The sequence below is a fragment of the Brachyhypopomus gauderio genome, unplaced genomic scaffold (assembly GCF_052324685.1).
Source record: "Brachyhypopomus gauderio isolate BG-103 unplaced genomic scaffold, BGAUD_0.2 sc78, whole genome shotgun sequence".
Classification (NCBI taxonomy): Eukaryota; Metazoa; Chordata; class Actinopteri; order Gymnotiformes; family Hypopomidae; genus Brachyhypopomus; species Brachyhypopomus gauderio.
In genome coordinates, this window is record NW_027506899.1 from 1,095,189 (window position 1) to 1,167,277 (window position 72,089).

General features: G+C 39.5%; 1 protein-coding gene and 4 long non-coding RNA genes across 14 annotated transcripts; 2 read left to right on the forward strand and 3 right to left on the reverse strand.

The window, feature by feature from the left end:
• Nucleotides 1-4,096: 4,096 nt before the first annotated feature.
• LOC143492537 (uncharacterized) lies at nucleotides 4,097-8,051 on the reverse strand. Its single transcript, XR_013125271.1, has 4 exons — nucleotides 7,892-8,051; nucleotides 5,857-5,943; nucleotides 5,329-5,376; nucleotides 4,097-4,792 (listed from the first exon to the last, which is right to left on the reverse strand). It is a non-coding gene; the product is annotated as an uncharacterized LOC143492537 (long non-coding RNA).
• Nucleotides 8,052-28,395: 20,344 nt separating this feature from the next.
• Nucleotides 28,396-38,011, reverse strand: LOC143492522 (uncharacterized). Of its 4 annotated transcripts, XR_013125259.1 has the most exons (9): nucleotides 32,613-38,011; nucleotides 32,353-32,468; nucleotides 31,783-31,874; nucleotides 31,064-31,154; nucleotides 30,757-30,967; nucleotides 30,098-30,455; nucleotides 29,809-30,015; nucleotides 29,514-29,699; nucleotides 28,396-29,412 (listed from the first exon to the last, which is right to left on the reverse strand). It is a non-coding gene; the product is annotated as an uncharacterized LOC143492522 (long non-coding RNA). The 4 variants fall into 4 exon arrangements; XR_013125260.1 differs by having other exon boundaries at nucleotides 29,809-30,455; nucleotides 30,757-30,819; XR_013125258.1 differs by having other exon boundaries at nucleotides 29,809-30,455.
• A 24-nt stretch (nucleotides 38,012-38,035) lies between these two features.
• On the reverse strand, nucleotides 38,036-46,845 carry LOC143492523 (uncharacterized). Of its 5 annotated transcripts, XR_013125265.1 has the most exons (9): nucleotides 46,710-46,845; nucleotides 46,426-46,588; nucleotides 46,195-46,330; nucleotides 45,949-46,079; nucleotides 45,632-45,856; nucleotides 42,760-42,861; nucleotides 41,343-41,368; nucleotides 40,141-40,195; nucleotides 38,036-38,346 (listed from the first exon to the last, which is right to left on the reverse strand). It is a non-coding gene; the product is annotated as an uncharacterized LOC143492523 (long non-coding RNA). The 5 variants fall into 5 exon arrangements; XR_013125266.1 differs by having other exon boundaries at nucleotides 45,632-45,729; nucleotides 45,949-46,330; XR_013125262.1 differs by having other exon boundaries at nucleotides 45,949-46,330.
• Nucleotides 43,511-47,097, forward strand: LOC143492520 (uncharacterized). The gene is made up of 3 exons (XM_076990852.1): nucleotides 43,511-45,885; nucleotides 45,970-46,115; nucleotides 46,205-47,097. Exons 1-3 carry the CDS (start codon nucleotides 45,558-45,560, stop codon nucleotides 46,943-46,945), a joined length of 1,215 nt encoding a protein of 404 aa, XP_076846967.1. The 5' UTR covers nucleotides 43,511-45,557; the 3' UTR covers nucleotides 46,946-47,097.
• An 884-nt stretch (nucleotides 47,098-47,981) lies between these two features.
• LOC143492525 (uncharacterized) lies at nucleotides 47,982-50,952 on the forward strand. 3 transcript variants are annotated; one of them, XR_013125267.1, is made up of 5 exons: nucleotides 47,982-48,203; nucleotides 48,628-48,915; nucleotides 49,059-49,215; nucleotides 49,536-49,631; nucleotides 50,302-50,952. It is a non-coding gene; the product is annotated as an uncharacterized LOC143492525 (long non-coding RNA). The 3 variants fall into 3 exon arrangements; XR_013125269.1 differs by having other exon boundaries at nucleotides 47,986-48,203; nucleotides 48,723-48,915; XR_013125268.1 differs by having other exon boundaries at nucleotides 48,182-48,203; nucleotides 48,606-48,915.
• Nucleotides 50,953-72,089: the final 21,137 nt, after the last annotated feature.

Consider the following 72,089-nt stretch of genomic DNA (forward strand, 5'->3'; position numbering starts at 1 on the left):
TAGATGGAGGACGGGGGAAGTTGAATCTGCATATAGTCCCCTTTTTTTTGCATGTTTTTGAGTGTCTTTTGCTGTGTTGTTGTACACCTGACACAATTTCATTCATTTCTGTGTCATCAGCTGATGGCATTTCACATGTGACATAGTGATCAATGAATGCTAGAACTTTATTGTCATCATCTTTGTCTATCTGAGGAGCGTCTTTAACCCAGAACAGGCAGTGACTGTGAGGTGACCCACGTTGTTGGAACTCAATTCTGTAGAAGTAATCAACTATTTCTCCTATTGGTTGTGCTTCAGACATGATGACATCTTTCAGAAAACAACGGAATCGGTGGTCAAACATTCTGGCAGCTGTCACAGGGTTACTTTTCAGCAGAGCACATCTCTCTGACCAGTCAAGGTCATCTGGTGATATATGTTTACCCTCTTGAGTCAGGATTGTTTCCATCAGTTCTGGCCATCGCAAGTCAGCAGAGGAAAAGGAGCAAAACCACGTAGGGATACCCAGTTGTCTGACCATTGCAAAAAGATCTTTCTGAACACTTTGCCAAAATACAGGAGTACCTCTAATGGGTTTCAGGAATTTATAGCCTTCATCGTGATTCAAAATCCTTTGTAGGGAGTCTGTGTTTATTAACATTTCTGAAGTAATGTCAGTTTTGTGCACACAATGTCCTTTTCTCAAAGCAATTGACACGTTTGATACAACCTGATTTAACTCAGACAAATATTGACCATAAAAGATATAGTCCAAGTTCTTTGCAAATCTACCATCTGCATTAAGGATTCTTGTATTTAAATATCTAGACAATGTCAGTCGTTCAGGCCTGTTATCATGAAAAGTGCCCGTGCCTTTTGGGAAAAGAACTGGAAAGCATTTGGCCTCATTAGACTCATCAGTTAACAGCCTCACTGGGTTGTTTCCTTCAGCAGGTGCAACAGATATTATTCCATCAAAGTGCTGATCCAGAATCTCCTGTGCTACATCAACTGGTTGTAAACACGTATCCATGAACATACCATGTTGTTGTCTGTCATGAAGAGTTTCATCAATGTTGTCATTTTCAGAATCACCATAATCATGTTTTTCCTCAGTAACACATTGGTCATATGCATCATTATCGTCTGCTTCCGCAGTTTTACTCAGTGGATTAATCCAATCATTATTAAACTGGATATTACTGTAGAATTTGTTATACTTTTGTAGATACATCAATGAAGATTGAATTTTGTCTGGAGAAACAAATTCATATTTATAATGCCCTTTGTATGTCAGTTTTCTTTTCAATTTCACTCGAATCATCTGATCAATATTTTCGGATCTTGGTAAAACATCTACTACATCTGTCATGTTTGATGGAACACAAGTGACTGGTCCATGGACCCCATTTTGTCCTCCTTTTGGCAATGACACAATCCTCATAAATGGTATATGCATCGCAATTAAATGCTGTTCTAATGAATTTAGCACCTGCAATTCAGCAGGAACTGGTTCCAGTGAAAGATTATTGGCAACACTCTCTTCTGGCATTTTCCCATCACAAATCTTTCTATGGCATGTATAGCAAATCCACAGACAACCAGCAGGACCAGCTTTATCAGTGCAGTTTGCATTGCAGCTTTCTTTACATAAATGTAAATAACTGTCTGTAATACATCTTTCTGCAACTAATGCAACTTTAGGACCTTTTTTCATATATTCTTGTTGTCTGCATTTGATTACTTGGTGTTTGAACAGAGTGCGATGGCAAACTGCACACACATATATAGGACCCATGGCTATTTTGTGTCTGAATTGTTCGATTATGTATGGCATTTCTGTCCTTTTGGTCTTTTCTGTGTTTCTCCTTTTTGTATTTCTTACTTTAGTAGCATGAGCATATGAGATGTCTGCTTTGTATTTATCTATGTTCACTTGCTTTACATGTTCTTTATGTTTTTGGTTTGTTTTGTACTTATGAACACTCAAATACTTGACATACTTCATGTGTTTCTCGTCTGTCTTGTATTTGTCCACACTTAATTGTTTTACATTCTGTCTGTGTGTCAGATCGGTTTTGTATTTGTCCACACTTAATTGTTTTACATTCTGTCTGTGTGTCAGATCGGTTTTGTATTTGTCCACACTTAATTGTTTTACATTCTGTCTGTGTGTCAGATCGGTTTTGTATTTGTCCACACTTAATTGTTTTACATTCTGTCTGTGTGTCAGATCGGTTTTGTATTTGTCCACACTTAATTGTTTTACATTCTGTCTGTGTGTCAGATCGGTTTTATATTTGTCCACACTTAATTGTTTTACATTCTGTCTGTGTGTCAGATCGGTTTTGTATTTGTCCACACTTAATTGTTTTACATTCTGTCTGTGTGTCAGATCGGTTTTGTATTTGTCCACACTTAATTGTTTTACATTCTGTCTGTGTGTCAGATCGGTTTTGTATTTGTCCACACTTAATTGTTTTACATTCTGTCTGTGTGTCAGATCGGTTTTGTATTTGTCCACACTTAATTGTTTTACATTCTGTCTGTGTGTCAGATCGGTTTTGTATTTGTCCACACTTAATTGTTTTACATTCTGTCTGTGTGTCAGATCGGTTTTGTATTTGTCCACACTTAATTGTTTTACATTCTGTCTGTGTTGTAGGTCTTTCCCATATTTCTCTTTACTCAATTTCTTTATGTTGTTCCTGTGTTCCAGATTTACTCCATATTTATGCACACTTCGGAATTTTGTGTGTAGCTTATACTGCTCATTACATCTGTATTCATCAACACCTCGTTTTTTCACAGAGTTTCTAAAATCTTCATCGTCATGGTACCTTTGAATAGTCTTCTGGATTTTTGCCTCTCTCTGTGCCGTATCATACTTTATTTTTTGTCTGTCACGTTTGCGACGATTTTCTGCTGAAACAAAGTATGTGTTTCCACACAGCTTAGTACAATCGCTTGGAGTTGTGTGGACACAGGTCACCACCTCGTAATGTGAGTTATCACAGTGTTTCAGATAAATTCCCGTTGTTTCATTACACTGACCAGTGAAAGGATGACATGCAGAGTATTTCAACCATCTGGTTTGACAATGTGTATGAATATTTACACCAATCAGGTCAGCCGCAGCTTGAATTTCCACTTCAGTGGCCCATGTACCGACGTACTTCATCCTTGTTTTATAAATATACTGTGACACACAGGAGTAACCTTCTCTGAGATAGTTAACATAACGTGCTTCATTTTTCTCTATGTGTTTAACAGTAGCACATCGGATCTTCCTGTGCTCTTTTTCACTTCCACTAATTGCAAAAGCCAACGATCTGAAAAAGCAATTACCATCACTTGTGATTGTCTGCGTATTGCAAGGCTCGCTCATTACAACGGGTGTAGGCAACTCTGCGTGATTATGTTCAATGTAAACAATGTTCAACTTTAAACACAAACTTTTCTGCTGCTGCGTTGTTAAAGGACTGAATTTAAAGCTGTCGGTTTGTGTCTCAGTAACCAAGACAACGTCGTCAAGCACATTCCCCCTGGTGCGCATTCGTTTTGTCCATTGATCAGCTGAAACGTTCGTCTCTGTAACGAGGTTTTCGCTTTTGCGTTTTACTGCATCGCTATATAGCAAATGGCCGCTAGCTTTTACACTGCTGCACGCTGTATCATCCGTCTTCATTGCAGTTTCATGTTCGTAGACTTCCGTACTGTCCCTCACCGATAAATACTCACCTTCAAAGATTTCCGGCATGACGTTTCTACATCTTATAGTCGCAGTAACACCTGTGATTTCAAATGGCATTTTTTTGGCATTCAATGACAAACCCAGGACCTTGACGTGGTTCAGTAGGGACTCCATAGTGACATGATACGCTACTAAACTTGTACCACACTGTGTCCGCTCACCATGCGAGTTACGTGCGTGCGAGTCGATTAGCACATAACATGAGCCCTGTTTAACGATAGCGCATGTATTCAATTTAACGGTGAATAAACAAGCGTCAAACAGTGAAAACACTCTTACTAATGCTTCATCATATGACATGTACACATTTTGCATCTCCCCATAGTCATGGACACCAAAAAGACCTACAAACATGACATCACTATAGTTTAATTCAAAGGTGTTTTGCTGTATTGTATGCTTAGTAGGCAAATCAGCAACAAACAGGTAGCCAGAAGGGTCGTGAATGCTGCCGGCATCTCGGATGGATCTGTAGAGATCATCTCCCTTCATGAGAACGTCATCTAGGTCAGCGGTGGTCCAATTCAAAACGCTCTTCACTTTCGACATCATTATAGCTGTGACACTATTAGCAACACACTGCTTATTAGCTTTATTGGCAAACATTGGATGTCCTTGATGGAAAGAGCCCGTCAACGTCTGCACCTGGGAAAACTGAGCACAGACACTTTCAATAGCATCAGAGGATTCATTGATTGATCGCGATGGGAATGATTGGCATGTATCGGAAGTCATTGGCATGGTATTGGAAGTCATTGGAACGGTATAGGCCAGTTTTTGCACAGTTTTTGCACGGTTTTTGCACAGCTTTTGCACATTCTGCCCAACGATGGGGTCAGAATTGGTCAGTACTTTTTTTTTAAGAGGAAGCAAAACCTCTGGAGTCAGTACTTTTTTTTTAAGAGGAAGCAAAACCTCTGGAGTCAGTACTTTTTTTTTAAGAGGAAGCAAAACCTCTGGAGTCAGTACTTTTTTTTTAAGAGGAAGCAAAACCTCTGGAGATGGGTCCCTCTGGCATGCACCGCTCCCAAGAACACGCGGTTCAGGAGCAAGCACCTAATGAAAGATACAGAAGAGAAACAAGAGAGGGATGACAAGACACACAAAGTTAAACATCTAACAATGCAAACTACAGACCCTAGAATACACCAAGGCTGGTGTCTACACAATATATCCCACACATCTACAAGTACACAACACTGACTACATATTCAGTGTCCATCATATAATTTTTATATATATTATATATATATATATATATATACACATACACACACACACACATCATATTCAATGACTATCATTTCAGAAATTTGTCATACATAAAGAACTCTACATATACACATCTATATATTAAATTGTTCCTCTGAATGTCATCAGCACACTTAACTTTCACAACCTATGTGGGGATGCAGTTTTATGCCCACATAGTTTTATGCATATTCCCCAACACATGTTCCCTCATTATTTACACCGTGCATCAGTAACCCCCATCAATATTTGTTAGCCTAAACTTTTTTCCATTCTTTTACACATAAGAACTCAATGTACGCATCATTTAAACAGTCGCAATGTATTCATTAAAGTACAACCTCTGGACCCATCTCCTCACTCGACACAGCATCCACCACAGGTGACTCCTAAAATCACACACACACAAAAAACACATTTTATAGCTTTTACATGCATGAACCTCACATCACACTAAAAAGACAACTTGCTCCCTTTTGTACGTTCCATCTACACAAACCTGTAAAGCCTTTACAGACACATACTACCACTGCCATTTAATTTCTACAGTCTTTCATGGTGTTTACATTACATAGCACAATCATGAAATGCCATCCATACTCCAGCAAAAATAATGCATACTGCTTGGATCTTACTAGCATGCAGTACACTACTGAAGCCTGAGATTCCTGTATGCTGTATGTATTACACTGACTACGTTACACAACACCTGCACAAACTGTCCCATCAAGTCACTGCAAACTACACACAATTTTAGATATTTAACTGCCACAACAGATTACCACACATATTTACTGTTCCAAACCATCCATACACCTTGACTATTATCCTGTGTGTGGCTGCACACAAGTGTGCTGCACTTCACTCACATCTGCCTGGACTGCTGGACCTCTCATCTTAGCGAAGCGTGCCTTTGCAGCTGCTGAGCGGCGTGAAGCCTTGGTACGTGGCATCTGCTAAAACAAAATTTACACACAACACATTTTACGAATTAGTCTGTCACTCCCCCTCCCCGTCATTAGTCTGACCAATTTGCCCAAACATCGTTATAAGCGTCTCGGCCTGAAACCACTGACAATAATGGAGATCTAATCCTGGGTGCTTAACTGTGTGTTTATTACATATGGGCGTATCTGTGTGGCTCGGCAATGAAAATACGTATAAACATACAATACTCAATAAACGATAAACCAAAACAATCGCTTCACACTCTAAACATACTAGTACACAGTGGTGGCTGGTCAATTTGTGGCGCTGGGGTGCCGCCCCTTAATATTGTTCAGATATTAAAATGAGTTAATTATAAACTGCGATAGTTAGGAAATTATTTAGTCACACTGTGTGTCTAATAGCCATGTTTGAATTTATTAAAAGAGTAAATGCATAATTGTATTTAATTGCTTACATTGTGCACACTTCCTGTGTGCAGGGTGCCGGTCTAATGAGAGTGCATGTAGATCAGGGATGTCAATCAAATACACAGAGGGCCAAAAAAACAAATTTTCTACAAGCCGAGGGCCGGACTGGTTCAATGTTTATTAAAACATAATGAAATGATTGTACATAGCCTATTGAACCAAGACCTAACACGGTGTATATTATTTAATGCTTAAATGAATAAAGTAATATTTTCTTATGGAGCTGTTAGTAATTTCAAGTGAAAACATTGAAACAGCAAACAGATAAAAACAAACTTCCTTCAAAGAAGACATGTCCTGTACATTAAATGAATAAAGTAATACAGGTTTGAAAAGTGCTGAAATTTAGGCTAAAGTACTTGAAAATGCTTGAAATTGTAACTACTTCGGTTCACAACAAATATCTGTCTGACTTAACAGTTCTTTTGTATCACGTTAACAAATACGAGCCTCTTGTAATTCCAGGACGAAACATGAGAGAACGTGAAGACGTTAACATTATTTTCAAAACCAAACAACCATTAAATGTGAATAAAAAGCGAATTATATCGAATCATTTCGAGTATACGTATAAATATTTAACTTAATTAAGTTTAACGTGCTGGGAAATATTGAAATGGACCTTGAAAGTGACGTACAAGTGCTTGAATTCCACCTTGTAAAGGTGTATGAACCCTGCAAACATGACTTTGTTCATTGCGCTGAACAGTTACAAAATTGGACAGGTGCACGACCTCGGGAATCGATAGCGCGCGACGCCCTCGCACACGGAAGGAGCCACTGCGATTACGTCATTTTCGCCGCGCGGACCCTCGCCGCTTGTGGCGCTGCAGTGACTTCGCGGGCTACCGTTGCATTGTGGGGAATGTAGTGTTTGTGCACCAGCACAACAAACACCAGCGGGCGGCTGTGGCCTGCGGGCCGGTTCTAATAGAAATTAAATATCATCCAGGGGGCCATAGATAATCAATCTATGATCTATCAATCTATCCAGATCCGGCCCGCGGGTCTTGACTTTGACATATGTGATGTAGATGCATAAATTTATGTTTAAGTAAATAAAGGGCACTAAGACTGCTTTATTTGTTTAATTTGTTTGCGCCCCCCTCAATTTTTTTTGCACCAGCCGCCACTGCTAGTACAACTTCGCATATATCGCACTACTCTGAGCAAACACTACAGGATAAGTAAGCGCTACTGAAGCGAGTATCACGAAAACACCTCGCGCCTACCTCGTGCACACATCATGCTTCACTCATGCAGTGAGGCAACTCTCATTAACTTATATCGGACTTAACATGAATATACATGGTAATACATGTAATATACATAGAAATACACATGACATACCAATATCCCATTAATGAGCCAAACTAACCGTCATATTACTATGTACATATTACATTACAGCCTCAATTACCGCTATAACATACGGATACAAAACGCAACATATTACACAAATATAACAGCTGAAACGTAGACTTACTGTTGATCCACGCGCACAGCTCACCCAGAAGAATAAAGTCACTCTTTATAACTCTGTTTTTCAACCAAAATCTCCGTATTCCCTTTGTTCTCAAAGTTCGCCTCTGCTCAAAGTTCAGCTCTGCTCAACGTTCGGCTCCGCTCTGATAGCCTCCTCCCACTGTCGCTCTACGAACAACAGGGCAAACCAACTAGAGAAACATACAGGGGTGTTCGGCCGGAACCACCTAACGCCGGACTTTCAACAATAATTCCACATTTTATCTATAGTGTACTATTTACTCGAAACAATGTTTGCAACTAAACCTTCATGCATGTTCAACACGTGGTCGGGCGCCCTTGCTGGTGTCTTACGTGTTAACTACGAGTACATTAACAACTAGCCTGCTATAACCACATAAAAACAATTACCAACATATCAACTACTACCTCCTTTAACTCCCCCCCCCCCCGAGGGCCCATTATAATTGCGGTGTGTGTCTCTATGTGTTTTAACAGTAATCACACTAATAAAAATCACACATTCACATAAATTCCTGTACACAATATGTTCATGTTAATGCCCTGTAACACGTGTACATTAACAGTAGCATTGTATTACCAAATTTTCCCCATCATTTCAGACTACTATCATTTGAGATATGCAACCAGTGGCATCTGGTGCAAAAAATGAGGGGGACGCAAACAAATTAAACAAATAAAGCAGTCTTGGTGCCCTTTATTTACTTAAACATGAATTTTGCCCTCCTTTCCTTCTGGCCTGCAAATTTCTCAATTACATTTTTGTTAAGCTTTTTTTTTTCAAGCGAACGCTTGTATAATCTGCTAGAAAAGCTAGTTAACAAAATTAACTAACTTATTTGTGAATTCTAAAATAATTTTTTTTTGAATTTAAGAACTGGCATTTATGTGTGCTTTTTTTTAAAGCAGTCATGGAAAACTAACTAATGCATGTCTTGCAGGTATACTATACTGATATAAACTTAATTAATCGGTTGTTCATTGTATAATAACACTTCAAATTCATACTCTTAAATTGTTTTTTAATTCTAACTCACACTAACAGAACAAGACGAATATTAACAGTGAGTAGAACAAGTGAACTGGTTTAAAGTAGCACAGATAAGACAATGAAATAAGACATTTAAAACTAGAACATTAAACAAACATGAATGATGTATGCACAATATTTACATAAAGAATATTGGCAGTGCAAATGTATAACATTTAATGAAAACCGAACTGATTTATTTTTTTCTGGTTTAATAAAATCACTGGACACCAGCAATGTTGGCACAAAGTTGCTTCCGTAATTGGTGGCCACTGACAGCTGTGATGTCATCGTCTTCCTGCACATCAGCTTCATCTTCATCTGCTTCCTCCTCAGGCTGAACAACATCTCCTGCTCCCATGCAGATGTTGTGCAGAGTGACACAGGCAGCAATCACCTCTGGCACAAACCTTGGGTTAACCTCTAGAGCGTGCAGGAAAATTGACCTCCATCTGGTCTTCAGCATCCCAAAAGCACGTTCAATTATAGAACGTGCCCTTTGCATGATGCCTATTGAAGACCATCCTCTCTTCTGCTCTGACAGGCTTCTTAAATGGAGTGATGAGGGCTATAGGGCTGAGAGATGCATGGGTACCCACCATCTCCAAGTATCATGTAGCCTCTGGGTGGCAAAGTGGCCTGCTGGTACAGAGTGCTGTGACGGAGCACCCTTGCATCGTGTACTGAGCCTGGAAAGCCAATAAAAACATAGAGAAACTTTGCCTGGTGGTCACAGACAGCCTGAAATTGCACAGAGGGATAGAGTTTATGGTTTTTGTAGCACTGTGCATCAGGTTCTCCAGGGGCTTTGATTCGCACATGGCACCCATCTATTGCACCAACTACAGAGTGGAAAGCTGCATGGTTTCCCAGCCTCACAAAGCCATCAGAGATGCAGTTCTTCTGGTTTTAAGTGCCGGATAACTTTCGGAAGGATTCGCTGCATTTCATTGGCCACTCTGTGAATTACACGGTGCACTGTAGAACGGGGCATAGAAAAAGCATGGGATACAACGCGGTATGATGTGCCACAGGCCAACCAAAAAAGAAAAACCAACACTTCGATGGCTCCCCCCCAACCATGGGTGCTCTCATGCTTGATGAGTTGTAAAAGCATATTCACTCCAAATTTCACATACATGCACCTATTGAGTGTCTAGACCTGCCGGTAAATTTTGGCACACATGCACACCTAGGGGGCGCTATAACGGCCAAAAAACTCTCCTGCCCACACCGATTGGCCAAATAACTCCAAACTTGGTACGCATCATCTATATGCACCTATGACACAGGTCCTTGACCTGCACCATCATATGTCCAATATGGCCGCCGCTATCGACCAATCAGCTTTCAGTTCACATTTCACAAGCTTATCATATGCCAATCAACATGAAACTCACATATTATGTTCATCTACACACTCTCTAAGACATGCTCAAGTATGACGGGAATTGCACCACTAGGTGGCGCTATACTAGGATTTCCTGAATTACCCCTACATCTTTCTTACACATGCACACACATGCAATGGCCTACCTATAGGTTTCATATACACATTGCTTCACCCATACCTACCCAGTGATTACACACACATGCTTACGCATCTCAGGCGTGCCAGATGGTGCCCATACCCTGCGCTTGGACCCCGTAATTGCCGCTTGCGGCTATATTTATTATTATTATTATTATTATTATTATTCTTTTTCTCCGCTAAAACGCGTTGTACAGCCTAAACCGTAAGACTTACAGACTTCTCCTTTGGCCAACTTGTAGTACTCCTCTCCGCTACTCAGGCGCAACACGCCAGCCCGATACGACCCTAGGTGGCGCTATAGCGCACACAAACGCATGAAAAAGTTTAAACAGGTGTTTCTCCTAAACCGTATGTCCTAGAGATAAAATTCAAACTGCATCTGATCAGGCATGTGCTCATCTAAAAAAAGTTCCATTGAAGCCATATGCTCCGCCCCTTACATGTCGAGCTAATTTGCATAATATGCAAATACGCACACATTTTTGAGCGCGTACTAGTCCCTGGATTTTTCACATACATGCACATATGTGGTATCCAGGCGCTCACAAGAGTCTGAACTTTAATTGTTATGGAGCCAAAGTGCACATTTCTGCACATGGGCGTGGCCACATGCATCACAAGTCAAGCGTAGAAAATTCCTTCGCCAAAAATCCACATATTCTGCTGTATCTCAGGCATACTTTCATGTATTCACTCCAAATTTCACACACATGTACCTATTGGGTGTCTAGACCGGCACATACATTTTGGCAGACATGCACACCTAGGTGGCGCTATAACGGCCAAAAAACTCTCCTGCCCACACCGATTGGCCAAATAACTCCAAACTTGGTACGCATCATCTATATGCACCTATGACACAGGTCCTTGACCTGCACCATCATATGTCCAATATGGCCGCCGCTATCGACCAATCAGCTTTCAGTTCACATTTCACAAGCTTATCATATGCCAATCAACATGAAACTCACATATTATGTTCATCTACACACCCTCTAAGACATACTCAAGTATGACGGGAATTGCACCACTAGGTGGCGCTATACTAGAAATTCCTGAATTACTCCTACATGCTTTCATGTAGAAGGACAATCATGATCTCATATGATTCTATGCAAAATCACTAACAACTTTGTAATTGCAAGTGCTTTGCAAAAAAGTACAGATTTTTGTGTATAATCCAATACATATAATTTACACTTTTCATACTAGTCCTAGGATTTTCACTCCATCACCTCAAATCACATATTATAATATCCAGCAGCATGTGAAATACAAAACTGGTGGAACAAATTCTAAGATTCTTGCAATTTAATATTTTTCATATGCATCACAATGGTACCGTCATGACATATGAACTGCATATTTCAAAAACTCCCCTATATAATGTCTGATTGTTATGAAAATGGACAGACACATTCAGAAGACCACTGAGGTGATATCTGCCAAGTTTGTGCCAAATCCATCCACAAATGGTTGTACTGTGAATATTTTCATTTTCTATGCTGAACATGCATGCAGATCAAAGGTCATTCTTTTCCTCAAAAGAGTTAGAGTTGAGCCTATTCCAGTCAGACCCATTAGCTCAATGGGTAGAGCAATGTGCTCCCAGCCACAATGCACGTGGACAATGGGGGTTCGAATCCCACGTTGGGCAGTATTCCACCATAAGTTTAAAAAGCTGCAATTTAGATTCTGTTTTTTGAGCAGGTACTTCTTTCACGAACGTGCTTCATATACTTTCATGTACATTTCATATACCTTTACATGATGTACCAGTGGGTGCGCAAATCTTGTCAAACCTCAGCTTGGACCCCGTAATTGCCGCTTGCGGCTATATTTATTAGGGTTCACACACGTAGTGTGGGAAACCTATTGTTATTGTTAGGATTTTTCTTCTTTCTTTCTTTCTTATTATTATTATTATTTTTCTCCGCATAAAACGCATACTGCAGCCTAGACCGTAAGGCCCAGGGAGACCAAACTTGGCAGACTGGTGTAGTCTGTTTGCGGGACCGTGCTTAAGTACAGACACCCAAATTGGCCTGATGGTGGCGCTATAGCGCAGCATTTTGCGTTTGGGTTCATATCTCCCACCCCGTAGGTCCTAGAAACAAAATTCCACTTCAGGTGCATTCCTTGGCTCCAGACAAACAAAAAAGCCTCAAGAACCATTAAGCTCCGCCTACTTAGATTTTTTGCTAATTTGCATAATATGCAAAACCTACTTTTTCCTACTACTCCTTGGTTTTTCATCGGATCACCACAACCTTGGTGTCAAAATATTCAGGAGAATCTCATTATCAAAGTTGCTTAAAAACATTTTGAGATTTGCATACAGTCTGGTTGTCACATGTCAATCAATAGATCCAAGGCGTGGCCAAATTTACTTAAACAGCCATATCTCAGCAACGCTTTGACGGATCTTCATAAAATTTTAACAGTTGTTAGGGCACATGACTCCGAGGTCACAGGTCAAAGCTGGCCTCGATTGTCCAATAGGGGGCGCTATAACATGGGAAAAACTGTATCTCAGAAACCATTAGTCACATCAAGCCAAAACTTTACAGGCATCATCAGGGGCCCAAGTGATATCAAGACACACAATGATGACATCATCACTCAAAAAACATGGCCGCCATGAGCCAATTAATTTTTATTTGAAATAATTGGCCATTTGACAGACTTACCATTGGCCAAACAACATGAAACCTCACCACTGTGCATATCTCAGGACTATGTGTCATGCTGTGCAGTTTTAAAACATATGGCCACTAGGTGGCGCTATTTGTGAAAATCATGCATAACTCCTCCAAATTTTCACTTAGGAACATGCAGCTTGTTTCATTTTATTCCTTGCAGTAGACCTGACAAATTTGCAATTACAAGTCCTATTAAAAAATGCATACTTTTGTCACATTCATCTATTGTTTGAAAATAGCTTTTTACAAACTAGTCATAGGAATTTGATCCAATTATGGAAAAATTGCTATGAGCATAATCAGTAGACTCTGTAGGTAAAAACTGAGTAAAAAAATGTTGGATTTTTATTTTTCTGATTGGTCCATTTTCCCATTATATCATTGTGGCCATGCCATATATGACCTATATTGCTATAACTCATAAACCATGTATGCAATCAATTCCCAATTTGAAAGGCTTTTATATCCTGAAGTCCTTGTGAGGTACGCCAAGTTTGGTCCAAATTGGCCTGTCGGGGGCGCTACAGTACCCAAAAACCTAAGAAAACATAAAAACTCATGCTGCAATCTTGTTATGCAGAATACAGACAAGTAATTGGTCTTGTATTGTCCAGATCAATAAGTTCTATAACATTGCAATTGCATCTTATAACAAAAAGTGCACTGCCTGACCAGAAATGAACCTTTTAATTCACCAAAATGTCATATTGCATTACTGAGATTAATGAGATATCAGTATGGTAGTACTTGGGCTCCATCTAGTGGCCAAACATCGGAACGGACTGAAAACTATTTCTCACATGAAATACCACACAAACACACACACAAAGCTGATCTCAGCATGTGATTTAGTTCTGTGATTTGAATCATTTTGCCAATACACATTATTTTGATCCTTTTGGGCCTTTAGTGCCCCAATTGAACATTTTTTTGCACATTGATTTATTTGTGCATTTTTTCCACTCAAACAGCTTCTTTTGGGTCTAAAGGACCTATTGGGTCTATTGCCTATTGAAGCCAAGTGGCCTATTCGTGTGTGAACCCGCCAATTGCCGCTTGCGGCTATATTTATTATTATTATTCTTTTTCTCCGCTAAAACGCGTTGTGCAGCCTAAACCGTAAGACCTACAGACTTCTCCTTTGGCCAACTTGTAGTACTCCTCTCCGCTACTCAGGCGCAACACGCCAGCCCGATCCGACCATAGGTGGCGCTATAGCGCACAAAATCGCATGAAAAAGTTTACACAGGTGTTTCTCCTACACCGTATGTCCTAGAGATAAAATTCAAACTGCATCTGATCAGGCATGAGCTCATCTAAAAAAAGTTCCATTGAAGCCATATGCTCCGCCCCTTACATGTCGAGCTAATTTGCATAACATGCAAATACGCACACATTTTTGAGCGCGAACTAGTCCCTGGATTTTTCACATACATGCACATATGTGGTATCCAGGCGCTCACAAGAGTCTGAACTTTGATTCTAGCAGAGCAAAAGTGCACATTTCTGCTCATGGGCGTGGCCACATGCCTCACAAGTCAAAGGTCAAAAAATCCTTCGCCAAAAATACACATATTCTGCTATATCTCAGGCATGCTTTCACGTATTCACACCAAATTTCACATACATGCACCTATTGGGTGTCTACACCTGCACATACATTTTGGCAGACATGCACACCTAGGTGGCGCTATAACGGCCAAAAAACTCTCCTGCCCACACCGATTGGCCAAATAACTCCAAACTTGGTGCGCATCATCTATATGCACCTACGGCACAGGTCCTTGACCTGCACCATCATATGTCCAATATGGCCGCCGCTATCGACCAATCAGCTTTCAGTCCGCTAAAATGCATCATGCAGCCTAATCCGTAACACCTACAGACTTCTCCTTTGGCCAACTTGTAGTACTCCTCTCTGCTACTCAGGCGCAACACGCCAGCTCGATCCGCCCATAGGTGGCGCTATAGAGCGCAAAAAATTGTCATGCCTACACCGCATGTCATAAACAAAAAATTCCAATTGCATCTGATCAGTCATCTTCCATTCTACAAAAAATAAATTTGAAGCCATTAGCTCCGCCCCTTACATTTCGAGCTAATTTGCATAATATGCAAATACACACACATTTTTGAGCGCGAACTAGTCCCTGGATTTTTCACATACATGCACATATGTGGTATCAAAATGTTCAGAAGAGTCTGAACTTTGATTCTAGCAGAGCAAAAGTGCACATTTCCACACATGGGCGTGGCCACATGCCTCACAAGTCAAAGGTAAAAAAATTCTTCGCCAAAAATCCACATAATCTGCTGTATCTCAGGCATGCTTTCACGTATTCACTCCAAATTACACACACATGTACCTATTGGGTGTCTAGACCTGCACATACATTTTGGCAGACATGCACACCTAGGTGGCGCTATAACGGCCAAAAAACTCTCCTGCCCACACCGATTGCCCAAATAACTCCAAACTTGGTACAAACCACCACAAATGGTTGTACTGTGAATATTTTCATTTTCCATGCTGAACATGCATGCTGATGCAAAGGTCATTCTTTTCCTCAAAAGAGCTAGAGTTGAGCCTGTAATCGGGTCAGGCCCATTAGCTCAATGGGTAGAGCAAGGTGCTCCCAGCCACAATGCATGTGGACAATGGCGCTTCGAATCCCGCGTCGGGCAGCACACCACCATAAGTTTAAAAAGCTGCAATTTAGATTCTGTTTTTTTAGCAGGCACTTCATTCACGAACGTGCTTCATATACTTTCATATATATTTCATATAGCTTTACATAATGTGCCAGTGGGTGCCCAAATCTTGCCAAACCTCAGCTTGGACCCCGTAATTGCCGCTTGCGGCTATATTTAGGGGTCCAAGCACCAGTGGTGCTGGAACCCTATTGTATTTGTTCCGATTATTATTATTATTATTATTCTTTTTCTCCGCTAAAACGCGTTGTGCAGCCTAAACCGTAAGACCTACAGACTTCTCCTTTGGCCAACTTGTAGTACTCCTCTCCGCTACTCAGGCGCAACACGCCAGCCCGATCCGACCATAGGTGGCGCTATAGCGCACAAAATCGCATGAAAAAGTTTACACAGGTGTTTCTCCTACACCGTATGTCCTAGAGATAAAATTCAAACTGCATCTGATCAGGCATGAGCTCATCTAAAAAAAGTTCCATTGAAGCCATATGCTCCGCCCCTTACATGTCGAGCTAATTTGCATAACATGCAAATACGCACACATTTTTGAGCGCGAACTAGTCCCTGGATTTTTCACATACATGCACATATGTGGTATCCAGGCGCTCACAAGAGTCTGAACTTTGATTCTAGCAGAGCAAAAGTGCACATTTCTGCTCATGGGCGTGGCCACATGCCTCACAAGTCAAAGGTCAAAAAATCCTTCGCCAAAAATACACATATTCTGCTATATCTCAGGCATGCTTTCACGTATTCACACCAAATTTCACATACATGCACCTATTGGGTGTCTACACCTGCACATACATTTTGGCAGACATGCACACCTAGGTGGCGCTATAACGGCCAAAAAACTCTCCTGCCCACACCGATTGGCCAAATAACTCCAAACTTGGTGCGCATCATCTATATGCACCTACGGCACAGGTCCTTGACCTGCACCATCATATGTCTAATATGGCCGCCGCTATCGACCAATCAGCTTTCAGTCCGCTAAAATGCATCATGCAGCCTAATCCGTAACACCTACAGACTTCTCCTTTGGCCAACTTGTAGTACTCCTCTCTGCTACTCAGGCGCAACACGCCAGCTCGATCCGCTCATAGGTGGCGCTATAGAGCGCAAAAAATTGTCATGCCTACACCGCATGTCATAAACAAAAAATTCCAATTGCATCTGATCAGTCATCTTCCATTCTACAAAAAATAAATTTGAAGCCATTAGCTCCGCCCCTTACATTTCGAGCTAATTTGCATAATATGCAAATACACACACATTTTTGAGCGCGAACTAGTCCCTGGATTTTTCACATACATGCACATATGTGGTATCAAAATGTTCAGAAGAGTCTGAACTTTGATTCTAGCAGAGCAAAAGTGCACATTTCCACACATGGGCGTCGCCACATGCCTCACAAGTCAAAGGTAAAAAAATTCTTCGCCAAAAATCCACATAATCTGCTGTATCTCAGGCATGCTTTCACGTATTCACTCCAAATTACACACACATGTACCTATTGGGTGTCTAGACCTGCACATACATTTTGGCAGACATGCACACCTAGGTGGCGCTATAACGGCCAAAAAACTCTCCTGCCCACACCGATTGCCCAAATAACTCCAAACTTGGTACAAACCACCACAAATGGTTGTACTGTGAATATTTTCATTTTCCATGCTGAACATGCATGCTGATGCAAAGGTCATTCTTTTCCTCAAAAGAGCTAGAGTTGAGCCTGTAATCGGGTCAGGCCCATTAGCTCAATGGGTAGAGCAAGGTGCTCCCAGCCACAATGCATGTGGACAATGGCGCTTCGAATCCCGCGTCGGGCAGCACACCACCATAAGTTTAAAAAGCTGCAATTTAGATTCTGTTTTTTTAGCAGGCACTTCATTCACGAACGTGCTTCATATACTTTCATATATATTTCATATAGCTTTACATAATGTGCCAGTGGGTGCCCAAATCTTGCCAAACCTCAGCTTGGACCCCGTAATTGCCGCTTGCGGCTATATTTATTATTATTATTAGGGTTCACACACATAGTGTGGGAAACCTATTGTAATTGCTCGGATTTTTCTTTTTTCTTCTTATTATTATTTTTCTCCGCATAAAACGCATACTGCAGCCTAGACCGTAAGGCCCAGAGACACCAAACTTGGCAGAATGGTGTAGTCTCTTTGCGAGACCGTGCTAAAGCACAGAGACCCACATTGGCCTGATGGTGGCGCTATAGCGCACCATTTTGCGTTTTGGTCCATATCTCCCACACCATAGGTCCTAGAAATAAAATTCCACTTCTGATGGATTCCTTGGCTCAAGCCAAACAAAAAAGCCTCAAGAACCATTAAGCTCCGCCTACTTAGATTTTTTGCTAATTTGCATAATATGCAAAACCTACTTTTTTATACTAGTCCCTGGTTTTTCATCCGATCACCACAAGCTTGGTGTCAAAATGTTCACAAGAATCTCTTTATCAATATTCCTGGAAAAAATTGTGACATTTGCATACAGTGTCATTGTGATATGTCAATCAATAGCTCCAAGGCGTGGCCAAATTTACTTAAACAGCTATATCTCAGCAACCCTTTGACCGATCTTCATAAAATTTTAACAGTTGTTAGGGCACATGACTCAAAGGTCATAGATCAAAGCTGGCCAAGATTGTCCAATAGGGGGCGCTATAACATGGGAAAAACTGTTTCTCAGAAACCATTAGTCACATCAAGCCAAAACTTTACAGGCATCATCAGGGGCCCAAGTGATATCAACTCACACAATGATGACATCATCACTCAAAAAACATGGCCGCCATGAGCCAATTAATTTTTATTTAAATTAATTGGCCATTTGACAGACTTACCATTGGCCAATCAACATGAAACCTCACCACTGTGCATATCCCAGGACTATGTGTCATGCTGTGCAGTTTTGACACATTTAGACACTAGGTGGCGCTATTTGTGAAAATCATGCATAACTCCTCCAAATTTTCACTTAGGAACATGCAACTTGTTTCTTTTTATTCCTTGCAGTAGACCTGACAACTTTGCAATTACAAGTCCTATTAAAAAATGCATACTTTTGTCACATTCATCAATTGTTTGAAAATAGCTCTTTAAGAACTAGTCCTAGGAATTTGATCCAATGATGGCAAAAATGGCATAGGCATAATCTGTAGACACTGTAGTTAAATAAATATGGAAAAAATGTTGCATTTATATTTTTCTGATTGGTCAATTTTTCCATTATATCCTTCTGGCCATGCCATAAATGACCTTTTTTGCTATAACTCATAAACCATGTAAGTGATCAACTCCCAATTTGAAAGGCTTTTATACACTGAGGTCCTTGTGAGGTAGGCCAAGTTTGGTTCAAATTGGCCTGTCGGGGGCGCTACAGTACCCAAAAACCTAAGAAATCATAAAAACTCATGCAGCAATCTTGGTATGCAGAATACAGACAAGTAATGGGGCTTGTATGATTCAGATCAATGAGGTCTATAACATTGCAATTACATCTCATAACAAAAAGTGCACTGCCTGACCAGAAATGAACCTTTTAATTCACCAAAATGTCATATTGCATTACTGAGATTAATGACATATCAGTATGATAGTACTTGGGCTCCATCTAGTGGCCAAACACTGGAACTGACTGAAAACTATTGCTCACATGAAACACCACACAAACACACACAAAGCTGATCTCAGCATGTGATTTAGTTCTGTGATCTGACTCAATTTCCCAATACACATTATTTTGATCCTTTTGGGCCTTTAGTGCCCCAATTGAACCTTTTTTTGCACATTGATTTATTTGTGCATTTTTTCCACTCAAACAGCTTCTTTTCACATTTAGGGTCTAAAGGACCGTTTGGGCCTCTGCCTATTGAGGCCAAGAGGCCTATTCGTGTGTGAACCCGCCAATTGCCGCTTGCGGCTATATTTATTATTATTATTCTTTTTCTCCGCTAAAACGCGTTGTGCAGCCTAAACCGTAAGACCTACAGACTTCTCCTTTGGCCAACTTGTAGTACTCCTCTCCGCTACTCAGGCGCAACACGCCAGCCCGATCCGACCATAGGTGGCGCTATAGCGCACACAAACGCATGAAAAAGTTTAAACAGGTGTTTCTCCTAAACCGTATGTCCTAGAGACAAAATGTAAACTTCATCTGATCAGGCATGTGCTCATCTAAAAAAAGTTTCATTGAAGCCATATGCTCCGCCCCTTACATGTCGAGCTAATTTGCATAACATGCAAATACGCACAAATTTTTGAGCGCGAACTAGTCCCTGGATTTTTCACATACATGCACATATGTGGTATCCAGGCGCTCACAAGAGTCTGAACTTTGATTCTAGCAGAGCAAAAGTGCACATTTCTGCACATGGGCGTGGCCACATGCCTCACAAGTCAAAGGTCAAAAAATCCTTCGCCAAAAATACACATATTCTGCTATATCTCAGGCATGCTTTCACGTATTCACACCAAATTTCACATACATGCACCTATTGGGTGTCTAGACCTGCACATACATTTTGGCAGACATGCACACCTAGGTGGCGCTATAACGGCCAAAAAACTCTCCTGCCCACACCGATTGGCCAAATAACTCCAAACTTGGTACGCATCATCTATATGCACCTATGACACAGGTCCTTGACCTGCACCATCATATGTCCAATATGGCCGCCGCTATCGACCAATCAGTTTTCAGTCCGCTAAAATGCATCGTGCAGCCTAATCCGTAACACCTACAGACTTCTCCTTTGGCCAACTTGTAGTACTCCTCTCTGCTACTCAGGCGCAACACGCCAGCTCGATCCGCACATAGGTGGCGCTATAGAGCGCAAAAAATTGTCACGCCTACACCGTATGTCATAAACAAAAAATTCCAATTGCATCTGATCAGTCATCTTCCATTCTACAAAAAATAAATTTGAAGCCATTAGCTCCGCCCCTTACATTTCGAGCTAATTTGCATAATATGCAAATACACACACATTTTTGAGCGCGAACTAGTCCCTGGATTTTTCACATACATGCACATATGTGGTATCAAAATGTTCAGAAGAGTCTGAACTTTGATTCTAGCAGAGCAAAAGTTTACATTTCCACACATGGGCGTGGCCACATGCCTCACAAGTCAAAGGTAAAAAAATTCTTCGCCAAAAATCCACATAATCTGCTGTATCTCAGGCATGCTTTCACGTATTCACTCCAAATTTCACACACATGTACCTATTGGGTGTCTAGACCTGCACATACATTTTGGCAGACATGCACACCTAGGTGGCGCTATAACTGCCAAAAAACTCTCCTGCCCACACCGATTGCCCAAATAACTCCAAACTTGGTACAAACCACCACAAATGGTTGTACTGTGAATATTTTCATTTTCCATGCTGAACATGCATGCTGATGCAAAGGTCATTCTTTTCCTCAAAAGAGCTAGAGTTGAGCCTGTAATCGGGTCTGGCCCATTAGCTCAATGGGTAGAACAAGGTGCTCCCGGCCACAATGCATGTGGACAATGGCGGTTCGAATCCCGTGCAGGGCAGCACACCACCATAAGTTTAAAAAGCTGCAATTTAGATTCTGTTTTTTTAGCAGGCACTTCATTCACGAACGTGCTTCATATACTTTCATATACATTTCAAATACCTTTACATGATGTACCAGTGGGTGCGCAAATCTTGCCAAACCTCAGCTTGGACCCCGTAATTGCCGCTTGCGGCTATATTTATTATTATTATTCTTTTTCTCCGCTAAAACGCGTTGTGCAGCCTAAACCGTAAGACCTACAGACTTCTCCTTTGGCCAACTTGTAGTACTCCTCTCCGCTACTCAGGCGCAACACGCCAGCCCGATCCGACCATAGGTGGCGCTATAGCGCACAAAATCGCATGAAAAAGTTTACACAGGTGTTTCTCCTACACCGTATGTCCTAGAGATAAAATTCAAACTGCATCTGATCAGGCATGAGCTCATCTAAAAAAAGTTCCATTGAAGCTATATGCTCCGCCCCTTACATGTCGAGCTAATTTGCATAATATGCAAATACGCACACATTTTTGAGCGCGTACTAGTCCCTGGATTTTTCACATACATGCACATATGTGGTATCCAGGTGTTCAGAAGAGTCTGAACTTTAATAGTTATGGAGCCAAAGTGCACATTTCTGCACATGGGCGTGGCCACATGCATCACAAGTCAAGCGTCGAAAATTCCTTCGCCAAAAATCCACATTTTCTGCTGTATCTCAGGCATACTTTCATGTATTCACTCCAAATTTCACACACATGTACCTATTGGGTGTCTAGACCGGCACACACATTTTGGCAGACATGCACACCTAGGTGGCGCTATAACGGCCAAAAAACTCTCCTGCCCACACCGATTGGCCAAATAACTCCAAACTTGGTACGCATCATCTATATGCACCTATGACACAGGTCCTTGACCTGCACCATCATATGTCCAATATGGCCGCCGCTATCGACCAATCAGCTTTCAGTACACCTTTCACAAGCTTATCATATGCCAATTAACATGAAACTCACATATTATGTTCATCTACACACCCTCTAATACATATCAAAGTATGACGGGAATTGCACCACTAGGTGGCGCTATACTAGAAATTCCTGAATTACTCCTACATGCTTTCATGTAGAAGGACAATCATGATCTCATATGATTCTATGCAAAATCACTAACAACTTTGTAATTGCAAGTGCTTTGCAAAAAAGTACAGATTTTTGTGTATAATCCAATACATATAATTTACACTTTTCATACTAGTCCTAGGATTTTCACTCCATCACCTCAAATCACATATTATAATATCCAGCAGCATGTGAAATACAAAACTGGTGGAACAAATTCTAAGATTCTTGCAATTTAATATTTTTCATATGCATCACAATGGTACCGTCATGACATATGAACTGCATATTTCAAAAACTCCCCTATATAATGTCTGATTGTTGTGAAAATGGACAGACACATTCAGAAGACCACTGAGGTGATATCTGCCAAGTTTGTGCCAAATCCATCCACAAATGGTTGTACTGTGAATATTTTCATTTTCTATGCTGAACATGCATGCAGACCAAAGGTCATTCTTTTCCTCAAAAGAGTTAGAGTTGAGCCTATTCCAGTCAGACCCATTAGCTCAATGGGTAGAGCAATGTGCTCCCAGCCACAATGCACGTGGACAACGGGGGTTCGAATCCCACGTTGGGCAGTATTCCACCATAAGTTTAAAAAGCTGCAATTTAGATTCTGTTTTTTGAGCAGGTACTTCATTCACGAACGTGCTTCATATACTTTCATGTACATTTCATATACCTTTACATGATGTACCAGTGGGTGCGCAAATTTTGCCAAACCTCAGCTTGGACCCCGTAATTGCCGCTTGCGGCTATATTTAGGGGTCCAAGCACCAGCGGTGCTGGAACCCTATTGGTTTTGTTCCGATTATTATTATTATTATTATTATTAGGGGTCCAAGCACCAGCGGTGCTGGAACCCTATTGTATTTGTTCCGATTATTATTATTCTTCTTTTTCTGCCCTAAAACGCATCGTGCAGCCTAAACCGTAAGTCGTACAGACTTCTCCTTTGGCCAACTGGTCAAGGACACCTCCGCTACTCAGGCACCCAACGCCAGCCATATACGCCTATAGGTGGCGCTATAGCGCACACAAACGCGCAAAAAATTTTCACGCCTACACCGTATGTCGTAAACAAAAAATTCCAATTGCATCTGATCGGCCATGTTCCATTCTACAAAAAATAAAATTGTGGCCATATGCTCCGCCCCTTAGATTTCGAGCTAATTTGCATAATATGCAAATACACACACATTTTTGAGCGCGTACTAGTCCCTGGATTTTTCACATACATGCACATATGTGATATCCAGGCGCTCAGAAGAGTCTGAACTTTAATTGTTATGGAGCCAAAGTGCACATTTCTGCACATGGGCGTGGCCACATGCATCACAAGTCAAGCGTAGAAAATTCCTTCGCCAAAAATCCACATATTCTGCTATATCTCAGGCATTCTTTCACGTATTCATACCAAATTTCACATACATGTACCTATTGGGTGTCTAGACCTGCACATACATTTTGGCAGACATGCACACCTAGGTGGCGCTATAACGGCCAAAAAACTCTCCTGCCCTCCATGCTTTCATGTAGAAGGACAATCATGATCTCATATGATTCTATGCAAAATCACTAACAACTTTGTAATTGCAAGTGCTTTGCAAAAAAGTACAGATTTTTGTGTATAATCCAATACATATAATTTACACTTTTCATACTAGTCCTAGGATTTTCACTCCATCACCTCAAATCACATATTATAATATCCAGCAGCATGTGAAATACAAAACTGGTGGAACAAATTCTAAGATTCTTGCAATTTAATATTTTTCATATGCATCACAATGGTACCGTCATGACATATGAACTGCATATTTCAAAAACTCCCCTATATAATGTCTGATTGTTATGAAAATGGACAGACACATTCAGAAGACCACTGAGGTGATATCTGCCAAGTTTGTGCCAAATCCATCCACAAATGGTTGTACTGTGAATATTTTCATTTTCTATGCTGAACATGCATGCAGATCAAAGGTCATTCTTTTCCTCAAAAGAGTTAGAGTTGAGCCTGTAATCCAGTCAGACCCATTAGCTCAATGGCTAGAGCAATGTGCTCCCAGCCACAATGCACGTGGACAACGGGGGTTCGAATCCCACGTTGGGCAGTATTCCACCATAAGTTTAAAAAGCTGCCATTTAGATTCTGTTTTTTGAGCAGGTACTTCATTCACGAACGTGCTTCATATACTTTCATGTACATTTCATAAAGCTTTACATAATGTTGTGCCAGTGGGTGCAAAATCTTGCCAAACCTCAGCTTGGACCCCGTAATCGCCGCTTGCGGCTATTTAGGGTTCACACACGTAGTGTGGGAAACCTATTGTTATTGTTAGGATTTTTCTTCTTTCTTTCTTTCTTATTAGGGGTCCAAGCACTGAAGGTGCTGGAACCCTATTGTTTTTGTTCCGATTATTATTAGGGGTCCAAGCACCAGCGGTGCTGGAACCCTATTGGTTTTGTTCCGATTATTAGGGGTCCAAGCACCAGCGGTGCTGGAACCCTATTGGTTTTGTTCCGATTATTATTATTAGGGGTCCAAGCACCAGCGGTGCTGGAACCCTATTGTAATTGTTCTGATTATTAGGGGTCCAAGCACCAGCGGTGCTGGAACCCTATTGGTTTTGTTCCGATTATTATTATTAGGGTTCACACACGTAGTGTGGGAAACCTATTGTAATTGCTCGAATTTTTCTTTTTTCTTCTTATTATTATTATTTTTCTCCGCATAAAACGCATACTGCAGCCTAGACCGTAAGGCCCAGAGACACCAAACTTGGCAGAATGGTGTAGTCTCTTTGCGAGACCGTGCTAAAGTACAGAGACCCACATTGGCCTGATGGTGGCGCTATAGCGCACCATTTTGCGTTTTGGTCCATATCTCCCAAACCGTAGGGCCTAGAAACAAAATTCCACTTCTGATGGATTCCTTGGTTCAAGCCAAACAAAAAAGCCTCAAGAACCATTAAGCTCCGCCTACTTAGATTTTTTGCTAATTTGCATAATATGCAAAACCTACTTTTTTATACTAGTCCCTGGTTTTTCATCCGATCACCACAAGCTTGGTATCAAAATGTTCAGAAGAATCTCATTATCAATATTCCTGGAAAAAATTGTGACATTTGCATACAGTGTCGTTGTGACATGTCAATCAATAGCTCTGGGGCGTGGCCAAATTTACTTAAACAGCTATATCTCAGCAACGCTTTGACGGATCTTCATAAAATTTTAACAGTTGTTAGGGCACATGACTCCGAGGTCATAGGTCAAAGCTGGCCACGATTGTCCAATAGGGGGCGCTATAACATGGGAAAAACTGTTTCTCAGAAACCATTAGTCACATCAAGCCAAAACTTTACAGGCATCATCAGGGGCCCAAGTGATATCAAGACACACAATGATGACATCATCACTCAAAAAACATGGCCGCCATGAGCCAATTAATTTTTATTTGAATTAATTGGCCATTTGACAGACTTACCATTGGCCAATCAACATGAAACCTCACCACTGTGCATATCTCAGGACTATGTGTCATGCTGTGCAGTTTTGAAACATTTGGCCACTAGGTGGCGCTATTTGTGAAAATCATGCATAACTCCTTCAAATTTTCACTTAGGAACATGCAACTTGTTGCTTATTATTCCTTGCAGTAGTCCTGACAACTTTGTAATTACAAGTCTTATTAAAAAATGCATACTTTTGTCACATTCATCAATTGTTTGAAAATAGCTCTTTAGGAACTAGTCCTAGGAATTTGATCCAATGATGGCAAGAATGGCATAGCCATAATCTGTAGACATTGTAGTTAAATAATTGTGGAAAAAATGTTGCATTTTTATTTTTCTGATTGGTCCATTTTTCCATTATATCCTTCTGGCCATGCCATAAATGACCTTTATTGCTATAACTCATAAACCATGTAAGTGATCAACTCCCAATTTGAAATGCTTTTATACACTGAGGTCCTTGTGAGGTAGGCCAAGTTTGGTTCAAATTGGCCTGTCGGGGGCGCTACAGTACCCAAAAACCTAAGAAATCATAAAAACTCATGCAGCAATCTTGTTATGCAGAATACAGACAAGTAATGGGGCTTGTATGATTCAGATCAATGAGATCTATAACATTGCAATTACATCTCATAACAAAAAGTGCATTGCCTGACCAGAAATGAACCTTTTAATTGACCAAAATGTTCTATTGCATTACTGAGATTAATGAGATCAGTATGGTAGTGCTTGGGCTCCATCTAGTGGCCAAACACCGGAACTGACTTTAAAATATTGCTCAAATGAAATACCACAGAAACACACACAAAGCTGATCTCAGCATGTGATTTAGTTCTGTGATCTAAATCATTTTGCCAATACAATTTCTTTTGAACCTTTTGGGCTTTAAGTGCCTCAAGTTGGCCTGTCAAGGGCGCTACAGTACCCAAAAACCTAAGAAATCATAAAAACTTGTGATGCAATCCTGTTATGCAGAATGCAGACAAGTAATGGGTCTTGTATAATTCAGAACAGTGAAATAATTAACTTTGAAATGACAACTCATAATAAAAGTGCACTGTCTGACCATAAATAAACCTTTTAATTCACTAAAATGTCTTATTTGTCACTATAATATCAGTATGGTAGTACTAAATTCCAGAACTGACTGAAAACTATTGCTCACATGAACCACACAAACACACTTACACTCACACAAAGCTAATCTCAGTATGCGATTTAGTTCTATGATCTGAATAATTTTTTTCCAATAAAATGTATTTTTGCCTTTAGTGCCTCAATGGCCTGTTATTTGTTGATTGGGTCCATCTATATATGCAGTATTGTCCATGTCTACTGCCTGTTGGATGATCTGCTGATCTGTGGATTAGTCCTGAACTTTTATGATTTCCTAATTCTTCTGTGCACAGAATAACATGAGTACTTGTGTTCGTTTTGCCTGTATTGTAAATTACTGCTTTTCTGATCATATGAAATAAAAGGCACCGCTGGCCAAAAGGTCAAAATGTGCAAATCTGTCCTAACAGCTTTGTTAAAGATTTATATTCATCATTGATAACATGTGACACTAACTACACTGCACTGTATATATTTACCAAAGGTATACAAACCTCTTTCATGCAATAACTGTCAAAAGTTGCAAATTATTTGGCCAGTAGATAGAGCTGTGAGACAAAATTTGAAATGCGCATATAGTTTTTAGACTTCTCCCTTCCAAAATACAGCACATTTTTTAAAGGCCAAAAGATCAATGTTTTTAAACTCTTTCATAAAGTTCTCATGATATGTGGAGATCTCTTTATACAGGCTATGTGCACTAAGTATCTGCATTCAAGAGGCTTATTTCCAGAGGTGGGCATTGCAGGTTCAGGAAGTAAAAGTCACCACCAGGATTTTGCTCAGGCTTCCTGGATTGTGTTGATTCCACATTTTACCTGGATTGCACTAATTAGAAAATCTAGCAAGCTTCAGTAATATCCTGGTGAAGACTTTTACTTTCTGAACCTGTAAAGTCCACCTCTGATTATTTCACCTCACATGCTCAAAGTGATTAAGGCCTTTGGTCTATGGCCTTTGTATCTAACCCTAATCCCAATTTTCTAAAAACAACAAGTGTGTATGTGATTTTTATTTGCATAAAATTGTCAGAACATTACATTGACAAACATTTTCATATTTGGGCTCTATTTGAGACCAGTGCAAATTGTCAATATAATAACACAAGAGAATGTCTTTATAAACATAATGTATTTTATTTATAACTGACAATCAACACAATGCAAATCTTTTCATGTTCAGTGTAACAACTAGGAGAGAAGGCTGAATGCAAGTGCGGACTGACCAATGATTTAATTTAATGATTTAATTAATGATTTAATACCAAAACAAATACATACACAGCACACAAAACAGACACCAAGAATAAATCAAACATCTAACATATGAACCAAACACTAACAGAAATAACTGGGTGGGCAAGGCTAAAGAAAAGGAAAGACAACAAGCAAAATCACACAAAGTACATCTAACAGAGAATGCAAAATACAAGGAGTACACACAGACTAGTATTATAGACACAAAAGACCAAGATACCAAATAACATACCACATAGGAGACTAAACGCAAGACTTAAATACACTGACCAAACAAGAGCCTCAACAAGACACAGCAGAAAGAATAACGAGGGGCAGAAAACAAGGCAGGGGAGTGAAGACAGAGACAACTAGGAATTTCAAAATAAAAGACACAAACACAGAAGACATGACTGACAGGAGGGAGGCAGGACTGTGACATTCAGTCTGTTTATTTGAGACCATTTCTTTAAAAATATTGATCTAGATCAATATAATTAAAAAAAGTTAATAATAATGTATAGTATAACTATTGTAATAATCCCTCACTAAGGAGCTGAGGTGCCCTGTACTGGTTCACAGCAAATAAAAGAAACATCAGATAATAATACAGTCCACAGTAAATTTAAATTTTGTCATTATTGAGTTCAAAGCAGACCTGTAGTTAGTAATCACAATATGTGTAGACATCTATATATCTCTATATCTATATGTCTCTACATCTATATATCTCATCTATATATGTGCAGTATGCAAGCAGCTTTACAAGCGCATGGGTCCATATCCCTAATGAGCAAGCCAGGGGCGACAGTGGCAAGGAAAAACTCCCTTGGCAGGATTAGGAAGAAACCTTGGGAGGACCAAGACTCAAAAGGGAACCCATCCTCCATTGGGCGGCCCAGCTAGTAGTCACAGTCCCTCCAATATGGAAGTTGAGCCTCAGGTAGGAAGGACTTGTGTGACTGAATTCTCCTGAAGAATCATCTGAGCATATCAAATAGAGTCATAGTTAAGGTGCAGCTGTGACAGTTAGAGTGAAGTTGTTTGTCTGGTCTCTAAAGGAATATGAAATATGTTTAGCATACCTGCAGCAACACTTGTATCACAGACCTGTCCACCTTTTAATTCTGTGATAGAGTGTATGCCAATCCACATGTGCTAGATGTGACATCATTGGTAGATGACTGTAACATGGTCCTACAGTGCACACTGATGAATCATTGATGCCATCAATACCACATGCCTTGTGTAAGGGAACCCTCCATAAAGATCTGAGCACATCAGACACAGACATGGTTAATGTGCACCTGTCACAGTACAATGGTAGTTTAACTTTACATAAAGATATGTTTGTCTCCAAATTACAATAGAACATCTTACCTGGTGAACGCAGCAGATACCAAATCTGTCCATCTCTGTAATCTGTGATAGCATGCAAGTCATTCCATATGTGCTTGATGTCACATCCTTGATAGATGACTGCAACTTGTCCCTGGCCTTTAGAAGGACATTCCTGGCTTTCCTGTATGACACCAGGTTCCCAGAGATGTAGGCAGCACTGACCACTCTTTGACCAATAGCTCCAGCCTTTAATCAGGAATTTTGGTTTGTGCAGGATTAGATGTGAAGTTAAATGTCCATGTTTATTGCTTGTTGGAAACTGTATTACCTGTGGATTCAGTCCTGAAGTATGATATTTGTCAACAGTCCTTTAACAGATGATTTGAGAACTGTTTTGCTTTGTTAAACATTTGGCCTGTATTTTATATGAATACCTTTATATTTCATAATAAAATAAAATAAATAATACATACAATAAAATAAAATGCTGTGAACCAGTTAATAGGGCACTCTCAGCTCCTTAGTCTGTTCCCACAAGAGGCCGTCCAGATAGTTTACCCCCTGTATCCCCCACCCCCCACATCGTGGACGCTTCAAGTTGTGCCTGACTTAATCAAAAGTTTTAGTTCAAAGTGTCACCAAATTGTCAGTAAAGTGTCAGCAAACCGTCAGCAAACGTTAAGTACCTGAAATTGAAGATTAATGAAAACAGTTCAGTACAACACATTCATGAAAACTGAAATATGTTGGCATAACAGAAACACTGACATCTTCTGCAGAAACATCTTTGATATATACATGATCAATCAAAGTGCCATATTCAGTTGTTGGTTCTCTTATAACCTGAGTAAAGCCATGGAGTTGCATAGTATTACTGATTGTACTTGTTACAAAAAGATTTTCATTGAAATCTCCCATGATCACTTTTCTTCCTGGGAACCTGTCAATATGAGAAATCAAGTGTATCAAGTTATTTTGAAACATTACCAGATTGTAGGAAGGAGGTCTGTACAGAACTGCCACTGTTGTATTCAGCTGAGGTAGGATGAACTGCAGGCATTCAATGTTAATGCATGGTAAATCAACAATACTACAACCAGTATGTCGTTTATAATACACACCAACTCCACCATGTTGTCGATCCTTCAAGTCAGCAAACATCACCTGACTAGTGTCATATGAAAAACATCTGGGTTTACTATAGAATGAAAATTCAGATAATTCAATATCAATGTTGCAATCATTTGGTTGTAACCAAGTTTCTGTCACACAGATAATGTCAGCTTCCATGTACCTCGTATCATGTCTCAGGTCTTCCACATGGCATGTTAGTCCTTCAACATTGTGCAGAAGAATCTTGAATGACCCACAGGGAGGTGGCAGCTCTGTCGTTGGTTCAATAAATAAAGGCATGTTATGTAATGACTGTTCAATGTCTTCTTTGGCATAAATAGCACTCTCTTTGAAATCTTTTATCTTAAGCCCTTCCAAAGATGTTACACGACTCAAGGCCACATATGCTTGTCCTGCTGCAAATATCTTTTTTAGTGACACAACAGCTTTTTCCACAGTAAGACCTTGTACTTTGTGAACAGTGCAAGCCCAGGCTAATTTCAGGGGAAACTGACGTCGCATTCCACCACTTTTTGTCACTCTTTCTTCTTCAGGGAAAATAGGAGTGGCTTTTTCAAATCCTGGTTTTAAACAAGGATGTTTTGCTCTTAATTTATGTCCTATTCTTTCATTTTCAAATGTGACATATATTTTGGCTGGAAAGTCATCTTCAGAATCAAAACACACTTCAGCAACTGTACCAAATGCACCGTTTACAAGTCCGTCTGCCACATCGATGTTTTTAAGAAGCATAACATGAGCATTTACAGCGATGTGAAGAGATTCTGGTAAAGACGTGTGGGTAGTATGAACATGATGTTCATGCATTTTTTCCAGCCGACCTGTTTTTGCAATCTTTTCAAAGTCCTGTGCATGAATGATAGTAATGTCTGCACATACCTTCTTCAACATGTTTGCATTGTGATCATCCACTTCAGCATTTGTTGCATAAATATACAGAGCAGTACTGTCCAGTTCATCACCTTCACCACCTGTTTCACATAATTTCAACATATTCACATCATGTTCTGACAAATTATCTTGTCTTTTGTGTTTTCTTAAACGACTCAGTAACTGAGCAAACTCCATGTTTTTTTGTCTCATGATTTGTGAGAGCTCAACCAATGCAAAGTGGTTCTGCCATAGATTTACACCTTTAGGCTCAGTGTATAGAGACTTTCCTTTCACAGGAGAAAGTTGATAAAAATCACCAACTGCAATTATAGACACATTTCCAAAAGCAGAATAATCTCCTTGTTGTTTAATTTGTCTCAATCTGCCATGAATATACGATAAGAGTTTGTGATCAACCATTGAGATTTCATCAATAATGACAATTTGTAGATTTCCCAATTTAGCTCTCAGTGAATTTATCTTTTCATCTCCGAGCGGTTGATAAGGCAGCGTTACCTCTGGTGATATAGAGAAACAGTTGTGTATTGTTGCAGCGTCGATGTTAAATGCACTTACACCAGTTGGAGCTGTTATTAACACATGCGTCTCATCTGGATTATCTGACAATCGGGACAGGATGCGACATGATTCATAGTATATTGCTTTGATTAACATGGATTTTCCAACACCACCTGGACCAGATATAAACACATGAAATGGCTGCGGGTTTTTAGCAAGTGTCTTTTCTAAACACCAATGTCGAATTTTGTAAAATATTTCAGACTGTTGTTCGTTTAGTGAACGAAGCACGTACATTGCTTCCTCTTTTCGCATACCTTTCTCTTTTCCTATAGCACAGCGTGGTTCGGTTGGTAATAAATCAGGTATGTCAGCAGCAGAAATATTTTGCTCTGTTTCATCAGTAGGATTTTCTTTTTTGTCAAGACATTCTAAACGTTCACGTTCGTTCTCTGGACAGATTTCCGCCCAAGCATCTTCAACTGGACCGTTTCTCTTTAGCTGTTCTTCAGCTTCGTCTATTGTGTCAGCGTCTTTCTCGAAAAATGACATATTTAAGTCTACTATCGTTTTGACTGATTGGACTTCTTCATCAGAATATTTGACAAACCCAGTCTTATAAAAATCCTCATAAGTGTTGAAAGTTGGTGGCTTGAGTTGACAATCCAAATAATGAGGCAAAAACAATTGCAAAATGCTTTGATAATGCTTCTCTGGATGTTTTGTGGGTGAAAAGCGAGCGTATCGCACAACAGCAGCATCTGTTCGTGTCCGTTTCCTTATGAATCCTAAGCTTTTGTCCAACTTTATGGCATCACGAGCTGAACTTTCAGATTTTGACAATATTCTGTACTCCGATGCAAAACTGGCTAAACACATCTGGGAAAATTCGTCAGTTTTTGGTCTATATCTGTATCTGTCTGTGATGCTGTTCATCCATATGTTTTGATTATCATCATTGTCATATTCAGCTCGCGTTTGTATTACGTGAAGTGGAAGACTCATTCTCACTACGTTATCACCAGTAGGAATAAATTGCACTTTGCGAGAGGCTTCTTTCAGTTTCATGTTAGTAAGTCGGTACACACTTTCCTGAGCTGAAACTTCACGATTGTGCAAAAATACACTTCCGAGCTTCCGTAAAGCATGTTTAGCGTCAAGGTTACCTTGTTCTGTGGCTTCTTTTTGAGTACGTGACAAAAGCAATCCCATCTCTCTCTCAGCTTTGGAAATGTAAGAGATTATATACACAATGCAGGAATATGCATCGACTACAAACTGAATGTCCATATTTGCATTCCAACAACGTATAAGATCTCTGTTGTATTGGTTTACCCATATGTCACCTGGTTTTCTCTTTAGGACAAAAGTAGTTTTTCGAGACACTCTGATGTAAGCAGCTTCAAATATCTCTTGACTTATACCAAGCGAAGCAAATAACTCCTCAGTAGAATCAAAGATAAGATCTGTATTCAATAACGCATCTTTTACTTTTTTCATGATAGCCTCTGCTACATCTTTTTCCATTGAAGGCATGTTATTACCTTTGGCTGATTCCACATAATTCTCATCTTTCTCTTTAGCATCTTTTTCAGGATTGTCAGTTTTACGCCTTGTTATAAATGTTCTGCTACTCGGTGCACGTGGAAAGTTAAAACGACAAGTGGTGCGGTTTTTTTTGCATGATTTTGAATGTCTTTTGCTGTGTTGTTGTACACTCGAAACAATTTCATGCATTTCTTTGTCATCCTCCGATGGCATTTCACATGTCACATAATGATCTATAAATGACACAACTTCATCATCATCATTTTTGTCCACTTGAGGTGCATCTTTGACCCAAAACAAGCAGTGAGTGTGAGGTGAGCCACGCTGTTGAAATTCAACTCTGTAAAAATAATCAACAATTTCGCCAATCGGTTGGGCTTCAGACATAATCACATCTTTAAGGAAACAGTGGAATCGATGTTCAAACATCCTGGCTGCTGTGACAGGGTTAGTTTTTAATAGAGCACATCTTTCTGACCAGTCTAGATCATCGGTAGATGTTTCTCTCCCCTCTTGTTTGAGAATGGTTTGTAATAATTCTGGCCAACGCAGATCAGCAGATGAAAATGAGCAAAACCATGTGGGAATACCCAGTTGTCGTACCATTGCAAACAGGTCTTTTTGAACACTTTGCCAGAAAGGGGGTGTACCACGAATAGGTCTTAAGAATTTATACCCTTCATCAAAATTGAAAATGTTCTGCAAGGCTTCTCTGTTAGTCAACATTTCTGACGTAATCACAGGTTTGTTGCGTGTATCATGTCCTTTTCTCAATGCAATAGACACATTTGATACAATCTGATTTAACTCTGACAAATATTGACCATAAAAAATGTAATCCAAGTTCTTTGCAAAACGTCCGTCTGCGTTGAGTATTCTGGTGTTCAAATATCTGCTCAGTGTAAGTTTCTCTTTTCTGTGGTCATGAAAAGTACCCACACCATTTGGAAATAGAACTGGAAAACACTTCGCCTCATTTGAATGATCGTTCAAGAGCCTTACAGGATTATTACCTTCTGCAGGTGCCACAGACATTATGCCATCAAAGTGCTGATCCAAAACCTCTTGTGCAATATCAACAGGTTGTAAACAGGTATCCATGAACATACCGTGCTGTTGTCTGTCGTGCAAGGTTTCATCTATATCCACATCTTCAGATTCAATATTCTCCTCAATGTTTTCCTCATCAACATGCTGTGTACATGTGTAATCAGGCTCTTGTGTTTCATGTTCAGTTTTATTTAGTGGATTGACCCAGTCATTATTAAACGTCACATCTCTGTAAAAGTCATTATGTTGTTTGAGGTACAATAATGCATCCTTGATTTTTTCTGTATTAACAAATTTGTACTCATAGTGCCCCTTGTAAGTCAATTTCCTCTTTAGTTTTATGCGAATCATCAAATCAACATTTTCTGTTCTTGGTAGCACTTCAGTTACATCTGCAATGTTAGATGGAACACACACAACAGGTCCATGAACACCATTCTGTCCACCTTTTGGTAAAGACACAAGCCTCATGAATGGAATATTCATCCCAATCAGATGTTGTTCAAGTGAGTTCAGATTGTGCAGTTCAGGTGGAATTGGTTCTAGTGCAAGATTGTTCATAACACTTTCTTCTGGCATTTTCCCATTAAGAATCTTTCTGTGACATGTGAAGCAAATCCACAGTGATCCAGCAGGGCCAGTTTGAATGTTACACTTAGGAACACATGTATGACTACATCGATGTAAGTATGTGTCAGTAATACATCTCTCTGCTATGGAAACAACCTCCTGGGCTTTGTTGAGATATGTATCTTTTCTGCATTTGATTACTTGATTCTTGAACAATAGTCGATGGCATACTGAACACACATATTCAGGACCTGTACTTATTTTCTCTCTGAACTTTTCAATCACATAGTTAATATCTTTGTGTTTCTTTTTTTCTGTGTCCTGTCTTTCTTTACTTCTGATTTTAGTAGCATTAGCGTAACAGCTGTCTGTTTTATACCTCGCAATACCAAGTTGTTTTTTAGCTGCTTGATGTTGTGCATCGGTATGATAAGCTTCAAAACTCCTCTCCATACTCCTCTGTTTCGTAGCTGCTTGATATTCCGGATTGGTATGATAAACTTCTAAACTCCTCTGTTTTTTAGCTGCTTGATGTTTATGATCGGTATGATACATTTCTAAACTCCTTTGTTTCTTAGCCGCTTGAAGTTGTGCATCGGTATGATAAGCGTCAAAACTCTTTCTTTTTATAGTCTCTCTGTGATGTTCATTTGTAGAATATTTATTAATACTTAATTGTTTCACGTGTTCCCTGTGTTCCATGTCAGTGGCATATTTGTTTACACTTGCTTGTTTAACTTTTCCTCTGTGTTCCATGTCAGTCGCATATTTGTTTATGCTTAACTGCTTATTCCGTTCTTTATGTTGCAAATTCGTTGCGTATTCAACAGTGCTACGTGTTTTGACACTATCTCTGTATATTTCATTTTCACGGTATCGTTTCAGTGTTCTCTGAATCTTTTCCTCCTTTTTCTCTTGGCTTGTTCCATATTTGATTCTCCGTTTCTCAAGTTCAGAGCGATTGCACTTTGTTTCTGATTTTCTGCTGTCACATCTCTGTAAACATGCGGCACAGGTCTGTCCATCAGGAACTTTAACACACGTCACTACTTCATAATGAGACTCGCTACAATGTTTGAGGTATATTCCCGCATCTTGGTCGCAACTATTGCACGATGAATATTTTAGCCACGTATTTCTAGTGAATGTAAATATATTGGTAAAAAAAAGATCGGCTGCAGCTTGTATTTCAACTTCAGTAGCCCAGGTTCCCACGTATTTCATTCGGGAAGTAGCAAGATAATTTGCAACAGATGAAAACCCTTGTCGAAGACAGTTAATGTACTTAGATTCGTTTCTCTCCATTTGTGTAGTTACAGCACGTCGTATTTTTCTGTGTTCTTTCTCACTTCCGCTAATTGCAAATGCCAGTGATCTGAATAAACAGTTACCGTCACCAATGATAGTTTTCGTTTCACAAGGATCACCCATCGATACTGGCACGATCAGGTCTCTACGAGCATGTTCGATGTACACAACGTTTTGCCTTAAACATAATGTCTTCTGCTGTTTCACTGTCAATGGACAAAACTGAAAGCATTCACGGTGTGTGTCGCCAATCAGCACGTCACTGTCATTTCTCACAGATACATCGGTAAGGTTGTTTACATGCTTTATTCGTTTGCCACCATGCAATTCGGGTACTGTTTTCACCTGGGAATCGTTTTCAGCTGCTTTGCGTTTACTTTGCACGTTTCCTTTGGTATAGGGTTGTGAACGGTCAAATGCGTCACCTTTCTTAGTTTCATTTTCATTTGTGTTACGATTTCGTTTTAGCGCACTGCTGTAGAGCTCTCGGTGTGTAGTGACAGACAAATCACCTTGTATTTTCTCTTCCGCTGTGCTTCTGCCAGTTATGTTCACAACAACACCAGTGACTTCAAATTGTGCTCCTTCAGCTTTCAGTGAAATACCAAGTATCATAACGTGTTTAAGTAATGATTCCATGTCAGCATAAAAAGCAGCCAAACTCTTGCCCGAATCAATACGTGCACCGTTTTCGCTTCGTGAATGAGAGTCAATCAGCACATACCAGGAGTCTTGTTTAATGATAGCACATGTATTCTCTTTAACAGTAAACAAACATGCTTCACATTGCATAAACACTCTTCGGATTGCCTCATCATGTGACATAAGAACGTTTTGTAACGGTCCATATTCAGTGACGCCAAACTTCCCAGTAAACATTTCATCATGAAAATTTATTGAAAAGTCATATCCACACACAGTGTATTCTGTAGGTACATCTGTAACATATAAATAGCCCAATGGATCATGAATTTTGCCGGCATCTCTTATATTGCTGTAGAATCTGTCACCATTCAGCAGAACATCATCAAGGTCTCTGATTGTCCAAGAAAGCACATTTTTCACTTTGTTAGTCATGATGGCAGTAATACTATTTGCAACACATTGTTTGTTACTGTTTATGCCAAACTTTGGATGAGCTTGATGAAAAGAACCTCTGAGCATATCCACATGTACACATTCATCAGAATCAGTTTTGCAGCTTGTATCTGGTAAGGTATTTGGCAAGTATTTGGCAAGTGTATTTGGCAAGGTATTTGGCAAGGTATTTGGCAAGGTATTTGGCAAGGTATTTGGCAAGTATTTGGCAGCTTGAGTTTGTAAATGGCTTTGAGGAGTGCTCTTCAGGAGCACTCCCGTGTCAGTCAGACCTTTTTTGTCAAGGGATGAAGGCATAACCCCGTCAGTCAGAGACGAGATCTGGTCTGCAGGACAGCTGTGGCTCACAGGAACAGTCTCAGTCAGGACCTTTTTGTCAGGGGAAAAAGCCAGAACCCCGTCAGTCTGAGCCACAAGCCGCTCCGCATTTCTCCTCCTGGCTGCAGCCGACCTCAGCGAAGCTTTAGTGCGAGGCATCTGAAAATACAAACACACAACCAGTCAAAACCTATGATGTCTATCCCAACATGACATACTGATCAATCAATATTACTTAATACAAACAGCACGTATCAAATCATAAAAAATAAAAAAAAAGTAAAACAAAATCAGAACAGACATTGTATTCGTGACAGGTGTATTCATAACTAATTTCTTACTTGCATACATTGTTACAGTATTGCATATAGAAATTACTGTGAAGTAAATGCCTTCCTAACACCATGTTATACAAACTAATCATTACTTTATAATCAAGGGACTTGATTCAAGGGACCATTTCCACTAATGTACATTTTTCAGAATACAATGAGCAAAACCACGCTTTACTGCTCATTTAAATGCTGTATAGCTTTAAAACAAATAACCACATCAGAATACTTGATCAGACAAGCTTAAGTTGCAAATATGTACATCACCAAAGACTTTCAGCTCAACAGTTTAAAAATGTATTGTGTGTGTGATGAGTTCAGCAGGCTTTGCTTCAACAGGACATTCTTGCTTCTTCCTTGGAACACCAACATTCATTCATCATCTGATTCAGGAGTTTGATATCAGCAGGACCTGTGTAACAGCTGTTTCATATACTCTACTTGTGCTAAGCACTGATCACTTAGTGTAAATATAAATAAACAATTTAACACATTAAATGTCTTTGTTCCAATAGCGTAGTTAGTCTAACAGACAAGTTAAACAAAAACATTCCATTTGGTTCCACTTTAGCAATTAAAACATATTACCACATAAATGCATTGTGAAACAGAATTTGTATTATGAAAATGTTGCTGGGTGTTCAGAATGTTATCGTGCCCATGCTAACTTCTAAGCATTAATTTCAATAGTAGTTAAATTAATAATACATTGTTCAGCTCATCATTTGTGCACTTACTCAACTGAACACTAAACTCAACCATGTTTACTCACTATATAATAATTTTGTATATCACCACTCAACACTAAATCAACTTCACAGCTAAAATGCATGTGTGTGTGTCATCTTCATACAGCAGGCATTGCTCCAAGATTAATCTTGTGTGTGTGTGGCACATCATCCAGCAGGCGTTGAGTGGCATCCTCAACCAGCAGGCGTTGAGTGGCATCCTCAACCAGCAGGCGTTGAGTGGCATCCTCAACCAGCAGGCGTTGAGTGGCATCCTCAACCAGCAGGCGTTGAGTGGCATCCTCAACCAGCAGGCGTTGAGTGGCATCCTCAACCAGCAGGCGTTGAGTGGCATCCTCAACCAGCAGGCGTTGAGTGGCATCTTCAACCAGCAGGCGTTGAGTGGCATCTTCAACCAGCAGGCGTTGTGTGTGTGTGTTATTATTCTTGTGTCTTAATTGTCACACCAACAGCACATTTCACATCTTTCAAAGTTGATCAGTATCATGTAATCAGCAGCACATGTGATACCTGTTGCACATACTCACAACTGTATTACCATTTGATGGGCTATTTTATAGCATGCATTAAATATATCTAGCACAAAAACTATACATTCACTGCATTAATGTGATCAAAAGTTTCAAACCTCAAAGCACAAGACAGGGTACACATTGAACAGGACTTTGAGAAGTTGGAGCTGCGGTTTCTGAGTTCTCTTCTATACATTTTACATTATTGCTTCCAAGTGTTTACATATCACTACAGATACTCATCATAAATGAACAATTATTCTGCAGCACATCAACTACTCTCACCATTCATTGTGTGCACTGTTTTATAAAAGTATACCAGTTCAACCACTGTTCATACACGATACACTTCGAACGTACCTTTAAAGTGTTCCAGCACAATTCTCCTTCACCACAATTCTCCTTCACCAACAAGCTATTCATACAAAATAGACAAAACACATTTGTAACAGTTAGTAAACATTAAGGGGTTAAAAATTTCATATGTATAATTTTAAAAAGCTGCTATAACGACATGAATCATCAATTGGACAAACACTTAGAATCTTTCTATTCTACTTAAGGCTACAGTTATACAGCATTACTAAAGCCCCATACTTATCAAGTTATTTGGCTAGTGTATATAAGTTTATCTATGTTAATTTTAAAATGAAAATGTGAAAATAATTAAAATATTAGTCCATTCTAACTTCTAAGCATCAATTTCAACACAGGTTGTTAAATTAATAATACTATATAATAATTTTGTATACACCACTCAACACAAAATCAACTCCACAGCTAAAATGCATGTGTGTGTGTGTGGCATCTTCATCCAGCAGGCGTTGTGTGTGGCATCTTCATCCAGCAGGCGTTGCTCCAAGATTATCGTGTGTGTGTGGCATCTTCAACCAGCAGGCGTTGTGTGTGTTATTATTCTTGTGTCTTAATTGTCACACCAACAGCACATTTCACATCTTTCAAAGTTGATCAGTATCATGTAATCAGCAGCACATGTGATACCTGTTGCACATACTCACAAGTGTATTACCATTTGATGGGCTATTTTATAGCATGCATTAAATATTTCTAGCACAAATACTACACATTCACTGCATTAATGTGATTACTGCTGCATAATCTTTAAACTATTGGACAGAATATTCATGAGCCAATTAAACTGTGAGAATGCATCAAATTGTCCTCAACACAGAATACAATGAAGACTACTTCAAGACATCCGTTACACTGCAGTTTACTCTGTTCCAAATAGGAGTATAAATTTAGTCTAGGCAATAAGCAGATTAACTTACTGTACCTAATCAAGTTTCAAACCTCAAAGCACAATTAAGACAGGGTACACATTGAACAGGACTTTGAGAAGTTGGAGCTGCGGTTTCTGAGTTCTCTTCTATACATTTTACATTATTGCTTCCAAGTGTTTACATATCACTACAGATACTCATCATAAATGAAGAATTATTCTGCAGCACATCAACTACTTTCACCATTCATTGTGTGCACTGTTTTATAAAAGTATACCAGTTCAACCACTGCTCATACACGATACACTTCAAACGTACCTTTAATGTGTTCCAGCAGAATTCTCCTTCACCAACAAGCAATTCATAGAAAATAGACAGAACAGTTAGTAAACATTAATGGGTTAAAAGAATTCATATGTATAATTTTAAAAAGCTGCTATAACGACATGAATCATTAATTGGACACTTAGAATCTTTCTATTCTACTTAAGGCTACAGTTATACAGCGTCACTAAAGCACCATACTTATCAAGTTTTTGGGCTAGTGTATACAAGTATGGTGTCAATATTAAAATGTGTCAATATTAAAATGAAAATGTAGCCTAACACGCATGTTCCACACATTTTTCCACAAAATTCAAATGCAATAACTCCATTTACATTTGCAATGTGATAGACGTCTATTCATATTTCACATACATTTTGGTGCTGACAAACCACCGACACAAAAAAACATTCACATTCAGACTAGTATAAAAAAGCACAAATTGCCTCTGCAAGCACGTACATTTTTATACACAACGTAAAAAATTATATACATAACATACTCATAGTCCATTATTTTGACTAAAAAAATTAAAACCTGTGCGTGACTTCAAGTTTTCCAACGAACACAAAACATGCATAGCAACACTCGACCCAGCAGACGCTTCATTTACCCAAATACACCATTATCTGGGCTACATTAAACCATATACCCGCATAAGAATAAACGTTTAAACGAATCGCCCGATTGTACAGTTATAAATCAGTACATGTAAGTGCTACTACTTCACTACATCTACAACCACGCCTACTCAGCCAGCGCCCTCGTGGTCAGCTGCACTGGACGCCGCCATTACAGGCACAAGACCCACACGCCATCTTAGAGCAACTACAAAACCGCTCTTACTCATACATGTACAAATCATGTATACTTGCTCATACATGTACACTGCAAATATATGTAACATCAAATAACTCGTTTTCATGAAAGAACTAGGCAATATAAATGAAAACTGATGCCACTCTGGACAACTACAACAGCACAAAAACGCCACGCTATCATACGCACGGAACATGCTAGCGTTGTACTAGCGAACGCGCTAACAACGTTATAACATACTTTAATCCTTTATTTAGCTAATTTGCCATCTCATACACTAAAACGTCCATCTAAACACAATTAACCAAACAATCTAGAGCAAAAATCCGACGTCAAAACAACACATTTCTGACATTTGACTAATCGGACTAGCATGCTAACCGCAAAGAGCATGATAGCATTGAACTAGCACACGCGCTAATTACATTATAACATACTTTTATTCTTAATTTATCTCATTATCTCCCTCACTAAACTTTACGTACACACAGGTAACTTTATCACAAACAAGAACATTAACCCAGCATATTAAAAAACAGCACATTTTAGACAATTGTCTTACACTACTTAAGAGAGCAAAGCACATCTTACCTCAACAAGAGCAGAATGCACGAAAGAACCTGATCGCACGTGCTAGGGAACATTCTGGGGCGGGGCCATCGACCAGAACAGGATACACGGGCAGCAGACACCCTTCAACAACCACAACGACTTTAAGTCCACATTAGTCAGTCTTTTAACGCAATCACATTTGTTGTGATCCTAATATTTATGATTCTAAAAATCAAATATTTAGAAGTAAATGTCTTGTGTGGTTTTCATGTCCCATGGCCTCAAAAACGCACACACACAGCCCTGTAACTTAAGTAAACATGCACTCACTTTCTTTATTATACTTGGCTACCACAAGAACACCATGACAAATCAAAATCAAAATTAGTATTTCTCAGCATGTTGATCAATTCTGTTTTTTTATTTTTTATTTAGCCATTTCTTTTGGTCTCATTGGCCTATTGTCAATCAAAACATATCACATATAGCATCAACACACATAAATCTGCATACAGTATTCACATACTACACATGGTCCTTTCTCCCTCTTTCTGTATCACACACACACACACACACACACATGGCTACCAATACATTTCAGATGCTTACTGCCTTAGCCATGTCTACCCATAACTCGGTGACTAACACACACACACACACACACACACACACACACACACACACACACACACACACACACACTTGATATTTAGCTTATTTTTCCATGCACACTAACACAGAACTACCTCTATGGTTTATATCCATAACCATTTCCAACACTGATATTTAACTTCTTTTCTACAGCCATACACACAAACCTAATCTCAGCATGTGATTTAGTTATATGATCTGAATCATTTTGCCAGTAGAATTTATTTGGATCATTTCAACCTTTAGTGTCTCAAATACCTGTTGTTTGTTGACAGAGTTAATCTATGCAGCATTGGCTGCCACTTCTCACTGGTGTGTGTGTGATTGGTTGTCTGCGACTTGTACCTGAGTTAACAATTGTAAAGCGCCTTGGGTATCCTAAAAGGTGCTATATAAATTGAACAGTAATTCATTAATTCATTCAATGTCCAAGCCTGCTACCTGTTGGTTAATCTGATCTGTGGATTTGTCCTGAACTGAGATCATATCATTCTGTTGACAGATTAACCAGAGTACTTGTTTGTGTTGTTACAGAATTTGCCTATATTGTATATGAATGCTGCTAGATGGTCCTGTGAGTTATTTCAGACAACAAACAAGCAATCTTTTACTTTATCTTTATTTACAATATAAACCACCACCACAACAGTTTTTACAACAAACAATATTTCCTGAACAAGTGGCTCAAACACACCCTACATCACCATGATCTTCAGTCTGTGTAAGACAAAAGCATTAATGCAAACAGCAAAAAAGAGCACAGCAGTCAGCTTAAAAAATATTAAAATGTTTCACATACTGCAGTGAAACAGTGAACATAAGCATTTGATCCAATTGAACCAATGCATTCATAAAACTATACAGACATATAAACACAATCTTCTTCATCTTTCGGCAATTCCTGTTTAGGGGTCGCCACAGCGGATCAAAATCCTCCATCTGGCCCTGTCCTGAGTGTCCTCCACTGACACACCAGCCACTCTCAAATCCTCTACCACTGCATCCATAAACCTCCTCTTAGGTCTACCTCTCCTCCTCTTGCCTGGAAGTTCCATCCTCAAGACCCTCCTACCAATATACCTCTCCTCCCTCCTCTGTACATGTCCAAACCATCTCAATCTCGCTTCTCTAACTTTATCTCCAAAACATGCTACATGTGCTGATCCTCTAATAAACTCATTTCTGATGCTTTCCTTCCTCATCACTCCAAATGAGAATCTCAACATCTTCATCTCAGACACCTCCATCTCCCTCACCTGTCTCTTTGTCAGTGCCACTGTCTCCAGTCCATACAACATAGCAGGTCTCACTACTGTCCATTTGTCATTCCTACCACACATCTCACTGCTGTCACACTGTTCTCATACATATTCTGCACTACCCTCACATACTTTTCTGCTACTCCTGACTTCCTCATACAATACCACAGCTCCTGTCTCGGTGCTCTATCATAAGCTTTCTCTAAGTCAACAAACACACAATGTAACTCCTTCTGTCCTTTCCTATACTTCTCCATTAACACTCTCAAAGCAAACATAGCATCTGTGGTGCACTTAGCTGGCATGAAACCATACTGCTGCTCACAGATCTCTACCTCTCCTCTAAGCCTAGCTTCCACTACTCTTTCCCAGATTTTCAAGCTGTGACTGATCAACTTTATTCTCCTGTAATTACTACAGCTTTGAACGTCACCCTTATTCTTGAAAATCGGCACCATTATGCTTCGTCTCCACTCCTTAAATATATAAGCACAATAATAGCAATAAAACTTTATAACAACTAAACACTATTTTAATGTCCTTAAATAGTTAATAAAAAGCAAACTAGCATAATTTGAACAAAAACATTTTGTTGCTCAGAAGTGGTACAACCAAATCACCATACTGATATTTTCCCTAATTGCTGAACAACTATCCACCTACAATATATTTGTCATCAAAAGAAACAGTCCCAGACACATCAAGCTGAACTCCCCAGACAATTTGCTGCCCCCATGTGGGTTGACCGAAGGTCAAATTCCTTTGGCACTGCATCTCACATTGAACATGACACAATGTTGCTAACGTGTCCCCTCAACAATCAATTAACCTACATGTGTACAGCTGTTCTGTAAAACGCACAGGTGTTCACCTCGTCGGCTAATGTAACAACTTTGCTTCAGACCCAGACAGTATTAATTAGCTCAAATGAAACAATGTTGCAGTTCACTGCTAGAAAACATATATACGCAAGACCGTAAGATCAGATGCCCTGCACGTACCTTACTCTTTACCACGATGGCATCTCCGTCAAAACGGGTACCGGAAGATACCGAGACTCTCTCGGGATATATACATTCTGTATCGCCCGTCCGATTGTCTGCGAACAACAGCGAGCTCTTCAATGCAGTGCTACAAACGGGACGTGAAGACTTCCACGACACTGTGGTTTTCAGCGCTCGGAAGAGGAATGACTTCCTCCAAGCAGCCGAAAACGGCACTGCGATCTGCTTAAAAAACGTCAAAAAAGCTTTAAGTAAGTTTTCTTTACAGGAACTCTTATAATACGAAAATCTAGTCACCATTTGCTTATGTTTACCTGTTCGCCTTTGTTTTTCAGGTTTCCGGAGCACTTCGGAATTTGACGTTATCGTCAGTCATCGCACCGAGCTGACGGTCACCGCTGTCTCTTTCGCCAGGAGGACACCCCCGCCTCCGCCTAAGACAACACTGCGAGACGTGCTCAGCATGGCAGCAGGCAAAAAAGTACGTAATTTATACAACCCCCTTGCAACATTTACTTTATCTCACCTACACAATTTGAACTAAAACGTTCCCTACTTACACTTTTGCAGGTCAGCCTTATAGAAGCAAAAGTCCTGGCCTGTGACAGAATGACCGACAGGGTGAACATCCGCGGCACGGAGCGCGAGCTGAGGACGTGCACCATCTCTGACGGCACTGCGAACATCACCCTCCAGCTATGGGAGAAACACATCGACGCTGTACGCGCTCAATCGTCATACGGATTTACTTATCTTTCAACGCGCTTTTACGAGGGGAAATGTCAACTTACCACAACACTCAACACCGCTGTGGACAAAATACCGGACTTGAATGTGTCAGACACACAAAGCGCCTCCGCTGAACCAGCTCTGACAACCCTAGTCGCCGCAATTTTGGCACTGGACATTAAAGCATCGACGTTGTGCTTAATCTGCAACACCAACCAGCAAACCCTGGATGAACGTAAAAAATTTCACCGTTGTGAAAAATGCAACTTCTTGCAGACAACGTCACGTTATTCCAAATGGATGCGCGGCACCGTCAAAATTAAAGCGGATAACGAAGAATACTCACTAACGGTGACCAATTCACCTCTCGCCGCTTACATAGCTCAGTATAATCTACAATCATTCACACTTGTCGAGGAGCTGGAGGAACATTTCCTTGACCAGAAAATCCTGTCGTTCACCTTTGACAAGCAGCTCCGCATATGTGAACTCAGTCAAATTTCACCGCCTAAACCGCCACAAGAACTGTTTACCGCTGCGTGCTCCGTTGATAGCTCCCCTTCCACAAACGCTACGGTTTAGGTTCCGAATAGCCGTAAGCCCTAAGCTCAGTTTGGTAAGTTCTTGTTATTTAAATGCTTTTTGTAAGTTTTATCGTTACGTATTGTTCCTACATTAACATTGTTCAGTTTTGCATTTTCAAAAATATTGTATGGATGTTGGTGTTTTTTCAATAAAAGATTTGCCTTATAACTAGACATCATCTTCAGTTGTGTCTTTCGAAACGCGGCAATTTTACACACAACAAAACGACGTTTGGGTTTTACTAAAAACTCTGGTTTTAAACAACCTTTATTGGTACAACTTATTTTCGTGCATATCCTTGTCTAATCAAACGGTCAACTGTTTATTTACGATCCCAAACTACTTGCAAGTCTAATTCAGCACTGCACCAAATCTTGAACCGCATGTTTACCACTCAAATACTTTTAACATGTTATCTTATCTTAACCTTTTAGTTTGAACGTCAAAAATCCGAAGATATTTTACAAATTACTTCTCTTATGGTTGTAGCGACACTGAACGAGTTATCCTGCTGTTCGCCTATTGAATTAAAATACTTCAATGTAGTCGCTATAAACAAATGATTGCTTTTCCTGTAGCATACCTACCATCACGTTAAACTATCCCCTACTGTTGACCACTTTTCGATTTATTGCTTTCTCAAGTACATTACCTGCCTTTACAAAAACCTTGTTATTTACAATATTCACATTCGTCAACGCTTCACATTTTAAATGAATACTACACCACGTTATCTCTTTGCAGTCTATCTAATTCAAATTTAAGGTAAACTAGATTATCGGTAGCAAGCCGTTTTAAATTCCATATCAGTGCTGCTCTTTGTGGTCTCATGTGGTTTAAGTAATCCTGAGGCACGAAGTTTTTTACAAAAAAAAAAAAAAAGAATACAGACCCCACTCCACTCATAAATGTGTTATCATAAAGGCAGGGTTTAAATACAACCATGAGCTTATTTGCTCACCTGACTTTTCTGGCTCGTTTGCCCAAACTTTCCCTGCAAGTAAAGCTTCTGTGAATGCCATTTGAATTTCACAAAATTGATCGTTAAAAGCATCAACTTGAAGGTTTTTGTGAATGAAATTTTTTTTTTCATAATCCCAAGTAAGTTCTGATTACATTTTGGCAATGCATAATGTTTTAGCAGCAACATATATTGTACATTGATAAAATAGCTATGCTCTACTGAAGAGATTGCATTGTGTCCCGGATGTACATTTCGAAATGGTGAAGATGGTGGCATGTCTAGAAAATGCGGGTAAGTTTACTGGTTATTATATAAACATTGAGAACGCACACATTATTTTTTAATCTATCCCAATGTATATGATGTGACTATCAGTTTGTGCCAGTGTACTAAAAGTAATTAGATTTAAGGTAGTTAAACTTGGCTAGCGCTATTTGCGTTACTCGAATAGTTCACCAGTCAGTCGGTTTGCTTCACAAGAACGAAAAAAGTTTAAAATGGCAACTTTTAATTAGAAAGTAGTGGTTTTCTTTTTCTATCGGTAATAGTTCGGTGTACAACTGGACAGTTGGTAAGCTAATTAGTTAGATAGCTAGCTAATTATCTGCTGAAAACCACGGTACTGCTATCTAGTTAGGTTAGAAACCGATGCACATCCTGTGTTTGTCCTTGTTTATTCACTTTAACATTTAGAGATGTCTGTCAATGTGGGCAGGAGGAGCAAAAACAATACTGAGAGCGATCACCCCCATTCCAATATTAAACGAGCTCGACGTTCTGAAGTTAACTTCCTTCCCAACCTTCCCAAAGGAGAGATCCAGCATACTATGGAAGAGATTAGACTTCAAATCATACAAGAAGTTCAAAAAGCAGAGGAAAACCAGTTAGTGATTGGAAAACTCATGCAGACAATCTTTGGCCTTCATCGGCAAGATATCGTTAAGGGGATCTACTGGTGAGGGACATTTTGAAGAACTGGCCAGCTCTATGAATAGAGTCACAGGTAATGACTATACCTCAATCACTTGGTACAAAATTTAGCTAAAACTCACGTCATCTTTGCAGCACACAAGAATGCCATTATAGCTAATAGTCAGCCAGCCTGAAACAAGCATTATGTAGACATGTATGTTTATGTCTATGCAGGTGTTTACAGAGTTCCATCACATAACTAATGTGAACTTGTGCAATCAGTTCTACTCTGAGTTGGACTAATACACACTACGACTGATCACCTTGTTCAGGCAGAAGGCATTGCAGACAGGCAAGACAGCAGTGACACTTAGAGACATATGATTGGCAGGTATGTTTGGGATGTACCTTGCTATCAGCAATTCAACCTTATTTCTGTTTAAAGGACACACATAGTACCATTATACTAAGTGTGTCCTTTAAACAGAAATAAGGTTGAAGTGCTTATTTTCTGAATTGTCGATTAATGTTGGCTTTGAAATGCTTTGGATCATTTCAAAATGTAAATAATGTAATCTTAAAACATGTAAAGTTAATAATGAACATCTATGCTATCATATTGAATTAGTGGGATAAATTATTTGATGTATAGATATGATGTTGGTAAAAAGAGTTTTTATATTAACTATTTCTTTTGATTTGTCAATCTAGGAGGAAAATCATATAAACACCAGACGCACTTTGTTTCTTCATGCACTTCCTCTCTACCTTGGCAAGGATGCCTCCAAGTTCTTCAAGACCTACAATGTAAGCAATCTCACACACAAATATCAATTAAGATGGTTCATTATGTGAGATCCTTGAAGACGTGTTGCACACAAGTGAGTCTTTATTTTTACACATTTGTTCTTTTTCTTCTATTGTTTTATGGGTGACAAACGAACTGTACCATGGTTCAATTGATCAACCTCTTTTGTTAGGACCAAATTTTGGTCCTTTGCTCCAGAATGTTTGCAATATGAAAGCACCTGTAAAGGCGTCTCACTGAAGTAACAAGCTGGTGTCTGATGCTCACAAAACAATCAATATTAAATATTCAGAGATGCAGCCTATGTAGGTGATGACAGGATATAGAAGTTTTTTTTAGAGCACTCACTAAACTGTAAAGTGAAATCAAATCAAACTAAATATATAGTGTAACAGTCACATCAACATTGGTACATACTGTTAAGTGAAAACAACCTTAGTGTTTAAATCTTTCATAATCAGATTACAAGTGGACATCATAGACAACAGCATTTACATTTTTTGTCATTTGTGGACAATGTGTCCAGCTGACCTAGTCTTTAGTCTTTGTCTCCTTGTCTTTAGTATTCTAGAATGCACTCTTCTCTCTGAGCATTAATAAATGTACGTTTTATGACTCTGTAACCTTACTTCTGCAGCTCTCCATATAAGACTGTATATTTTTTTGCAGCATGAAGAAGCATAGACATCACTGACACTCCTGTTGCCCTTTTCACTACTAGTGGAGACTTCTTTAGCTGCATCAGCATCTTCCTTGTAGTCTTCACACCTTGGCTGGTGCATTCCTTTTGTTGTTTGGCTTGATCTATGCTTTCCATTTGCAATATCCAAAGAAACTCATCCACACATTCTCATTTGTCCAGAAAGAACTTGTGTGTCTAGATGATGGTAAACCACTAAAACCATGTTTGCTCAGACTGAAAAATTATTTGTTGAAAGGTTGAACCAAACAACTAAATGCACACATGCACCTTCTTCAATTCAACACACCACCACCATGTTGGAGTCTCTGTGGTGGGTGTGGTGTGGGTGGGGTTTCTCATGTTAAAATAGTTATACAAGTTGCTTTATGTGAGGTTATTTGATTGCACACATCTTTACAATAGACCAAATAATATTCTATTTGCAAATTCACATTGCAGATCATTGCAGATTGTTTACACACTGTCTTTAAAATGGCTGTTTTTTATTGCCATTATAATGGCTGCATATTTTTTGCCATTACAATGGCAGCCTGTTAATGTTGGTATGTCTGTAATGACAACTTGTTATTGCTATTGCCTTAGAAATTGCAGTGTTTTATGGATTAATAAATATTTTTTATTGTTAAAAAACAAACCACTGGCCTGTTTATTGTAAAAACAGTCATATGCAAATTTCCTGGATGCAGGACACCAAGTGTGGAGTGTTTCTATATTTCACAACTGACAAAAACTGCTTTATAGCCTTTCATACACACTAAAGTGCTACAATAAACATTTAATTGAAACCACCTGATGAAATAGGCTTTCACTTTATGTGGTTCATAAGCTGTTTAAAATGTTATCAATTGCAGATTTGTTTTACAGTGTTCAAGCATTTAGGATTTACACTATGAATTATATTGCAAAATGTATATAATGTTTTACATATAAGCCTAACCATATGAGCTTCATGTGCTCTATGCCAAGTTTAGTGCAAATTGAAAACTATTGCTCACATGAAACACCACACACAAAGCTGATCTCAGCATGTGATTTAGTTCTGTGATCTGAATCATTTTGCCAATACACATTATTTTGATCCTTTTGGCCCTTAAGTGCCTCAACTGAATCTTTTTTTTTACATAAAGTACACTGCCTGACCAGCAATGAACCTTTTAAGTCACCAAAATGTCCTATTTCATTACTGAGATTAATGAGATATCAGTATGGTAGTACTTGGCCTCCATCTAGTGGCCATATTCTGACTGAAAACTATTGCTCACATGAAACACCACACAAACACACACAAAGCTGATCTCAGCATGTGATTTAGTTCTGTGATCTGACTCAATTTCCCAATACACATTATTTTGATCCTTTTGGGCCTTTAGTGCCCTAATTGAACCTTTTTTTGCACATTGATTTATTTGTGCATTTTTTTCCACTCAAATAGCTTCTTTTCACATTTAGGGTCTAAAGGACCTTTTGGGCCTCTGCCTATTGAGGCCAAGAGGCCTATTCGTGTGTGAACCCGCCAATTGCCGCTTGCGGCTATATTTATTATTATTATTCTTCTTTTTCTGCCCTAAAACGCGTCGTGCAGCCTAAACCGTAAGTCCTACAGACTTCTCCTTTGGCCAACTTGTAGTACTCCTCTCCGCTACTCAGGCGCAACACGCCAGCCCGATCCGACCATAGGTGGCGCTATAGCGCACAAAATCGCATGAAAAAGTTTACACAGGTGTTTCTCCTACACCGTATGTCCTAGAGATAAAATTCAAACTGCATCTGATCAGGCATGAGCTCATCTAAAAAAAGTTCCATTGAAGCGATATGCTCCGCCCCTTACATGTCGAGCTAATTTGCATAATATGCAAATACCCACACATTTTTGAGCGCGTACTAGTCCCTGGATTTTTCACATACATGCACATATGTGGTATCTAGGTGTTCAGAAGAGTCTGAACTTTAATAGTTATGGAGCCAAAGTGCACATTTCTGCACATGGGCGTGGCCACATGCATCAGAAGTCAAGCGTCGAAAATTCCTTCGCCAAAAATCCACATATTCTGCTGTATCTCAGGCATACTTTCATGTATTCACTCCAAATTTCACACACATGTACCTATTGGGTGTCTAGACCGGCACATACATTTTGGCAGACATGCACACCTAGGTGGCGCTATAACGGCCAAAAAACTCTCCTGCCCTCCATGCTTTCATGTAGAAGGACAATCATGATCTCATATGATTCTATGCAAAATCACTAACAACTTTGTAATTGCAAGTGCTTTGCAAAAAAGTACAGATTTTTGTGTATAATCCAATACATATAATTTACACTTTTCATACTAGTCCTAGGATTTTCACTCCATCACCTCAAATCACATATTATAATATCCAGCAGCATGTGAAATACAAAACTGGTGGAACAAATTCTAAGATTCTTGCAATTTAATATTTTTCATATGCATCACAATGGTACCGTCATGACATATGAACTGCATATTTCAAAAACTCCCCTATATAATGTCTGATTGTTATGAAAATGGACAGACACATTCAGAAGACCACTGAGGTGATATCTGCCAAGTTTGTGCCAAATCCATCCACAAATGGTTGTACTGTGAATATTTTCATTTTCTATGCAGAACATGCATGCAGATCAAAGGTCATTCTTTTCCTCAAAAGAGTTAGAGTTGAGCCTATTCCAGTCAGACCCATTAGCTCAATGGGTAGAGCAATGTGCTCCCAGCCACAATGCACGTGTACAACGGGGGTTCGAATCCCACGTTGGGCAGTATTCCACCATAAGTTTAAAAAGCTGCAATTTAGATTCTGTTTTTTGAGCAGGTACTTCATTCACGAACGTGCTTCATATACTTTCATGTACATTTCATATACCTTTACATGATGTACCAGTGGGTGCAAAATCTTGCCAAACCTCAGCTTGGACCCCGTAATTGCCGCTTGCGGCTATATTTAGGGTTCACACACATAGTGTGGGAAACCTATTGTTATTGCTCGGATTTTTCTTTCTTATTAGGGTTCACACACGTAGTGTGGGAAACCTATTGTTATTGTTAGGTTTTTTCTTCTTTCTTATTATTAGGGTTCACACACGTAGTGTGGGAAACCTATTGTAATTGCTGAGATTTTTCTTATTAGGGTTCACACACGTAGTGTGGGAAACCTATTGTAATTGTCGGGTTTTTTCTTTCTTCTTATTATTATTATTATTTTTCTACTGATAAAACGCATACTGCAGCCTAGACCGTAAGGCCCAGGGAGACCAAACTTGGCATGATGGTGTAGTCTCTTTGCGAGACCGTGCTAAAGCACAGAGACCCACATTGGCCTGATGGTGGCGCTATAGCGCACCTTTTTGCGTTTTGGTCCATATCTCCCAAACCGTAGGGCCTAGAAACAAAATTCCACTTCTGTTGGATTCCTTGGCTCAAGCCAAACAAAAAAGCCTCAAGAACCATTAAGCTCCGCCTACTTAGATTTTTTGCTAATTTGCATAATATGCAAAACCTACTTTTTCCTACTACTCCTTGGTTTTTCATCGGATCACCACAACCTTGGTGTCAAAATATTCAGGAGAATCTCATTATCAAAGTTGCTTAAAAACATTTTGAGATTTGCATACAGTCTGGTTGTCACATGTCAATCAATAGCTCCAAGGCGTGGCCAAATTTACTTAAACAGCCATATCTCAGCAACGCTTTGACGGATCTTCATAAAATTTTAACAGTTGTTAGGGCACATGACTCCGAGGTCATAGGTCAAAGCTGGCCTCGATTGTCCAATAGGGGGCGCTATAACATGGGAAAAACTGTATCTCAGAAACCATTAGTCACATCAAGCCAAAACTTTACAGGCATCATCAGGGGCCCAAGTGATATCAAGACACACAATGATGACATCATCACTCAAAAAACATGGCCGCCATGAGCCAATTAATTTTTATTTGAAATAATTTGCCATTTGACAGACTTACCATTGGCCAAACAACATGAAACCTCACCACTGTGCATATCTCAGGACTATGTGTCATGCTGTGCAGTTTTAAAACATATGGCCACTAGGTGGCGCTATTTGTGAAAATCATGCATAACTCCTCCAAATTTTCACTTACGAACATGCAGCTTGTTTCATTTTATTCCTTGCAGTAGACCTGACAACTTTGCAATTACAAGTCCTATTAAAAAATGCATACTTTTGTCACATTCATCTATTGTTTGAAAATAGCTATTTACAAACTAGTCATAGGAATTTGATCCAATTATGGAAAAATTGCTATGAGCATAATCAGTAGACTCTGTAGGTAAAAACTGAGTAAAAAAATGTTGGATTTTTATTTTTCTGATTGGTCCATTTTCCCATTATATCCTTCTGGCCATGCCATAAATGACCTTTATTGCTATAACTCATAAACCATGTAAGTGATCAACTCCCAATTTGAAAGGCTTTTATAGACTGAGGTCCCTGTGAGGTATGCCAAGTTTGGTTCAAATTGGCCTGTCGGGGGCGCTACAGTACCCAAAAACCTAAGAAAACATAAAAACTCATGCTGCAATCTTGTTATGCAGAATACAGACAAGTAATTGGTCTTGTATTGTCCAGATCAATAAGTTCTATAACATTGCAATTGCATCTTATAACAAAAAGTGCACTGCCTGACCAGAAATGAACCTTTTAATTCACCAAAATGTCATATTGCATTACTGAGATTAATGAGATATCAGTATGGTAGTACTTGGGCTCCATCTAGTGGCCAAACATCGGAACGGACTGAAAACTATTTCTCACATGAAATACCACACAAACACACACACAAAGCTGATCTCAGCATGTGATTTAGTTCTGTGATTTGAATCATTTTGCCAATACACATTATTTTGATCCTTTTGGGCCTTTAGTGCCCCAATTGAACATTTTTTTGCACATTGATTTATTTGTGCATTTTTTCCACTCAAACAGCTTCTTTTGGGTCTAAAGGACCTATTGGGTCTATTGCCTATTGAAGCCAAGTGGCCTATTCGTGTGTGAACCCGCCAATTGCCGCTTGCGGCTATATTTAGGGTTCACACACACAGTGTGGGAAACCTATTGTTATTGTCGGGTTTTTTCTTTCTTTCTTTCTTATTAGGGTTCACACACGTAGTGTGGGAAACCTATTGTAATTGCTGAGATTTTTCTTATTATTAGGGTTCACACACGTAGTGTGGGAAACCTATTGTAATTGTCGGGTTTTTTCTTCTTATTATTATTATTATTATTTTTCTCCGCATAAAACGCATACTGCAGCCTAGACCGTAAAGGCCAGAGACACCAAACTTGGCAGAATGGTGTAGTCTCTTTGCGAGACCGTGCTAAAGCACACAGACCCACATTGGCCTGATGGTGGCGCTATAGCGCACCATTTTGCGTTTTGGTCCATATCTCCCAAACCGTAGGGCCTAGAAACAAAATTCCACTTCTGAGGGATTCCTTGGCTCAAGCCAAACAAAAAAGCCTCAAGAACCATTAAGCTCCGCCTACTTAGATTTTTTGCTAATTTGCATAATATGCAAAACCTACTTTTTTATACTAGTCCCTGGTTTTTTATCGGATCACCACAAACTTGGTGTCAAAATATTCAGGAGAATCTCATTATCAAAGTTGCTTAAAAACATTTTGAGATTTGCATACAGTCTGGTTGTCACATGTCAATCAATAGCTCCAAGGCGTGGCCAAATTTACTTAAACAGCCATATCTCAGCAACGCTTTGACCGATCTTCATAAAATTTTAACAGTTGTTAGGGCACATGACTCCGAGGTCATAGGTCAAAGCTGGCCACGATTGTCCAATAGGGGGCGCTATAACATGGGAAAAACTGTATCTCAGAAACCATTAGTCACATCAAGCCAAAACTTTACAGGCATAATCAGGGGCCCAAGTGATATCAAGACACACAATGATGACATCATCACTCAAAAAACATGGCCGCCATGAGCCAATTAATTTTTATTTGAATTAATTGGCCATTTGACAGACTTACCATTGGCCAATCAACATGAAACCTCATCACTGTGCACATCCCAGGACTATGTGTCATACTGTGCAGTGTTGAAACATTTGGCCACTAGGTGGCGCTATTTGTGAAAATCATGCATAACTCCTCCAAATTTTCACTTAGGAACATGCAACTTGTTTCTTTTTATTCCTTGCAGTAGACCTGACAACTTTGCAATTACAAGTCCTATTAAAAAATGCATACTTTTGTCACATTCATCAATTGTTTGAAAATAGCTCTTTAAGAACTAGTCCTAGGAATTTGATCCAATGATGGCAAAAATGGCATAGGCATAATCTGTAGACTCTGTAGGTAAAAAGTGATTAAAAAAATTTTGGATTTTTATTTTTCTGATTGGTCCATTTTCCCATTATATCATTGTGGCCATGCCATATATGACCTATATTGCTATAACTCATAAACCATGTATGCAATCAACTCCCAATTTGAAAGGCTTTTATATCCTGAAGTCCTTGTGAGGCATGCCAAGTTTGGTTCAAATTGGCCTGTCGGGGGCGCTACAGTACCCAAAAAACTAAGAAAACATAAAAACTCATGCTGCAATCTTGTTATGCAGAATACAGACAAGTAATTGGTCTTGTATGATCCAGATCAATAAGTTATATAACATTGCAATTGCATCTTATAACAAAAAGTGCACTGCCTGACCAGAAATGAACCTTTTAATTCACCAAAATGTCATATTGCATTACTGAGATTAATGAGATATCAGTATGGTAGTACTTGGGCTCCATCTAGTGGCCATACATTGAAACGAACTGAAAACTATTGCTCACATGAAACACCACACAAAAACACACACAAAGCTGATCTCAGCATGTGATTTAGTTCTGTGATTTGAATCATTTTGCCAATACACATTATTTTGATCCTTTTGGGCCTTTAGTGCCCCAATTGAACATTTTTTTGCACATTGATTTATTTGTGCATTTTTTCCACTCAAACAGCTTCTTTTGGGTCTAAAGGACCTATTGGGTCTATTGCCTATTGAAGCCAAGTGGCCTATTCGTGTGTGAACCCGCCAATTGCCGCTTGCGGCTATATTTAGGGTTCACACACGTAGTGTGGGAAACCTATTGTAATTGTCGGGTTTTTTCTTCTTATTATTATTATTATTTTTCTCCGCATAAAACGCATACTGCAGCCTAGACCGTAAGGCCCAGAGACACCAAACTTGGCAGAATGGTGTAGTCTCTTTGCGAGACCGTGCCAAAGCACAGAGACCCACATTGGCCTGATGGTGGCGCTATAGCGCACCATTTTGCGTTTTGGTCCATATCTCCCAAACCGTAGGGCCTAGACACAAAATTCCACTTCAGGTGCATTCCTTGGCTTCAGACAAACAAAAAAGCCTCAAGAACCATTAAGCTCCGCCTACTTAGATTTTTTGCTAATTTGCATAATATGCAAAACCTACTTTTTTATACTAGTCCCTGGTTTTTCATCGGATCACCACAAACTTGGTGTCAAAATATTCAGGAGAATGTCATTATCAAAGTTGCTTAAAAACATTTTGAGATTTGCATACAGTTTGGTTGTCACATGTCAATCAATAGCTCCAAGGCGTGGCCAAATTTACTTAAACAGCCATATCTCAGCAACGCTTTGACCGATCTTCATAAAATTTTAACAGTTGTTAGGGCACATGACTCCGAGGTCATAGGTCAAAGCTGGCCACGATTGTCCAATAGGGGGCGCTACAACATGGGAAAAACTGTATCTCAGAAACCGTTAGTCACATCAAGCCAAAACTTTACAGGCATCATCAGGGGCCCAAGTGATATCAAGACACACAATGATGACATCATCACTCAAAAAACATGGCCGCCATGAGCCAATTAATTTTTATTTGAATTAATTGGCCATTTGACAGACTTACCATTGGCCAAACAACATGAAACCTCACCACTGTGCATATCCCAGGACTATGTGTCATGCTGTGCAGTTTTAAAACATTTGGCCACTAGGTGGCGCTATTTGTGAAAATCATGCATAACTCCTCCAAATTTTCACTTAGGAACATGCAACTTGTTTCATTTTATTCCTTGCAGTAGACCTGACAACTTTGCCATTACAAGTCCTGTTAAAAAATGCATACTTTTGTCACATTCATCTATTGTTTGAAAATAGCTATTTACAAACTTGTCATAGGAATTTGATCCAATTATGGCAAAATTGCTATGTGCATAATCAGTAGACTCTGTAGGTAAAAACTGATTAAAAAAATGTTTGATTTTTATTTTTCTGATTGGTCCATTTTCCCATTATATCATTGTGGCCATGCCATATATGACCTATATTGCTATAACTCATAAACCATGTATGCAATCAACTCCCAATTTGAAAGGCTTTTATATACTGAAGTCCTTGTGAGGTATGCCAAGTTTGGTTCAAATTGGCCTGTCGGGGGCGCTACAGTACCCAAAAACCTAAGAAAACATAAAAACACATGCTGCAATCTTGTTATGCAGAATACAGACAAGTAATTGGTCTTGTATGATTCAGATCAATAAGTTCTATAACATTGCAATTGCATCTTATAACAAAAAGTGCACTGCCTGACCAGAAATGAACCTTTTAATTCACCAAAATGTCATATTGCATTACTGAGATTAATGAGATATCAGTATGGTAGTACTTGGGCTCCATCTAGTGGCCAAACATCGGAACGGACTGAAAACTATTTCTCGAATGAAATACCACACAAACACACACACAAAGCTGATCTCAGCATGTGATTTAGTTCTGTGATTTGAATCATTTTGCCAATACACATTATTTTGATCCTTTTGGGCCTTTAGTGCCCCAATTGAACATTTTTTTGCACATTGATTTATTTGTGCATTTTTTCCACTCAAACAGCTTCTTTTGGGTCTAAAGGACCTATTGGGTCTATTGCCTATTGAAGCCAAGTGGCCTATTCGTGTGTGAACCCGCCAATTGCCGCTTGCGGCTATATTTATTATTATTTTTCCCCCTGTAAAACGCATACTGCAGCCTAGACCGTAAGGCCCAGAAAGACCAAACTTGCCAGCAAGGTGCAGCAGGTGTGCAATGAGAGAAATAGAGACAGGGACCCACATTGGCCTGATGGTGGCGCTATAGCGCACCATTTTGCGTTTTGGTCCATATCTCCCAAACCGTAGGGCCTAGAAACAAAATTCCACTTCTGATGGATTCCTTGGCTCAAGCCAAACAAAAAAGCCTCAAGAACCATTAAGCTCCGCCTACTTAGATTTTTTGCTAATTTGCATAATATGCAAAACCTACTTTTTTGTACTAGTCCCTGGTTTTTCATCCGATCACCACAACCTTGGTGTCAAAATATTCAGGAGAGTCTCATTATCAAAGTTGCTTAAAAACATTTTGAGATTTGCATACAGTCTGGTTGTCACATGTCAATCAATAGCTCCAAGGCGTGGCTAAATTTACTTAAACAGCCATATCTCAGCAACGCTTTGACCGATCTTCATAAAATTTTAACCGTTGTTAGGGCACATGACTACGAGGTCATACGTCAAAGCTGGCCACGATTGTCCAATAGGGGGCGCTATAACATGGGAAAAACTGTATCTCAGAAACCATTAGTCATATCAAGCCAAAACTTTACAGGCATCATCAGGGGCCCAAGTGATATCAAGACACACAATGATGACATCATCACTCAAAAAACATGGCCGCCATGAGCCAATTAATTTTTATTTGAATTAATTGGCCATTTGACAGACTTACCATTGGCCAAACAACATGAAACCTCACCACTGTGCATATCCCAGGACTATGTGTCATGCTGTGCAGTTTTAAAACATTTGGCCACTTGGTGGCGCTATTTGTGAAAATCATGCATAACTCCTCCAAATTTTCACTTAGGAACATGCAACTTGTTTCTTTTTATTCCTTGCAGTAGACCTGACAACTTTGCAATTACAAGTCCTATTAAAAAATGCATACTTTTGTCACATTCATCAATTGTTTGAAAATAGCTCTTTAAGAACTAGTCATAGGAATTTGATCCAATTATGGCAAAATTGCTATGAGCATAATCAGTAGACTCTGTAGGTAAAAAGTGATTAAAAAAATTTTGGATTTTTATTTTTCTGATTGGTCCATTTTCCCATTATATCATTGTGGCCATGCCATATATGACCTATATTGCTATAACTCATAAACCATGTATGCAATCAACTCCCAATTTGAAAGGCTTTTATATCCTGAAGTCCTTGTGAGGCATGCCAAGTTTGGTTCAAATTGGCCTGTCGGGGGCGCTACAGTACCCAAAAAACTAAGAAAACATAAAAACTCATGCTGCAATCTTGTTATGCAGAATACAGACAAGTAATTGGTCTTGTATGATCCAGATCAATAAGTTATATAACATTGCAATTGCATCTTATAACAAAAAGTGCACTGCCTGACCAGAAATGAACCTTTTAATTCACCAAAATGTCATATTGCATTACTGAGATTAATGAGATATCAGTATGGTAGTACTTGGGCTCCATCTAGTGGCCAAACATCGGAACGGACTGAAAACTATTTCTCACATGAAACACCACACAAAAACACACACAAAGCTAATCTCAGCATGTGATTTAGTTCTGTGATTTGAATCATTTTGCCAATACACATTATTTTGATCCTTTTGGGCCTTTAGTGCCCCAATTGAACATTTTTTTGCACATTGATTTATTTGTGCATTTTTTCCACTCAAACAGCTTCTTTTGGGTCTAAAGGACCTATTGGGTCTATTGCCTATTGAAGCCAAGTGGCCTATTTGTGTGTGAACCCGCCAATTGCCGCTTGCGGCTATATTTAGGGGTCCAAGCACCACCGGTGCTGGAACCCTATTGTTTTTGTTCCGATTTTTATTATTATTATTATTATTATTATTATTATTATTATTATTATTATTTTTTTTCTGCCTTAAAACGCATCGTGCAGCCTAAACCGTAAGACCTACAGACTTCTCCTTTGGCCAACTTGTAGTACTCCTCTCCGCTACTCAGGCGCAACACGCCAGCCCGATACGACCATAGGTGGCGCTATAGCGCACAAAAATGCATGAAAAAGTTTAAACTGGTGTTTCTCCTAAACCGTATGTCGTAGAGACAAAATGTAAACTTCATCTGATCAGGCATGTGCTCATCTAAAAAAAGTTCCATTGAAGCCATATGCTCCGCCCCTTACATGTCGAGCTAATTTGCATAATATGCAAATACGCACACATTTTTGAGCGCGTACTAGTCCCTGGATTTTTCACATACATGCACATATGTGGTATCCATGCGTTCAGAAGAGTCTGAACTTTAATTGTTATGGAGCCAAAGTGCACATTTCTGCACATGGGCGTGGCCACATGCATCACAAGTCAAGCGTCGAAAATTCCTTCGCCAAAAATCCACATATTCTGCTATATCTCAGGCATACTTTCACGTATTCATACCAAATTTCACACACATGTACCTACTGGGTGTCTAGACCTGCACATGCATTTTGGCAGACATGCACATCTAGGTGGCGCTATAACGGCCAAAAAACTCTCCTGCCCACACCGATTGGCCAAATAACTCCAAACTTGGTACGCATCATCTATATGCACCTATGACACAGGTCCTTGACCTGCACCATCATATGTCCAATATGGCCGCCGCTATCGACCAATAAGCCTTCAGTACACCTTTCACAAGCTTTTCATATGCCAATTTTTTTTCTGCCTTAAAACTCGTTGTGCAGCCTAAACCGTAAGACCTACAGACTTCTCCTTTGGCCAACTTGTAGTACTCCTCTCCGCTACTCAGGCGCAACACGCCAGCCCGATCCGACCATAGGTGGCGCTATAGCGCACAAAAACGCATGAAAAAGTTTAAACTGGTGTTTCTCCTAAACCGTATGTCCTAGAGACAAAATGTAAACTTCACCTGATCAGGCATGTGCTCATCTAAAAAAAGTTCCATTGAAGCCATATGCTCCGCCCCTTACATGTCGAGCTAATTTGCATAATATGCAAATTTGCACACATTTTTGAGCGCGTACTAGTCCCTGGATTTTTCACATACATGCACATATGTGGTATCCAGGTGCTCACAAGAGTCTGAACTTTAATTGTTATGGAGCCAAAGTGCACATTTCTGCACATGGGCGTGGCCACATGCATCACAAGTCAAGCATAGAAAATTTCTTCGCCAAAAATCCACATATTCTGCTGTATCTCAGGCATACTTTCATGTATTCACTCCAAATTTCACACACATGTACCTATTAGGTGTCTAGACCGGTACATACATTTTGGCAGACATGCACACCTAGGTGGCGCTATAACGGCCAAAAAACTCTCCTGCCCACACCGATTGGCCAAATAACTCCAAACTTGGTACGCATCATCTATATGCACCTATGACACAGGTCCTTGACCTGCACCATCATATGTCCAATATGGCCGCCGCTATCGACCAATCAGCTTTCAGTTCACATTTCACAAACTTATCATATGCCAATCAACATGAAACTCACATATTATGTTCATCTACACACCCTCTAAGACATACTCAAGTATGACGGGAATTGCACCACTAGGTGGCGCTATACTAGAATTTCCTGAATTACCCCTACATCTTTCTTACACATGCACACACATGCAATGGCCTACCTATAGGTTTCATATACACATTGCTTCACCCATACCTACCCAGTGATTACACACACATGCTTACGCATCTCAGGCGTGCCAGATGGTGCCCATACCCTGTGCTTGGACCCCGTAATTGCCGCTTGCGGCTATATTTATTATTATTATTATTTTTCCCCCTGTAAAACGCATACTGCAGCCTAGACCGTAAGGCCCAGAAAGACCAAACTTGCCAGCAAGGTGCAGCAGGTGTGCAATGAGAGAAATAGAGACAGGGACCCACATTGGCCTGATGGTGGCGCTATAGCGCACCATTTTGCGTTTTGGTCCATATCTCCCAAACCGTAGGGCCTAGAAACAAAATTCCACTTCTGATGGATTCCTTGGCTCAAGCCAAACAAAAAAGCCTCAAGAACCATTAAGCTCCGCCTACTTAGATTTTTTGCTAATTTGCATAATATGCAAAACCTACTTTTTTGTACTAGTCCCTGGTTTTTCATCCGATCACCACAACCTTGGTGTCAAAAGATTCAGAAGAATCTCCTTATCAAAGTTGCTTAAAAACATTTTGAGATTTGCATACAGTCTGGTTGTCACATGTCAATCAATAGCTCCAAGGCGTGGCCAAATTTACTTAAACAGCCATATCTCAGCAACGCTTTGACCGATCTTCATAAAATTTTAACAGTTGTTAGGGCACATGACTCCGAGGTCATAGGTCAAAGCTGGCCACGATTGTCCAATAGGGGGCGCTATAACATGGGAAAAACTGTATCTCAGAAACCATTAGTCACATCAAGCCAAAACTTTACAGGCATCATCAGGGGCCCAAGTGATATCAAGACACACAATGATGACATCATCACTCAAAAAACATGGCCGCCATGAGCCAATTAATTTTTATTTGAATTAATTGGCCATTTGACAGACTTACCATTGGCCAAACAACATGAAACCTCACCACTGTGCATATCTCAGGACTATGTGTCATGCTGTGCAGTTTTGAAACATTTGGCCACTAGGTGGCGCTATTTGTGAAAATCATGCATAACTCCTCCAAATTTTCACTTAGGAACATGCAACTTGTTTCTTTTTATTCCTTGCAGTAGACCTGACAACTTTGCAATTACAAGTCCTGTTAAAAAATGCATACTTTTGTCACATTCATCAATTGTTTGAAAATAGCTATTTACAAACTAGTCATAGGAATTTGATCCAATTATGGAAAAATTGCTATGAGCATAATCAGTAGACTCTGTAGGTAAAAACTGAGTAAAAAAATGTTGGATTTTTATTTTTCTGATTGGTCCATTTTCCCATTATATCATTGTGGCCATGCCATAAATGACCTTTATTGCTATAACTCATAAACCATGTAAGTGATCAACTCCCAATTTGAAAGGCTTTTATATCCTGAAGTCCTTGTGAGGTTGGCCAAGTTTGGTTTAAATTGGCCTGTCGGGGGCGCTACAGTACCCAAAAACCTAAGAAAACATAAAAACTCATGCTGCAATCTTGTTATGCAGAATACAGACAAGTAATTGGTCTTGTATGATCCAGATCAATAAGTTATATAACATTGCAATTGCATCTTATAACAAAAAGTGCACTGCCTAACCAGAAATGAACCTTTTAATTCACCAACATGTCATATTGCATTACTGAGATTAATGAGATATCAGTATGATAGTACATGGGCTCCATCTAGTGGCCAAACACCAGAACTGACTGAAAACTATTTCTCACATGAAACACCACACAAACACACATAAAGCTGATCTCAGCATGTGATTTAGTTCTGTGATCTGAATAATTTTGCCAATACATATTATTTTGATCCTTTTGGGCCTTTAGTGCCCCAATTGAACCTTTTTTTGCACATTGATTTATTTGTGCATTTTTTCCACTCAAACAGCTTCTTTTCACATTTTGGGGTCTAAAGGACCTTTTGGGCCTCTGCCTATTGAGGCCAAGAGGCCTATTCGTGTGTGAACCCGCCAATTGCCGCTTGCGGCTATATTTATTATTATTTTTCTCCGCATAAAACGCATACTGCAGCCTAAACCGTAAGGCCCAGGGAGACCAAACTTGGCAGACTGGTGTAGTCTGTTTGCGGGACCGTGCTTAAGTACAGACACCCAAATTGGCCTGATGGTGGCGCTATAGCGCAGCATTTTGCGTTTGGGTTCATATCTCCCACCCCGTAGGTCGTAGAAACAAAATTCCACTTCAGGTGCATTCCTTGGCTCCAGACAAACAAAAAAGCCTCAAGAACCATTAAGCTCCGCCTACTTAGATTTTTGCTAATTTGCATAATATGCAAAACCTACTTTTTCATACTAGTCCCTGGTTTTTCATCTGATCACCACAATCTTGGTGTCAAAATATTCACAAGAATCTCATTATCAAGGAACATCAACAAAACTGTGACATTGGTATACAGTCTGGTTGTCACATGTCAATCAATAGCTCTGAGGCGTGGCCAAATTGACTTCAGCAGCTATATCTCAGCAATGCTTTGACCTATCTTTATGAAAATTTATCAGTTGTTAGGGCACATGACTCAGAGGTCACAGGTCAAAGCTGGCCACGATTGTCCAATAGGGGGCGCTATAACATGGGGAAATTTGTTTCTCAGAAACCATTAGTCACATCAAGCCCAAACTTTACAGGCATCATCAGGGGCCCAAGTGGTATCAAGGCACACAATGATGACCTCATCACTCAAAAAACATGGCCGCCATGAGCCAATTAATTTTTATTTGAATTAATTGGCCATTTGACAGACTTACCATGGGCCAATCAACATGAAACCTCATCACTGTGCATATCCCAGGACTATGTGTCATACTGTGCAGTGTTGAAACATTTGGCCACTAGGTGGCGCTATTTGTGAAAATCATGCATAACTCCTCCAAATTTTCACTTAGGAACATGCAACTTGTTTCTTTTTATACCTTGCAGTAGACCTGACAACTTTGCAATTACAAGTCCTATTAAAAAATGCATACTTTTGTCACATTCATCAATTGTTTGAAAATAGCTCTTTAAGAACTAGTCCTAGGAATTTGATCCGATGATGGCAAAAATGGCATAGGCATAATCTGTAGACACTGTAGTTAACTAAATATGGAAAAAATGTTGCATTTTTATTTGTCTGATTGGTCAATTTTTCCATTATATCCTTCTGGCCATGCCATAAATGACCTTTATTGCTATAACTCATAAACCATGTAAGTGATCAACTCCCAATTTGAAAGGCTTTTATACACTGAGGTCCTTGTGAGGTAGGCCAAGTTTGGTTCAAATTGGCCTGTCGGAGGCGCTACAGTACCCAAAAACCTGAGAAATCATAAAAACTCACGCAGCAATCTTGTTATGCAGAATACAGACAAGTAATGGGGCTTGTATGATTCAGATCAATGAGGTCTATAACATTGCAATTACATCTCATAACAAAAAGTGCACTGCCTGACCAGAAATGAACCTTTTAATTCACCAAAATGTCATTGCATTACTGAGATTAATGAGATATCAGTATGATAGTACTTGGGCTCCATCTAGTGGCCAAACACCGAAACTGACTGAAAACAATTGCTCACATGAAACACCACACAAACGCACACAAAGCTGATCTCAGCATGTGATTTAGTTCTGTGATCTGAATCATTTTGCCAATACACATTATTTTGATCCTTTTGGGCCTTTAGTGCCTCAGTTGAATTGAATGTTTTGTCACATTGATTTACTTATGCATTTTTTCCACTCAAACAGCTTCTATTCACTTTTGGGTCTAAAGGACCTATTGGGCTTCTTTTTGCCTATTGAGGCCAAGAGGCCAATTTGTTGGTCTAAAAGACCCTTTGGGCTTTTTTGCCTTTTTTTGTGTGAACCCGCCAATCGCCGCTTGCGGCTATATTTATTATTATTATTTTTCTCCGCATAAAACGCATACTGCAGCCTAAACCGTAAGGCGCAGGGAGACCAAACTTGGCAGACTGGTGTAGTCTGTTTGCGGGACCGTGCTTAAGTACAGACACCCAAATTGGCCTCATGGTGGCGCTATAGCGCAGCATTTTGCGTTTGGATTCATATCTCCCACCCCGTAGGTCCTAGACACAAAATTCCACTTCAGGTGCATTCCTTGGCTCCAGACAAACAAAAAAGCCTCAAGAACCATTAAGCTCCGCCTACTTAGATTTTTTGCTAATTTGCATAATATGCAAAACCTACTTTTTTATACTAGTCCCTGGTTTTTCATCTGATCACCACAATCTTGGTGTCAAAATATTCACAAGAATCTCATTATCAAGGAACATCAACAAAACTGTGACATTGGTATACCGTCTGGTTGTCACATGTCAATCAATAGCTCTGAGGCGTGGCCAAATTGACTTCAGCAGCTATATCTCAGCAATGCTTTGACCTATCTTTATGAAAATTTATCAGTTGTTAGGGCACATGACTCAGAGGTCACAGGTCAAAGCTGGCCACGATTGTCCAATAGGGGGCGCTATAACATGGGGAAATTTGTTTCTCAGAAACCATTAGTCACATCAAGCCCAAACTTTACAGGCATCATCAGGGGCCCAAGTGGTATCAAGGCACACAATGATGACCTCATCACTCAAAAAACATGGCCGCCATGAGCCAATTAATTTTTATTTGAATTAATTGGCCATTTGACAGACTTACCATTGGCCAATCAACATGAAACCTCATCACTGTACATATCCCAGGACTATGTGTCATACTGTGCAGTGTTGAAACATTTGGCCACTAGGTGGCGCTATTTGTGAAAATCATACATAACTCCTCCAAATTTTCACTTAGGAACATGCAACTTGTTTCATTTTATACCTTGCAGTAGACCTGACAACTTTGCAATTACAAGTCCTATTAAAAAATGCATACTTTTGTCACATTCATCAATTGTTTGAAAATAGCTCTTTAAGAACTAGTCCTAGGAATTTGATCCAATGATGGCAAAAATGGCATAGGCATAATCTGTAGACACTGTAGTTAACTAAATAAGGAAAAAATGTTGCATTTTTATTTGTCTGATTGGTCAATTTTTCCATTATATCCTTCTGGCCATGCCATAAATGACCTTTATTGCTATAACTCATAAACCATGTAAGTGATCAACTCCCAATTTGAAAGGCTTTTATAGACTGAGGTCCTTGTGAGGTAGGCCAAGTGTGGTTCAAATTGGCCTGTCGGAGGCGCTACAGTACCCAAAAACCTGAGAAATCATAAAAACTCACGCAGCAATCTTGTTATGCAGAATACAGACAAGTAATGGGGCTTGTATGATTCAGATCAATAAGGTCTATAACATTGCAATTACATCTCATAACAAAAAGTGCACTGCCTGACCAGAAATGAACCTTTTAATTCACCAAAATGTCATTGCATTACTGAGATTAATGAGATATCAGTATGATAGTACTTGGGCTCCATCTAGTGGCCAAACACCGAAACTGACTGAAAACAATTGCTCACATGAAACACCACACAAACGCACACAAAGCTGACCTCAGCATGTGATTTAGTTCTGTGATCTGAATCATTTTGCCAATACACATTATTTTGATCCTTTTGGGCCTTTAGTGCCTCAGTTGAATTGAATGTTTTGTCACATTGATTTACTTATGCATTTTTTCCACTCAAACAGCTTCTATTCACTTTTGGGTCTAAAGGACCTATTGGGCTTCTTTTTGCCTATTGAGGCCAAGAGGCCAATTTGTTTGTCTAAAAGACCCTTTGGGCTTTTTTGCCTTTTTTTGTGTGAACCCGCCAATCGCCGCTTGCGGCTATATTTAGGGTTCACACACACAGTGTGGGAAACCTATTGTTATTGTCGGGTTTTTTCTTTCTTTCTTTCTTTCTTTCTTATTATTATTTTTCTACTGATAAAACGCATACTGCAGCCTAGACCGTAAGGCCCAGGGAGACCAAACTTGGCAGGATGGTGTAGTCTCTTTGCGAGACCGTGCTAAAGCACAGAGACCCACATTGGCCTGATGGTGGCGCTATAGCGCACCATTTTGCGTTTTGGTCCATATCTCCCAAACCGTAGGGCCTAGAAACAAAATTCCACTTCTGATGGATTCCTTGGCTCAAGCCAAACAAAAAAGCCTCAAGAACCATTAAGCTCCGCCTACTTAGATTTTTTGCTAATTTGCATAATATGCAAAACCTACTTTTTTATACTAGTCCCTGGTTTTTTATCGGATCACCACAACGTTGGTGTCAAAATATTCAGGAGAATCTCATTATCAAAGTTGCTTAAAAACATTTTGAGATTTGCATATAGTCTGGCTGTCACATGTCAATCAATAGCTCCGAGGCGTGGCCAAATTTACTTAAACAGCCATATCTCAGCAATGCTTTGACCGATCTTCATAAAATTTTAACAGTTGTTAGGGCACATGACTCCGAGGTCACAGGTCAAAGCTGGCCACGATTGTCCAATAGGGGGCGCTATAACATGGGAAAAACTGTTTCTCAGAAACCATTAGTCACATCAAGCCAAAACTTTACAGGCATCATCAGGGGCCCAAGTGATATCAAGACACACAATGATGACATCATCACTCAAAAAACATGGCCGCCATGAGCCAATAATTTTTTTTTTTAATTAATTGGCCATTTGACAGACTTACCATTGGCCAAACAACATGAAACCTCACCAGTGTGCATATCTCAGGACTATGTGTCTTGCTGTGCAGTTTTGAAACATTTGGCCACTAGGTGGCGCTATTTGTGAAAATCATGCATAACTCCTCCAAATTTTCACTTAGGAACATGCAACTTGTTTATTTTTATTCCTTGCAGTAGACCTGACAACTTTGCAATTACAAGTCCTATTAAAAAATGCATACTTTTGTCACATTCATCAATTGTTTGAAAATAGCTATTTACAAACTAGTCATAGGAATTTGATCCAATTATGGAAAAATTGCTATAAGCATAATCAGTAGACTCTGTAGGTAAAAAGTGATTAAAAGAATTTTGGATTTTTATTTTTCTGATTGGTCCATTTACCCATTATATCATTGTGGCCATGCCATTTATGACCTATATTGCTATAACTCATAAACCATGTATGCAATCAACTCCCAATTTGAATGGCTTTTATATCCTGAAGTCCTTGTGAGGTATGCCAAGTTTGGTTCAAATTGGCCTGTCGGGGGCGCTACAGTACCCAAAAACCTAAGAAAACATAAAAACTCATGCTGCAATCTTGTTATGCAGAATACAGACAATTAATTGGTCTTGTATGATCCAGATCAATAAGTTCTATAACATTGCAATTACATCTTATAACAAAAAGTGCACTGCCTGACCGGAAATGAACCTTTTAATTCACCAAAATGTCATTGCATTACTGAGATTAATGAGATATCAGTATGGTAGTACTTGGGCTCCATCTAGTGGCCAAACACCGAAACTGACTGAAAACTATTGCTCACATGAAATACCACACAAACACACACAAAGCTGATCTCAGCATGTGATTTAGTTCTGTGATCTGACTCAATTTCCCAATACACATTATTTTGATCCTTTTGGGCCTTTAGTGCCCCAATTGAACCTTTTTTTGCACATTAATTTATTTGTGCATTTTTTTCCACTCAAACAGCTTCTTTTCACATTTAGGGTCTAAAGGACCTTTTGGGCCTCTGCCTATTGAGGCCAAGAGGCCTATTCGTGTGTGAACCCGCCAATTGCCGCTTGCGGCTATATTTATTATTATTATTCTTCTTTTTCTGCCCTAAAACGCGTCGTGCAGCCTAAACCGTAAGTCCTACAGACTTCTCCTTTGGCCAACTTGTAGTACTCCTCTCCGCTACTCAGGCGCAACACGCCAGCCCGATCCGACCATAGGTGGCGCTATAGCGCACAAAATCGCATGAAAAAGTTTACACAGGTGTTTCTCCTACACCGTATGTCCTAGAGATAAAATTCAAACTGCATCTGATCAGGCATGAGCTCATCTAAAAAAAGTTCCATTGAAGCTATATGCTCCGCCCCTTACATGTCGAGCTAATTTGCATAATATGCAAATACCCACACATTTTTGAGCGCGTACTAGTCCCTGGATTTTTCACATACATGCACATATGTGGTATCTAGGTGTTCAGAAGAGTCTGAACTTTAATAGTTATGGAGCCAAAGTGCACATTTCTGCACATGGGCGTGGCCACATGCATCAGAAGTCAAGCGTCGAAAATTCCTTCGCCAAAAATCCACATATTCTGCTGTATCTCAGGCATACTTTCATGTATTCACTCCAAATTTCACACACATGTACCTATTGGGTGTCTAGACCGGCACATACATTTTGGCAGACATGCACACCTAGGTGGCGCTATAACGGCCAAAAAACTCTCCTGCCCTCCATGCTTTCATGTAGAAGGACAATCATGATCTCATATGATTCTTTGCAAAATCACTAACAACTTTGTAATTGCAAGTGCTTTGCAAAAAAGTACAGATTTTTGTGTATAATCCAATACATATAATTTACACTTTTCATACTAGTCCTAGGATTTTCACTCCATCACCTCAAATCACATATTATAATATCCAGCAGCATGTGAAATACAAAACTGGTGGAACAAATTCTAAGATTCTTGCAATTTAATATTTTTCATATGCATCACAATGGTACCGTCATGACATATGAACTGCATATTTCAAAAACTCCCCTATATAATGTCTGATTGTTATGAAAATGGACAGACACATTCAGAAGACCACTGAGGTGATATCTGCCAAGTTTGTGCCAAATCCATCCACAAATGGTTGTACTGTGAATATTTTCATTTTCTATGCAGAACATGCATGCAGATCAAAGGTCATTCTTTTCCTCAAAAGAGTTAGAGTTGAGCCTATTCCAGTCAGACCCATTAGCTCAATGGGTAGAGCAATGTGCTCCCAGCCACAATGCACGTGGACAACGGGGGTTCAAATCCCATGTTGGGCAGTATTCCACCATAAGTTTAAAAAGCTGCCATTTCGATTCTGTTTTTTGAGCAGGTACTTCATTCACGAACG

What these genes read in the sequence shown, in the direction of transcription:
- LOC143492520 (XM_076990852.1), top strand. Translation starts at nt 45,558, where the DNA reads ATGAAACAATGTTGCAGTTCACTGCTAGAAAACATATATACGCAAGAC. An exon ending in AAACGTCAAAAAAGCTTTAA is followed by an intron (nt 45,886 to 45,969) that starts GTAAGTTTTCTT and finishes TTTGTTTTTCAG; the next exon opens with GTTTCCGGAGCACTTCGGAA. An exon ending in GCATGGCAGCAGGCAAAAAA is followed by an intron (nt 46,116 to 46,204) that starts GTACGTAATTTA and finishes ACACTTTTGCAG; the next exon opens with GTCAGCCTTATAGAAGCAAA.